General features: G+C 42.0%; 1 protein-coding gene and 1 long non-coding RNA gene across 6 annotated transcripts; one reads left to right on the forward strand and one right to left on the reverse strand.

Moving 5' to 3' along the window:
* The first annotated feature begins 11,933 nt into the window (after positions 1-11,933).
* TRIQK (triple QxxK/R motif containing) lies at positions 11,934-59,888 on the forward strand. 5 transcript variants are annotated; one of them, XM_083517513.1, is made up of 5 exons: positions 12,622-12,748; positions 15,279-15,465; positions 28,328-28,408; positions 46,993-47,078; positions 56,051-59,888. In XM_083517513.1, the coding sequence occupies exons 3-5, from the start codon at positions 28,348-28,350 to the stop codon at positions 56,162-56,164; spliced, it is 261 nt and encodes an 86-aa protein (XP_083373639.1). In that variant the 5' UTR covers positions 12,622-12,748; positions 15,279-15,465; positions 28,328-28,347; the 3' UTR covers positions 56,165-59,888. The 5 variants fall into 5 exon arrangements, with proteins under 5 accessions (XP_083373638.1, XP_083373640.1, XP_083373637.1 ...); XM_083517512.1 differs by lacking the exons at positions 12,622-12,748; positions 15,279-15,465 and adding an exon at positions 11,934-12,281; XM_083517514.1 differs by lacking the exons at positions 12,622-12,748; positions 15,279-15,465 and adding an exon at positions 12,306-12,588.
* Positions 21,824-28,321, reverse strand: LOC310713452. The gene is made up of 3 exons (XR_014529262.1): positions 28,014-28,321; positions 26,265-26,344; positions 21,824-22,352 (listed from the first exon to the last, which is right to left on the reverse strand). It is a non-coding gene; the product is annotated as an uncharacterized lncRNA (long non-coding RNA).
* Positions 59,889-72,089: the final 12,201 nt, after the last annotated feature.

Consider the following 72,089-nt stretch of genomic DNA (forward strand, 5'->3'; position numbering starts at 1 on the left):
ATTTCTCTGTGACTACTATGAGCAAGCATGTGAAATGAAACAGCCACTCTGAGTAAGAGGGGGATGTGATTTCTCTAGTAAAAATGCTATTGTGGTGTTGGAGGAGAGCTGCACTGAGGAGGAATGGTGGGAGCCACCTCTTCCCCTGCTCCTGCTCCTGCATCTTCCCAGAAGCAGGAGGACAGTATAGATTTGGAACAGTGGCTTGCAGAGGGGCATAGTTCAGATGGCAGATGCTGGGAAATACTGGATGGGGAACAGCTGGAGAAGAAACACTGGAAGAGAGAGGGTTAACAGATTCACAGGCATTGGACAGCATTCCTTCGCTCTCCCCAAAGTCAGGAAGAGCTCAGAAAGTCTCAGAATAGAGAGCACAGAGGGTACAAAGTCAGATTACAAGACATAGGAGTGACATAGATTAAGAGGGACGGAGGGGATGTGATCCTTAATTGGGAGCACCGCCGTTTCTATAAGATATGTTCTTTGTTCTCTTGCTGTGATTATTAAAGTTTCTAACTGGTAAGACATTCCTTTCTTTGATCTTCTTATCTACTGCCATGGGAAGCCTATTCCCCGAAGCCTGACAACTGAGCACAGAAGCACTGGCAGAGGAAGAGGCGTGGGGGGGGGAGGGAGAGCGCACTGCTCCTGGCAGCACGATCCTGGCAGGGAGCCATCGCCGCTACCCCCCCATCTGCGCTGGGTGCCACACCCCTACAGGTGGCATGCCACGCCCCCAGGATGTGTGTCATGCCCCCAGGACGTGCGCCAGCTCTGCCCCGCCCTGCTCTCTGCCCCTCAGTGCCAGAGCATGAAGCTCCGCCACTGCACAGAAGAGCAGATAGACAGCAATAGTTTGTAAAACATTATCAGGGACTAATTCAGCACGACAGAGGAAACCACATTTTGGCTCAAGTCTCTGCCTTGTTCAAGAGTGACACAGTAGCTTGCAAAGTTTCCCTAGGTAAGGAATTCCACAATGCAGTGACAGCACCAACAAGCAAAACCTGCTTCTTGTTCCTCCTCTTCTAATTTCAGAAGGCCAAGGAGCTTCTAGTAAGGAGCGAAGTGATCTAAGTGTAGATCAAAATTCACATGAAGACATTCTGTCACATATCTATTCTAGACTATTTGGTGAATAGGTTGATATTGCCAGGATGACATAGGCTGGAGTGTATTGGAAGGTAGAATTGAAGAACAGGTGTAAAACAAAGCCAATGTTATGAGCAAGGCCATTGCATGCACCAAGCTCATGTGCCACAAGCAAAATTTGCCACACTTTGTTGCCACTCAACCTACATGGAAGAGGTTTGCAGCGGAATGCTCAATGTATAGTTCAGGCATAGGCAACCTCGGCCCTCCAGATGTTTTGGGACTACAACTCCCATGATCTCTAGCTAACAGGACCAGCGGTCAGGGGTGATGGGAATTGTAGTCCCAAAACAGGGCTGGGGTTGCCTATGCCTGGTATAGTTTATGCCCATAATGAATGACTCAACCAATCCATTCAGTCAAAGAGGGTGCAGCTGGGCAGAAAGCGAGACACACTCAGAGAGAGAAACAGTCACTGGAAGCAGAGTAGAGATGTGTAACAGTCCTTTCTTGTCTGTTATTGGTGTTAAGAGCTGAATCCATATACAGTGTAAGCAAACTTTTATTGACCTTATAAGCTCCATGGTTACATGATCTTACATGGTTTTATTGACAATTTCTTGGAGAGTGTATATGCCCATGGACCTCTCTTTTATAGACCACTCATGTTATGATTGCTAATATAATACACTAGTCAATTCAACTAGAGTGCCCACAAGAGTCTGTACCTGGTGTACAATTGTGAAGATAAGACCACTGTCTTAGTTTCAAATGACAACATACAGGGTTAGCACACTGTGGCTTGATGGTCTCTCTGGCATTGCAATTAAAATCTTTGATTCATTTGTTTTGCAAGTTATGATCTTGCAGACTCCTTTAGTGGTCCGTGGATGGGAATATCCCAGTGCTGAACTGCTCCAAGGGCAGAGCTATGCATAAATTCAAGGCAAGGTAAATAACAGGACTGTTGACTTTGTTCAAAAGTTAGACTTGGACTTAACAATTCGTATTGTAAAGAGAACAAGGCCAGTTTTTAAACTGTTCCAGTTTATTCATTGGTCGATGCTGTGGATGCTCAACTGAATGGTGATTAAATATTTATTTTTGTCAATAATTATATACCTTTTGTAAATGATACAAAATCATACTAACTTGGAGCATCTTATACTAATGGGATCTAGTTCACATTTCAAGCATCTCTGACAGCAATGAAGGATTCATTTTAAAAATTGATTTTTGATAGCTTTGGGTTTTCTATAATGATATTGCAATCTAAATTATGTAATGCAATATATAAATTATTCACGGTACTGTCAGCATTGCTTAATGCATATTAAGTTTATTTATAAAACCTGTCTGTGGGCTCAATATATTAAATAAGCAACCTGTCTTAGAGGGAATATGCAGTATTGACAAGTCACATGATATATAGGGTTCAATAAAATGAAAGTAAGTTAGGTCATTTTTAGTTTAATAAGAATTATTACCAAAACCTGTGTGCACTTTGATAGTCATTTTGTTTGACTGCAAAACTGAACATTCTAAAATAATGGGTATTTAACCAATTAAAACTGATCTCGATCCTCATGTAGAGATCAGCAAATCAAAAATTGGGCTCAAACTGAAGTTGGGTTAACATGGGTCAGTTACTTCTCAGGGCTGATATTACTCAAGCTTGCAATCCACTGCTCTTTGCATGCAGATTTTAAATGCATTGAGTATGTTCAACATGTCAGCATCTAAAGGGGGGGGGGGAACAAACTCAAAGAGATTATTGTACAGTAATTCAAACAAGATGGTGTAACTGACAGCTCAGGCTCAGTCCTGAATTAACCATGGTGTTGTCATATGTGGGTTGTACGTGAACATTTATATCCATGAAAAAAACCCATATCACAAGGGCAAGATGGTTCCACATCTGGGTGGCCAGAGCAAGAGCAAGATATTATTATTACTATTTATTTATTAGATTTGTTAACCACCCTTCATCACAAGATCTTAGGGCAATTCACAGGATAAAAACACAAGGTAAAAGCACAAGTAAATAGTTAAAACGAAAAGAACAAAACAATTGCTCCCCTCTCACAAACACTTTTAAATGGCTGTAGACTATTACCCAGCCTTATAAAACCAACAAATACAAGTATAAATACAAAATACAAAATACCATATAACAATAACAAGTTGAAACAGCTCACCCTCCAAAAAACAACACCCACCTGCCCTTTTACCACTGAGAAGAGCTCTGCTAGAGGGTGTTTTGCTGGTGCAGTGCTGGCTAAGAAGAAAGAAACTATCCCGCCATTCAAGTAAGCTCTATGCTGTTCTTGAATTCCATAGCCTGTGTTTTGAGTATACAAGTACACTGGTGTTGTTGTACAACTGAAGAGGCAGGGTGGTTAATGAGAAGATATATGTGAAAGTAGAGATGGACTGTGCTCTGGGGAGGAAGAGGAATTTTAATTTAACCTGCAAGGCTTCCTCGACTTTAAAAGAAAATCCTCCTCTGTAGCAATGGCTTGACTGGGTTTCCAACAGAGGACTGACATGATGAACGACTTCAGTGCAATACATGACAGTTTTAGTGTACATTATCTGCAGTCCATCATGGAATAATGTGTCACATTAGCCGCTGGAGCCTTCATGGTTTGATTTAGGTGACTTCATTTGTAGTTAGTTGACTATTTTGAACTACTTTGGTCAAATGGCTCCAGGATTGCTCTGTGACGGGGCTTAGCTTGTTGCAGAGGCAGAACAAAGCCTTTTCTTCACGGGGCACAGCTGCTCCAGAGGTGCAATTTTCCTGCACTTACTGAAAATCGTAATAAAAGCAAAGAAGAGCTAAATTGTAAGAGTAAAGACAGACAAACCTTTGCAATTACACATGTAAAAGAGTGACACTATTCTAACCATAGCTGTCAACTTTTCCCTTTTCTTGCGAGGAATCCTATTCGGAATAAGGGAATTTCCCTTAAAAAGGGGGAAACATTGACAGCTATGATTCTAACATTAGCATTATTAACGAAGATTGGCTTGGGGATGTACAGGAAATGCAAGAGCACGATGGCAAAGTTATATTTATTGTGTATATGTGTGAAATACAGTGGAACTTGGCTTTCGAGCATCTCGGAAGCCAAACATTTCGGAACCTGAACACTGAAAACCCAGAAGTAATTGCTTCTGTTTTCAAACGTGTCCCAGAAGTTGAACGGCTTCCACTGTGTGTTTTTCCATTTTCTCAATGGAAATTGCCAGCAGCCCTTTGCGCCTCAGTTGTCGAACGTTTCGGAAGTCAAACAGTCTTCCGGAATGGATTATGTTTGACAACCGAGGTTCCGCTGTATAGATGTTCTATCCAAATTTTGGATGCTGGAGAATTCTGGGAGAAACAGAAATGGGAGTGAAAATTGCAGACGTTCACTTATTCATTGTATGTCCAGAATGGATATTAATCCAGTGAATATGATCAGTATTCATTGTTTGTTTGTTTATTTATGCCATGTTTTTAAAATGTATACACTGCTTGTTTGTTAAAAAACCTCAAAGCTGCTTCCACAAATGATATGTAATTGATTTCATTCCCGGCACCCTGAAATTCGCATTGCATTTTCTTGGCATTGAAATTAATGGGGTGGAATAACGTAATGACAATGTAACATGTGTAGTGTAGGTTGTTTTGACACCGCAGACAAATACTGTAATGTAGTTTTTGGGCGGAAGAGTAAACTGCAGCGAAATGGAAACATTGCTGCATGCGATGAATACAGGGCAGAATGGAAAATGATACTTACATCCAAGGTCTTAATACTCATTAGCTTTCACACAAAGCATGCACATAAATAATCCCCACAGCATCCACAGAGGAATGGATTCCATAATATCTCCAAAAGAAATGGATTGATATTGTCATAAAGCATTTATGAAGAGGAAAAGCTGGTTTAATAAAGCACATTTACCAGGGGAGTTATACTATGGTTAAGTAGCATATAGATTGCATGAACAGATATAAGAATAAAATAATTTCAGCACTGGATCAAAATGAGATCACAATCCAACGAAAGGTGCACAGTTGTGATCCTATACACCAGGAGTGGAGAACCTCTGATATGTCAGATGTTCTTCAAGTCTAGTTTTCACCATCCCTGACCATCGGCCATGATGGGTGGGGCTGATGATTTCAGTGTCCATTGATTTCAATGTCTTAAGCATGGCAAATCCTTCATTGGCTATGGATCCTAATTAATATATTAAGGTGTTAATAAGACATGCTAAATTATAAAAAAAATGCTAATGTAAACAGATTAATTTTATTGTATTGCACTGTCGGTTATTGATTGATACAAAAATGCAAATCTATTTATTTAAGTACAAACTGCGTCACAAACTTCTTTCATCCTATGATGTCTAGTATGAAGCCAGCCCCATTGAATTCAATAGGAGCTACTCCCGGGTAAGTGTGCATATGTCAAAATGCATTTTTGCTTATGACATACCTTTCAGTGGTGGATAGTATCTTCAAGTCTTAAAAAAAAAGCAATGAACAGTATGTACAAAACTCACATATCATGAGTACAATCAGCTCCACTTCTTGAGGAAATGTTAGAATGTTCAACATCCATGTTCTCAACAAGTAAATAACACATTCTTTGGCTACATTATGACCAGATTATATCTATTAGTTACTGCTGTGCACCATGTAAATCTCCAGATTCCCCTGGGAGATGAGAAAATCATTTCAGACTTCAATAACTAACAATCAGTTATTGCTCTGGGCAATAATAAAGCTGAATGCAATTACCTAAAGTGAAGTTAGCAGGGTAACAAATGAAATACAGATCTCTCTCTCTCTCTCTTAAAATAAATGTAGCATCTCCTCATCACACACTACCGCAGTGTACTGGTGGCTTTTTAAAATGCATTGCCTGAGCACTCTTTGAGGTTTGAAATATATGTGATTAAAACTTACCGAAAGTTACTTTTTATGATATCACTTGCATGATTAACACAGGGGTATGAAAGGCTATGGGCTATAAAACTGCAACAGTAAAAACATTCATTCTAGGAAAATAGACATCTTTAAAGGCTATGCACTTGGCCCATAGCATCGTCTCCTATGTATAAAGGCAATACACGCACACACACACACACGCGCGCGCGCACACACACACACACACACGCGCGCGCACACACACACACACACAAATTGGAAGAGAGTGGAGGGATCTGGTCAGGATCCAAAGGTTCATACAATGATTTCCGCACAAAATGAAGGCATTTTGGGGTACTTTGCTTTTCAAATAGGAGCTCTGCCATGCCCTATGGCAAGCCACTTTTGGAACCAGGAAGAGTTTCTGCCATGCAGCTTGCAATATCACAGGATTCTCCCTTCCCAAGAGTGAATATATAGACCCACCAGGCTTGTGTATAATTGCTGATTTTAAACAACATATTATAAGGCATTTCTTTAAAAAAGAAAAGAAAAAGAAAGCAGTATTTTTGTGCACATGCATTTTTCTCCTCACACTCCTAATTAAGAACTTTCACATTTCAGACTGTGACCAACAGAGCAATACTCTGTCTACACATGATTTTTTTAATATGAGAGTCAGAAAATGTGAGTTGTTGCACCACCTTTTCCCCCTGGCAGGGCTCTTGCACTTTAAACAGCCACATAACAGGCAGACAGGGAAAAGCTTCAACTGTGGAATTTCCAAACGTCAGGAAGCTGTTTAATACAAAACCCACGGCAGGCGGAAGGAGGGGGTGCCAACCCTGTACATGAGTAGTAGATGTTTGGATACTAGAGGTTTTATGGTCCGCATTAATATACTCCGGTATGCCAGGAGAAAAATGCATGTGCACAAAAATACTGCTCTCTTTTTCTTTCTTTCTTTCTTTTTCATACACATGCCTGGTAGGTCCGTTCTTAACCTGAAACTGTTCTTAACCTGAAGCACCACTTTAGCTAATGGGGCCTCCCGCTGCTGCTGCCGCGCTGCCGGAGCACGATTTCTGTTCTCATCCTGAAGCAAAGTTCTTAACCCAAGGTACTATTTCTGGGTTAGCGGAGTCTGTAACCTGAAGCGTATGTAACCTGAGGTACCACTGTGTAGAATTCTATGATTCTGTGCATTCCATGCAAGATTGGCTCCCAAAGTAGCTTACAGTTAAAGTCTGCACAATCATGCAATATATTACAGATATGTGTGTGCGTGTGAAGCCCTTTCTTCTTGTCAGAACAGACAGTCATTCCAGAAGAATGGAGCAGAAGGATTTGCAGATGAGCTCCAGATCTGGCTGACAGTAAAGTTGCCCTTCTGTTGATTTGCAGCATCTTCTGGTGTCTGGCTGTTGGCGATGCAGTCTGGTTTCCAGGCTTTTCCCTTCAGAGATAGGGGGCAGAAGGCACTGCAGGGTCTGGCAGCTGGTAAAGATGCCAACCCACAAACACAGCCTTTCTGTTGAACTGCAATATTGGGAGCTAGATGCAAGAATCACCTGGTTCAAACCCCTCTTCAGTCGAGAGGTACATGGGATAACCTTGGGCAGATAAGTCTCTCTCGGCCTAACCTATACTGTTTGCTGTGAGTCAAAAAAACCACTGCTCTAAACCTCCTTGGAAGACGAGTAAGATGTTAATTTATAGTAATGGAACACATTTCTGCCACAAATGTTTTCCAATCCAGCTAGATGATCAATGGGCACCTCCAGATGGTAGCTTATTATGGTTAACAGGTCATTGAGATATTGCAAATGGGCTATTGGCAACAAAGTTTTTTAACACTGGATTTTCCCAAGAAAGTGTAAATCTGGATTAAACCGGAAGGGGGGAATACGGGCTGGCATATTGATGAAAATTGTGTTGTGTGGACAGGTCAAAAACCTCAATGTGTGGGGAACACTGGTCACTTGATAAATAACCACCTAGAAGAACCCTAACGCTCTTAGCCATGCAGATAGGGAGGCAAAGTCTCTTTTGATAATGTTTAGGGAATGAAGAGAAAAGCCTTTCCTTCCCATGTGCTGCTTTCCCAGTAAGAAACAGACACTCCTGCACTTATAATTATTTAAGGGAAAGCAGATACATAGCTGCATCCTACACAATGAAGCAAATGTCTGGTTTAACCCTAATTGTAGACTTTCATTGGTTGCATCCCGGTCTTCTAGAATTAGCTCTGGCCAAACCTTTGCTTCAGAATCTTTCCACTGATACTGCAAGGCTTTGAATCCAGCTGTAAAACACAATTCTGTCAGTACTGGCATGAAGAAAGAAGAAGAAGAAAATAAATTAAATGCTTCTTCCAGTGACACAAGTCTCATGAAGAATTAACTAGGATAAGCACTTATTCTATCTGGTGCACTGACAATCTGAACAATGCAGACAAAAATAATAATTAAAACATAGCTTCATGCTGAGATGAAACTTTCAAGAGTCTCAACTGTGTTGAGCTTATGATTTTTCTGTTTTTGTATTTGTGAGCATAATTATGTCCCCGAGGCAGCAGGAGCTAGTGCTTGTCATCTCCCATTTCCCCCTCCAAAGGAAGATTAATTTCTTTACATAGGAATCCAAAAGTTGACGCCAGAGCAATAATAATAAATGTAAACAAAACCTTTTATTTTTTTTTATATTCTAAAACGCATAATTTAATGGCACAGTCACATAAATAATGAAAACACTACATATACTTTAGCCAATTAAGGGTAAAGCTGAAAGGTAACATTTAATGAAGTATTGACTCGCTATGTCAACAAAATGATGGCAGACATCTGTATGGATGATAGCATTTAGCAAAATGCTATAAAATCAATAGAGAGAAAGTGGGGAGTGGGCAGGAGCAGACTTGATGGCTCAGAGTCCGGGTAATGGAATATGGAGCCTTTTGTCCTTCCCTCACCAATGGAGAGAGGCCGAGGTGGCTGAACAGGACAAGTTTCCAATGCCTGGTTGGAAGCCTACATGGAATGAGCTTCCTTTCATAATAGGCAGGTGTTTGCATCACAAAGTTAACTCATGCTTCTTCAAATTATCCAGAATCAGTAAAGATAGAAACCTTTTCACACAGTCGTTGAGGTCCAGCAGATACTCACGAAGATGTAAGGAATGGAATCACAGCAGTAGGTGCAATTTCAACGTCAACAGAACCTACACATGTACAGTGGTGCCTCGCAAGACGAAAAGAATTCGTTCCACGAGTCTTTTCGTCTTGCGATGTTTTTTGTCTTGCGAAGCATGGTCCGTCGCAACTGCGCCTCTTCAAGCGGCTTTTAAAAAAAAGCGCAAGACGTTTTCGTCTTGCGAAGCAAGCCCATAGGGAAATTCGTCTAGCGAAGCAACGCAAAAACGGAAAACCCTTTCGTCTAGCGAGTTTTTCGTCTTGCGAGGAATTCGCCTTGTGGGGCACCACTGTACCACTGTACAGCATGCAAGGCTGTCTCCAAGAAAGCAGAAGCCCTAGGTTTCCCCCCACCTTGAAATAAACTTATGTAGGTCAACGTATATCCTCAACATGACTAATCAAAGTCAATGCATTTTTAAAAAAAACCACCCCAAAAAACTTGTGGTGAACTCTACCTTGACACCAAACATGAAAAAATCACACTCTTGCACCTAGAAGAATAAGCATCAGGAGTGGCCAGTATTCACATATAGATTACAATGCTCATTCATTTAAAAGTTTACACTGAAGTTACAAGGAGCTCAGAGCTTTTGCCATCCAGTGGGTGACAGGGTGGTTAAAGGATGTTAAGCAGTAGCTAATTTCTCAGATGATCTTGAGTATTGAAACCAAAGGCTCATCCATACACTTCCACTTTCTTGCTGCTTCCCCCTGGGAAAACCTGCTCTTTACCACTGAATCAGAGCAAACGTCAGTCAGTCGGGTTTTCCATGGACTGATGTTTGCTCTGATTCAGCTGCAGATAGGAGGTTTTCCTGGAGAAGCAAGCAGAAAACTTATCGGACCCATGCTTTCTAGGCATCAGGCAAGAGAAGTGTGAATGAGCCCCCAAAACCTAGGCAGCATCTTAAAAAGCAGAGACATCACCTTGCTGACAAAGGTCTGTATAGCTATGGTTTTCCCAGTAGTGATGTATGGAAGTGAGAGCTGGACCATAAAGAAGGCTGATCGCCGAATAATTGATGCTTTTGAATTATGGTGCTGGAGGAGACTCTTGAGAGTCCCATGGGCTGCAAGAAGAATAACCTATCAATTCTTAAGGAAATCAGCCCTGAGTGCTCACTGGAAGGACAGATCCTGAAGCTGAGGCTCCAAAACTTTGGCCACCTCATGAGAAGAGAAGACTCCCTGGAAAAGACCCTGATGTTGGGAACGATGGAGGGCACAAGGAGAAGGGGACGACAGAGGACGAGATGGTTGGATAGTGTTCTCGAAGTTACCAGCATGAGTTTGACCAAACTGCAGGAGGCAGTGGAAGACAGGAGTGCCTGGCGTGCTCTGGTCCATGGGGTCACGAACAGTTGGACACAACTAAACGACTAAACAACAACAACAGGAATAATCTTGTATGGTGTTAAAAAAAGAAAATTTTTGTTTCATGTATGCGTACTAATCAGCCATTGGAGAGTGCCTGTCTCCTAGTAATCACAAGTGAGCCCTCCAACAGAATGTGCGTTGCATCCTCCCTTCTAAAAGGATCGTTCCTGTTCAGGGTTCCGCCTATTTCCTACAAACACAGTCATTCTCTTCCATTTTCCTTTCCCAATTATTTCTCATTTCTTGTTTTCGTCTTCCCCCTCCATCCTTTTTGCATTGTGTTTATCAAGTCTGCAAACCCATGGGTAGCGACTGTGTTGCTTTTCATCTCTCAACAGTACAAAGAAAATTTTAGGTATACTCTGTATAATAATAATTATGATGATGCAGCCATCATTATATAGACAGCTGTGTGTGGAGATATTGCACAAAAACATACCATTTGTATCTCTACACAAAGATGCACTGTGTACACCCTCATCGACATCTGTATCGGCAAGGACCAGACCATCGAGTGTCAGGGCTGGAGAACCATTTTTGCACGAAGGCATTTCCCCCCATAGGAATGAGAGGTAAATATTCACTGATATATGAGGGGAAATACATGGGGCACTTTGGGAAGGCTTCTGCATGGTGGCTGCGGTCATCTGGTGAGGTTTCCCCGATGGTGCCACATGCTCCTGCAATTCAGCTTGTGGCTGCCCAGAGCAGGGTCTTTAGTGTAGTGGCACCTGGTACCTGGAACGTACTTCCTCTAGAATACCATATCCAATATACAATAATTAAAACTATACATTTAAAAATAATAATAAAAATTATTAAGTGGTTTTATTAATTACATGTTTATGATATTACATTGTTTCTAAATTACTATGTGCTGTGCAATATTTATTTTCATACCATATTGGCATCTTTTATATTAAGTAGTTGATATGTTTTTTTAAATAAACAGAACAAAAGCTCCCCCCACCCCGGGACTGTAGTGATCATAAAAACTCCAAAACACTGCTGGACACCACTTTATATTATAACGCTGATCATTATAACTTCCGAGGGTTAATGAAGGCTTAGCCCTGATTCTGGGCCAGGCTGTTTTCTACGCCCGCCAGCCTGCTCTCCCTCCAAATTACTTTTTGCCGACTTCAATTTTCAAAAACAGATGTCTGGCAGATATAATAGAAATTCTTCAAAACGTAAAACAGAAGTGAAATCTTACTAGATATTTATGGGACATGACCCAAGCTGATCTATGTGAACGCCCCCCCCCCCCCCGCCGAAGCCTGAGCCCTGGGCGACTGCCTAACGATAGCACCGGCCCTGCCCGGGACCCTCTTCTGGCGCCGGCGACGTGCCTCTGAGCATGTGCTGAGGGCCGTTTTTCTTACAACGCTGCCCACATATTTGGGGAAGGTGTCTCCATGTCTTTGGACAAGAAATCAAGTTCTTTTGGGAGGCCGAGGGGGTGCTTAGAAGAAAACGGTTCGCAGTAGAGATGGAGTTGCATGTTTTATTTCTGTCCTCAACCTGCCCCGTTTCGGAGCAAAAGTCTGCCGCCTCCTCCATCGGGCTGGGTTGACACGAACGGGAGAGGCGGACCCGTCCCCGCCCGAACGAGGGGGGGGCGTCTCTCGGAGACGGAGAACCCGCCCGCCATTAGAGGAGGAGGAGGCGGAGCCGACACGTTCAGTGAAGGTATCGAGGCGGTGGCCGGTGTTTGGCGGGATCCGCGCGGGGTGGGGGGTGGGGAGGAGGGGACAGAACGGAGGGAGAATTGACAGCCGCGGCGCAGCCGGCCCCTCCCACACTCGAGCGCACGCGCCTGGCCAGCCCCCAGCTAACGGCCGACCTAGCAGGAATTCGCGCGCCCGCCCGCCCGCCAGGCTGGCGAAGGCCGGGGCTTGCTCAAGGGACGCTTTGCCCAGCTCGATTTCCTTGCTTCCCATTGGCCACAGCGGAACGGCTCGGCTTCGCGATTGGCTAGGCCCTGCTGCCAATCTTGGTTTGTTTCGAAGTCCACGCGTCCTTTTGTCTTCGGAGGGGAGGGCGTTGAAATGCGCCGCGGTGGCCATATTGCTTTAGGGTGGTGAGGTAGCCCGGGGGGTGGGGGGTGTTCGAGTGGAGAGGAAGAAATCTCAGCTGAGGAGGAAGAGCGACTAGCTGTAAGCCAGGGAAACAAAAAGGGGAAAGATGAGGGAATGTGTGTTGTTAACCTTGCCCTTCGGCATCATTTGTAAGGGTGCGCTTGTCCCCCCTCCCCGTTTAAAGTCATTACAGGTCCAGTTAGCTGCTTCTTGGACACCTAGCGCAGGTCTCTTTTGTCAGATCCCGTGGCCCATCATCGACCTGCTGAAGCCATCCCTGCTTAGTTGCAGGCTTGCCTTTGACGCCAAGATTGTGGAGAGGGGAGGAAATGGGGACTGTATTTGGAGTGGAGGCTCTGGATCATAGCTGTCAACGTTTTCCTTTTTTAAAGGGAAATTCCCTTATTCTGAATAGGATTCCTCGCAAGAAAAGGGAAAAGTTGACAGCTATGCTCTGGATGACAGGGACGCGGGTGGCGCTGTGGGTTAAACCACAGAGCCTAGGGCTTGCCGATCAGAAGGTCGGCGGTTTGAATCCCTGCGATGGGGTGAGCTCCCGTTGTTAGGTCCCTGCTCCTGCCAACCTAGCAGTTTGAAAGCACATCAAAGTGCAAGTAGATAAATAGGTACCGCTCCGGCGGGAAGGTAAACGACGTTTCCGTGCGCTGCTCTGGTTTGCCAGATGCGGCTTAGTCATGCTGGCCACATGACCCGGAAGCTGTACGCCGGCTCCCTCGGCCAATAAAGCGAGATGAGCACCGCAACCCCAGAGTCGGCCACGACTGGACCTAATGGTCAGGGGTCCCTTTACCTTTATGCTCTGGATGGTGATGGCTCTCTCCCTCCTGACCTAGAACCAGTGCTCCCCCCCCCCCGAAAAATGTTTAGGGGTACTCTCATTTTCCTACTCATATTGAAATACTGCCCCTCAATGAGGCCAAACTCAGATTCACAAAATGTTTATGTGGATCCCATGAGTCCCCCCCCCCCCGAAAAAAGCACTGCCTAGAACCAGTTGGATCTCCCAGCCATGCTCATGTCACTCTGACGATGCAATTGACCTGTAGACCTGCCAAGTCTTTTGGCATAGTTAGTGCTCGTGTACCTCTCACAATTTGAGGGAATGCTAAAAAAAATTACAGCTGAGCTGGAATGGGCTGATCTCTTCTGATTTGCTTCAGGGATGCACAGAGGTTCCACATACCTGCAGAAGATGCACATTGTCCACCCCACCTGATGGATCCCTGGAACCTAAGGGTGCTTTGCATTTATGTCCTAAAAACTGGTTGGTGGTGTATAAAAAGAAAGGCCAAGTTCCTCCCGGTGAATGACACTGACTAACCTTTTTTGATTGTGTGTGTGTGTTTGGCAGCTTTTTCTCACTGCAAGGAAATTATTAGATTTCCTGAGGCTAAAAGGCTTCTTTCAGCCACAAGATTGTCGTGGACCAAACTGGTCAAATATCAGTGGTGAACCACAAGAAATAAACTATATTCTAGTGACTTGTGTGCAGTATCATATTCCATACAAGGTGCCACATTTATTTATTTTTTCTACCTATCAATACGATGCCTCAGAAAGTGGCACATTCACACTTCTCACCCACAACACTCAGTCATCTGCCATCTCCGTTGTGTAGGTGCACAGGAAGCTGCTTTCCAACCAAGTCAGACCACTGATCCATGTAGCTCAGTATTGCCAACACTGACTGGCAGTGACTGCAGGATTGTTGTTTTTAAGGCAGGAGTCCTTTCCAGCCACATCTGGAGATGACATGAGTTGAATATGGAACTCTTTGCATGCAAAACATGTGTTCCACCACTGAGCCTTGCCCTGTGGCCTTTCTTCCTCATCCACTAGTACTGGCCGGTGCTGCTGCTGTCAGTCTGCATGGTGTTGGCTTGGCAAAACCTCCACACTCCTATTGTTGGGTGGTAGCCCTTGATGTTGCTCCTGGGCCAGGCTGGTGGTTAGGTTGTTGGGCTGGGCAATGCATGGCTAAGGATGGAGCAGTGTGCAAGTTCGCTGCTAGAAGCAAAGTGCTAATGTGTGATAAGTAGTGCCACACCCATTCCTTCCCTAAGATATTTGTCCATGCACTTGGAAATGAATTTTTCATTGGATTAAAGTTAAATTTTAATATTGTGCTGGTAGCTGGTCTGGCCATTAGAAAAACATGCAAACTTTTTTTTTTTTTTTAAAGCCAGCCTGCTAGTAGTCCTAGAACAGGGGTGTCAAACTCAAATTCATCGGGGGCCGCATCAGCAGTTTGGTCACCCTCAAAGGGCCGGTTGTATCTGTAGGACTATGTTGTATCTGTAGGACTATGTTGTATCTGTAGGACTATAAGCAGCCCCCCTCCCCCCCCATACATCATATGTACTTACAGTACAGGAGAGAAGGGTTCAGGCAGCCGTTGGATCTGTCACATTCCCAGCCTTAACTGGAGATGCCGGGGATTGAACATGGGACTTTATGCATGCAAAGTAGGTGCTCTACTGCTGAACTATAGCTTTACCCTGGGTTAAGGGCTGAGCATCATAGTGGCAATGAATTTCTAGGTTAAGGCAGCAATTTCTAAGAGGAGCCTTTCTCCACTTCTTTTCAGGTATGGGCATAAGCATACCACTCTGCGTCCACCCTGATTTGTTTGTTTTAAGAAATACCTGGTTTGACCACACAAAGCATTTAGTTCGGCAGTATTATTATTGGCCAAGTTTATTTGCTCTTGTGCTCATTCTGTATGATCTGCCTACGTGGAACTCTCTGAGATTAACATTGCACAGAAAACTCAGGTCAGTATCTTCAAATATAAAAACAGTTAAAAATGAAGAGTAAGGCAATGGTGCAGATACAGTATACAGTCCATCTCTTGTTCAGTGGCAAAATATAATCTTTTTATTTTGAGATTTTTTTACTTTGACATTAATGAGAACGTGCAGTACTAAAAGCACTTTGAGTGAATTTTTAGGGGTGGATATTTTTCAGAATCTGTGAATGAATGCCCATTCAAATTGAACATACTATAAGAGTATCAAGCTGTACTGTTTTGAAATGCTTTTGTAGCTGTGGAGGTAAAATATGTTGTGTTAGCTGGATTCCATGTAGTGCTGTAGAGAATGTCATTGGAACTGATAACCATAGATTATGATAAATTTGTGTCTATTCATTTCTGGGTTGTATGATGGAAATGCCCCAGGAGTCCGATCGTGGATTCAGTTACCAAACATTTAGTGTAGTGTTTTGGCTGTTCCTTGTTTCTCTTTACAAAGCCGATGATCTTGGCAAATTGTAAATAGAAACCTGAGCTGAAGCAATTTTTCAGCACATTAGCAGCAAATTTAGTGCTTATGAAGATGTGATAGCGAAAGCATTAGCTTTGACAAGGAAGGGGGATGGTATGAAGTTTAGAAGTTTTGCAAGAACCTTTGCTATTTCATTTTAGCGACAAGCAGTAACATTTGCCATTTTGCTCCTGGGTGTCCCAAGGAAAATATGCCAAGCTGTATGTGAGGTGGACCGGGAGGAGGCAATCATTAACTTTTACTGTTCTAGCTGCGTCAGGATTTGAATACCTGCTTGTGCAATTTGTAGTACAGTAAACAGTTTCAACAGGGATCTTGGGTGTGGTGATTGGTATAGGTATTTGTTTGAGTTTAGATTTTATAAACAATGAATGAGACATTAACATTCATTGAACCAACTAGCCCTTAAAGTAATGTTAGTGAGCTCTTTGGTGTTCAGAAGTAAAAGAAGCCACATCTCTATTCCTCACCTTTCTGTCTAGAATTATCTAGAGGAATAGGAAGAAGAAACATTGATACAAATCAGACCTTGCTTGAAGGAAAGCATTCTGTGAGGTCCCAGAAAAAAAGAGTGCAAACATCTAATAAATGCAAAGCATTTCTTCAGTATCATCTTGCCTCACTGGGGTCTTGCAGGATAAACAGAGAAGACAAAACAAAACAAATCAGCAAATTGTCGCTGATCTAAATGTTGTCATTCAGGACCAAACAATGCACTACATAGAAACACATGTAATGGTATGGGGTTTTTTTGGCCTAGAAGTTGCTTTGAGGTGTGTGTCTTATTGAATCAGCCAAAGGCCTATCTAGCCTAGCTTCATATTTCCTACAGTAGAAAACCAGATACCTATGGAAAACCCACAGGCAGGAGATGAGCACAGTAGTGATTATAAGCAGGGAAGTGAGGGCCTGTACTTAATTATTTCCGCTCCCAATAGTGCCTTACTAAACAGCTCCCCCCTACCAAACTGGTATTCCCAGCAGGTGTTTGAAAACTTCAAGAATGGAGGGCTTTTGGGGTGGGGAAAGGGTTAATCACGCCCTGTTTTTCAGTCTTCAGTGCTTCCCTCGTGAAATGGCTTTTACAGCAAAATAAGAGCAATAGCTATTAGGCGATCATCACACACGTTTTCAGGCAGCATGTAGTTTGGCTGTCATACATAAAATTAAAATGCTGTGTTTCTGCATCACTCTGGAGTGCAAACCAGTTTGTCTATAGTTAGGTTTGGCAGATCACAGTTTTAGTAACAAAACACTCTTGAGCTGTTGTGCCTGGAGTAAAGGATGTGTGTTGTTTTCTATAGGATTGTGTTGTTTTGGAATAAGAGATAATCCTTCAGAATAAGGCACATCTGGCAGCCCAGTCTGTCGTCTGCGGCAAATCTATCAGCCTTGACTTGGAGAGCTGCCATGAGACTGTTGTGAACTGAAAAAGCATTCTGTGTACAGCTGTACTGGCACACCTGAGCTTCATCACCACCCCCCTTCACATCAGAATGATTTCCCCCAAACACAGCAGTGCGCAGGCTTCCACTAATTGACTCACAAGTGGCAAGTGCCTTTTCTTGTGACTCCCCCAGCACCCACACCTGGTGCAAAGGTGCCCTCTACTAAGTTCTCCATGATGCGTTCTGAAGTTGATGGAAGGAGTTCTTTCTGGCATCTGCAAGAGCCCAACGATATAAGTACCCCCGCTCTAATTCCCTCTGAATTCTAATCAGTTTATAGAACAGTCAGGAATGGGTTGATGTCAGTTTCAGACACCTGTATTGATTAGGAAGGAAAAAGTATTATAAATTTCACAGGTTCCAAATAGCTAAGTGGATTACTGTTTGGGATTTCCCCCTCTATGTCTTTTTTAAATACACATGTATCTTGGTTTACGATTAAGTTGTCCTGGTCAAAGAGTGCATTTTTTGTTTTTAAACAGAGATTGTATGGCCATCTGTCATGTATGATCTAGTTGAGATTCCTGCATTGCTGGTAGTTTGACTAGATGACCCTTGTGGTCCCTTCCAACTCTACAATTCTAAGATTTTTTGTTTCACTTTACTGTACCAGAAAAGGCATGAGAGCATGGGAACACTAGGAACAGGTTTACTTACATGCAATAAAATCACACAGCATTCCTTGAAGGGTATACGATCAAGTGTTGGCAGCATAAGATCAGTGCGTCCAACAATGTCCCCACCTGAGCATCCATGATGGGGCTCCACATCTGTAGAATACTACTCATCTGTCATGGATGCTTTAGCTGTGATTCCTGCATTGCACGAGGTTGGGCAAGCCGACTCTCAGGGTCCCTTCCAACCCTACGATTCTTTGATTCTACGCATGGTCCCATTAATTCATGCCTTCAAATGGGCTTGGGGACTTGGGCAGATAATGGTGCTATGACTTTTTAAAGTGTTTTATAGTTTAAACTGTTTTCATGTTATGCTGGTCTGCTATTGGTGTTGATAATTTTATTGTGGGATTTCAGTGTTGTACAGTGTTTTGATTCTGATATAGGAAGCTGCCTTAAGGGAACAAGCTCATCTTGCAGGGTGGCCATTTGGGTACACAAGTGTGAAAACTGTTCTGGTGCAAAAGCCTCAAGGGGTCAGATGAGGCCTTCTTCTGATTTAAATGGCAATCCATTACAGTGCTCTGCTGTGCTCATGGCAACGCCTACTAAACCACTCTTCGGCAGTTTAGTGAACAGGTTGTCATATGAAACCTTGGGGAAAGTTTTATTAAAGTTAACTTCTTAATCCATAAGGAAATCCCTTATCTGTCAAACACAAGTGGAAATGGATAACCACTTACCATGTGATTGGTGCTTAAAACATTCCACATGCTGTTTTTAGAAAGCTGCATGGGGGAAGGACTAACATGGGGGGCAGTCAGGAAGTCGGGCTTGTATATCTCATGACGCTGTCGCCAGAACTCAAGCATCGTCTTGCCTATAGTCTAAAGTGGCCAAGTCTCCTGTCCTCGATGTCTTCCACCTCCTTCTGCATTTGTAGACCATGCGCAGGCAGTGGCGTAGCGTGGGGGGTGCAGGGGGGGCCGACCGCACCGGGTGCAACATCTGGGGGTTAGGGTTAGGGGGCGCAAATCCATGGGTTTGGGGGCGCAAATTACTTGCCTTGCCCCGGGTGCTGACAACCCACGCTACGCCACTGTGCGCAGGGCAGGTGCAAAGTCACCATGAGTGACAAGGAAAGGACTGTAGCTCATTGGCAGAGCATTTGCTTTGCATACAGAAGGTTCTGGGTTCAATGCTCATTTCCAGGTAGGGCTGGGAATGCCTCTTGTCTGAAATGCTAGTCTACTGAGCCAAAGCTCAATAATTCAGTAGGAAACAGCTTCCTATTTCTTTCCATGTAGTTAGAACTGTCACGGGAGGCTTTTAAAAATAACTACCTGGTAGTATGATGCCTTTGACTACCAATGGTGGTCAAAGAATGAACTGGATTGTTTCGGCCAGCTTTTTTAAAACAACAACAACAACAACAACAACAACAACAACAACAACAACAACAAAGCAGAGTTTTGTTAACATTCCACAGCATTGGTTAACAAACCATAAATTTCAACACAATCCACCTACCTTCCTCTTTTGACTCATCCCCTGATGTTAAGCAAAACAATAAGTGAAAAAGAAATGAAAACAAAAGAAGGAACACTGAATATTGTGTGTGTGATGATATAATTTTAAAGCTGTGTTTGTTTAATTCATACAGTGGTGCCTCCAAGACGAAATTAATCCGTTCCACGAGTCTCTTCGTCTAGCGGTTTTTTCGTCTTGCGAAGCAACCCTATTAGCGGCTTAGCGGATTAGCGCTATTAGCGGTTTAGTGGCTATTAAAGGCTTAGCAGCTATTAAAGGATTAGCGGATTAGCGGCTAAAAGGCTATTAGCGGCTTAGAAAAAGGGGGGGGAAGCGAAAAAAAATCGGAACACTTGCAAGACGTTTTCGTCTTGCAAAGCAAGCCCATAGGGAAAATCGTCTTGCGAAGCAGCTCAAAAACGGAAAACCCTTTCGTCTAGCGGGTTTTCTGTCTTGCGAGGCATTTGTCTTGCGGGGCACCACTGTATGTAATTTTCCAATGTGGAATGAATGCCATGTGAAGAAAAAGACAAAGGGATTGTGTGTTTGTGTGTGAAGAAAAGTTATGCTATTCCCAGTGTGTAGTATACAATGAATCACAACTCAAAAGAGCTACAAAAATTTATCTTCTCTCCATTAAATAACTTGAATGATTACACACTTTCTTTTTGATGTTTTAAACATGGTGCGATGTGTGCACCTTGGCAGCCTTGATGACCCATAGACTGGAACCCTGCAAAAATCATTATGATAACGGAACTGCTTTAGAAGCCTCAGATGATTTTGAAAACATGTGATCGATGACCTTTATTGCTATGGCTTTTATTTCAGTTATTTCCCCTCCTGCATCAAAGGAAATAAAATTCAAAAGGGGTTTGTGGGTGTTAAGGATAAAAGAGGGAATTAAACCGTTTCCATATCATGTTTGCTGCTGATCTCCTTAATCACTAGGGCAGAAGAAATAATTACCTCTAGTAGCTTTTATTTTTTTATGTATATTCATGGAAGTGTGCTGTATTTTTATATTGCCTAACAGTGGCAGATTCCTGAACTCTGCCAGTTTAACTTTTAATAATACTCAACATGGCACAGTTTCTGTATTTGTGCTCAGGCTGTTTACATAATATGATCATCCTGCTGGATCTTCTGTCGCCTGGTATTTTTTTCACCAAAGCTGGCTACATGTACTCCATCCCGTAAAACCCTGAGGGGAGCAGAACATGCAGAAGAGCTGATATCCCTCCTACCCCCACAATAGAAATTTAAGTTGCAGTAAGAGAACATGCAGTCCTTGGGTTGTCCCAAGGTTAAGAGTTCCCACAGCATAGCGATCTTCAAAACTATTTTGCTTAACATGCAGCCTTGCCTGGCAGAAGGGGGAAAACGGCATTGCTAACAAGTCGTGAATAATCATTGCCTTTGTGACTGCTTGTAAGTTTCCCATTTGGTTGGCCAAGGTGGGAAGCAGGATGCCCGACAAGGTGGACCTTTACTTTGATCTAGCAAGACCCTTCCTACATTGTTATGAAAGCCAAAGGAACTGCAGGGTGTCCATGGAGCCCGTCACTCTGATCCTAAACAATTGCAGTGACATGTCTGGCAGCAATGCTGCGAGGCATGTTGTTCACAGATTTATACTGATGAAGCCTAAAGGTACATTCGCGTACACCTCCTGTAAGTCAATGCAAAACAGCAAAAAGAAAAAAGGAAAAAAGATCAATATGCTTATATTAGCAAATATGCTTGTCACCCATCCTAGTAACCCTTGCAGTTCTTTGCTCCAACACAGGGATTTGGGAGTGGGTTGTTTAATGCCAAACAGTTGGGTAGACTGCTGTTTGCACATTTTTCTTACTTTTTTTGTACAGACAACAATTGGAAAACTAACTTTTTTTGTGAGGAGGGGGATTAAAATGGAATCGTCATAGAAGGAGCTTTTAATATTGCTGAAGCCCCTCACAGCTGTCATTGCAATCCAGAATGTAAGTGTGGTAGATGAAATAATCTACAGTGAGCACATATGCATGCATAGCATGTCTTTGGATCAAGCCCTTCCTATTTCAATGTAGCAGATGTTGAAAACTCTAATATTGCTTTGCAAAGAGGAAACGACAGCTAAATAACATTTATGAATGCATCAACCATGCTTTTCCTGTTAATGGAAAAAGCATAATGTTTGTGTTGTTGTCGTGCAAGCTGTGTGTGTATATGTGATTGATATATAATTACACACAAAACACGCACACGCACATTCTCCCTATTTATAACATTGTGGATGTTACCAAGAAAAAAAAAGTTGCTAAAATATTGTTTCTTCGTTTTAGGCACTTTGTATCCTATTTTTTATCGATGCACTAGAACCTTATTAATTAAACTGTCTGGAAAAGGTTAGCTTTATTTACAGTCAGGATTATTTGGGAATGTACAGCATCCTGCATATGCTGTGCCTACTTCTCATAGCTAGTTGTTTGTATATGACTGTTTCTCCTCCTCCACAAAAATGCAATGCTCAGGATGGTAGTCTACTGTGAGGCTTATCGCTGATTTCCACATCATTGAATAATGGGGATTATCTCTGATTCCCACAGCCTAAATGGCATTCACACAGCATTCACATAATGCTCCACGGCTACTGTCTATCTTTTATATGGAGTCGAGGAAGATGTCTTACACCAGGTCAGACTCTTTGTCCATCGTGACCTATATATAGCTTACTTGGATTGGCAGTGGCTCTCCAGGCTCTTGGAAAAACAAAGTCTTTCTCATCATCGGCCCTTTGTTCCTTAAAAAAAAGAAAACCGGAGACATTAAGAATTGAACTTGGTATCTTCTGTGCCCACGCTCTGTATCTAAGACGTGGTAGTTTCCCAGCAATAGGTTCAAATTGCAACATGATATGCCTCACATTTGCCATTGTTGAGCTCCCACAGGCAGTCTTTTACCTATCTTACTGGTGTATTTAAATACACAGAGTTGGATACTCTACATGGACCACCAAACCCAACACTTTCCCTTGACAATGAAGTAAGAGCATAATAGTTGTGTCATGTGGTGTCAGGCTAAGACCCATCTAGTCCAGCACTTGTTTGTTTTGAAATGTGTCTTTCCAGATGTTTCTGGGGGTTCCACAACCAGGACATGATAATGTTTTCCAACCCCTGCTACCGCTGCTATTGTTATTCATTATATTTGTATACCGCTCTTCATCCGAAGATCACAGGAGGGTTCACAGCATAAAAATACAAAATGAGAACACAAAATACATGATAAACCGAAACCCATCCAAATAACCCCCATCCCACAAACACATTTAGAAGGCCATAGAATGTTAATCAGCCAAAGATCTGGTTATAGAGAATCATGTTTGCTTGGTGCCTAAAGATATGTAATGAAGGCGCCAGGCGTGCCTACCTGGAGAGAGCATTCCACAAACTGGGTGCCAGCACAGAAAAGGCACATTCTTGTGTTGCCACCCTCTGGACCTCTCGTGGAGGTGGCACACAAAGAAAGGCCTCCAATGACTACTGCTGTTCATTTCTAGCACCTGATAATCAACAGGTCACTGCTTCTAAAAACGGATGGTACACTTAGTTAAAATGACCAGTAATCATGGTTAGATTCCCATAAATAGGTCTAATTCTTTTTAAAGTATGCTAAGCTGTTGGCTACCATAATAGCTTGGAATAAGAATGATCTGAGTATGAATTTCATAAATTATTTTTTCTATGCTGTTCTAGAGGTTAATTACACATAGATGATAGCCCAACTTTCTTTTGAAATGATCGGAAGAAAGAAGCTCCATAGCTCACCAGGCAATTTATTCCCTTACTGACCTGCCATTGTGGTTAACTAAAATTGATCTTTCTGCAGAAGAGGGAACAATGGCTTGTTCTATTGCATGGGATAAGCTATTGTTCTCCCCTTATTTCTGCATTAGCTGCTGGGCCATAGCCTAAAAACTTAGCTCATTTGGTTAGCGCAAATTCTTAATTCATTTTCTATATAATGAAGGACTGCCTTCAAGATTTCATTATCTTTATGATCAAAAAAATATTTGGTATTAATATTTAAGTATCTTCCACTATTGAGGAACCCAAATCTATTATAAAAGATCTAGTCTAATTTTCATGAAATTTTGTGTGCCAGTAGATATTGCTATGTACACTGGAAGTCCCGTTGGACCTTATTATTCTTATTAATCATTTATATGGGACCATAAATGTGTAAAGCACAGTGCCATGTAGTTTATAGCTTTTATATTCATTTTTATTATATTACTCATTCACTGTATATATCTATATATATGAATGGGAATGTGTGATCCCTGAGATAGTGAGGAACAAGGTGATAAATTTCCTCAAAATGTAAAAATAATGGGTACTTCATGAGTGGCAAGCTCAAATATATTCTCCTAGAGGCTGTGCATAAATTATATAACTTTTTTCTAAAGTGAACCAAACTCTATTCTTCCATTTCCAATGCTGGGGAAAAAACAATCTGCTGTGCAAAATTAAAGGGTCTCATCATTTCTGGACGGACTTGCATCACTCACACCTGATTGGACATTAAGATTTCACCAAGATTGTCCCAGGCTATTGAAATGAGAATCCCAATAAGGTCAGAGATATATACTTGAAAAAGTACATAGGTCATGATTCAATGTATCCATGTCTAAGCTGGTTATAGAATTCACCATCTGACATATAGGTCCTTTAAAATAACCAAAGGGATTCAACAGTGAATTATGCGCTGCCACATGTTGAGGAAAGCACTTGGCTTTAAAGGAGTGTGGGATGTTTCAGAGCATGATTCATGGGGAGCAAGTAAGAGACAGTGCAGTTTTCCTTTTGTACCTGCTGCAGATTCTGTTGCTACCACCATAGGCAAAATGGCAGGCAGGGGTGGGAGATAAATTACTTGGAAGGTTAAGCCTGGGCTGCGGGTCAGCTGTTACCACTGCTGCTATAGTGTTTAAATGACTATGGTCCAGGTACAGTGGTACCTTGGGTCTCAAACGCCTTGATACTTAAATGCCTTGGTTCCCAAACGCCGAAAACCCAGAAATAAGTGCTCTGGTTTTCAAACGTTTTTTGGAAGCCAAATGTCCGATGTGGTTGTTGGCTATTGTATCTGGGCCGCCTGCACCAATCAGAAGCTGCTGCTTGGTTTCTGAACATTTTGGAAGTCAAGCAGACTAACGGAATGGATTAATTTGGCACTTTTGTTTTTTGCTATTTATTTTACGTTTTTGTTTTTGAGGCTTTTTCGGTTCATTTGTTTTTGTGACTGTGTGGAATTCAGTTCAGCTACTGATTGATTGATTGTGTGACTGCAAAAATGGATAAAAGCCCCCCATCCAAACAATGACTATCAGTGCAGCTAAGAAAAAAAAAAATTATTTTTTATCATCTACAATACAGTCTTACTTATTTTATAGTACAGTACATTGAATGTTGCTTTCGTTTTATGGCTCAGTGGTCTCGTTAGATAGTAAAATTCATGTTAAATTGCTGTTTTAGGGGTTGTTTTTAAAAGTCTGGAACGGATTAATCCATTTTACATTACTTTCTATGGGAAAGCATGCCTTGATTTTGGAGCGGACTTCCAGAATGGATTAAGTTTGAGAACCAAGGTACGACTGTACTGGATTATAAAGGGGAACAGGCTTTCACAGCCATGTGACTTATCTCCAGTTAGGTCACCCCAGGTGGCGAAGAAGAAGAGTTTGGATTTGATACCCCGCCTTTCACTCCCTTTAAGGAGTCTCAAAGGGGCTAACAATCTCCTTTCCCTTCCTCCCCCACAACAAACACTCTGTGAAGTGAGTGAGGCCAAGAGACTTCAGAGAAGTGTGACTAGCCCAAGGTCACCTAGCAGCTGTGTGTTGAGGAGTGGAGACATGAACCCGGTTCACCAGATTACGAGACTACCACTCTTAACCACTACACCACACCCAGGAGAAGCTTTTATGTGGGTAAAGCATTGGCAGGCGAGATTTAGTTATTTGTCATATTTGTAGCCTTCCTTTCTTCCAGTGAGCTCATGCAGTGGTACTACGGGTTACAGACGCTTCAGGTTACAGACTCCGCTAACCCAGAAATAGTACCTCGGGTTAAGAACTTAGCTTCAGGATGAGAACAGAAATTGCGCAACGGCGGTGCAGTGGCAGCGGGAGGCCCCCATTAGCTAAAGTGGTACTTCAGGTTAAGAACAGTTTCAGGTTAAGAACGGACTTCCAGAATGAATTAAGTTCTTAACCCAAGGTACTACTGTACACGGTTCCTTCTCTCCATTTTATCCTTGAAAAATAGTGACTTTCTCAAGGTCACCCAACAAGCTTCTTGGCTGAGTAGGGATTTGATGCTGGGTCTCCCCAATTATAGTCTGACATTAGTCCCCCCTGTGCTGATAATAGGACACTCAGGTTCAAGAACAGCACGTGAAGTTTTTCCTACATGACCCCCATCAATGTAAGAAAATCACATGTCTTCATGGGAAGAGTGATCTCTGCCAGTCATGGATCATGTAAGTGAGAGTGATAACAGAACACTATACAACTGGTCAGATATAGCCATGTGACAACATCACCAAGCCTATTCAGAGGATAGTTATGTTTCCTGAACTGACATTGCCATCACTCTGAATGGGCAAGCCTTTTCATTCCCTATACAGACCTCCAGGAAGCTTTTCATACCTGCATAAAGCTTTCACAAATAATGTTCCTATTATATTTTGACTCAGGCCTTCCTAAAGCTGCTTCTCAACTCTCCTTTGCTAGAAAAGGAAAAGAAAGATAATTATTGTTTCGGTTTCAATCATCATCTTTTTATTACTCTTTGGTAATAGTACAAGCGGGGAAAGGATTGAACTCATTTCTTGTTTACTTAAAAAAACAACCCTCAGTGGTTTGCATCGTTTTACGGAAACCATTTTAGTTTAATGAAAGGCTGACAGTTTTCTTTTCAAAGTATTTCATGAGGTGTAAAAAACTGATACAATGAAAACCATTCCTGAGCAGGATTCATAAATAATGAATATATTTTCTTATTAATCCATATTTTAGTTTAACTTGGGCTCATAGCAAGTTAGTTCCTCAGGGAATGCAGGTTTTAGTTTTTGGTGTGGTTTTTTTCTACAAGGGAAGGTGATGAGCTATGGTCCCCTGGGAATTAAATTGTGAAAACAATCTCGGTTTCGTACATGCTAATATAGATCTGTTATTCCCTTTCCACATCTATTGCAAGACATTTTAAATTGTGGCTGATCTTTTATGCAAATAGCTGTCTTATTAGACATTGTGGCTGTATGTGCTAATGTCTCTCTGGGTTTCTTGGGAGTTTGCTATCTAACCATCAAAGCAGTCGAAATGAATGATGATTACTGCACAGCTTTGAAGAACAAAGAAAAGTCACAGCAATTTTAGAGGTCTTGGTTACTGCAAAATCAGTGACAGCTTGAACCACACAGACATCCAGGAGGGTCTCTGTGGCTCATATTAACTAGGCCAAACTTTTTTGTTTTGTTTTGTTTTTTTAAGGAACAAAATAGATATTATTTTTTCGCTTCATAGTTTACTGGCAGCTGCAAAAAGTGCAGTCTTTTTTCACTGCTGACATTTTGTTGCAAACGTTCCAAGGGTATTGAATTAGCAAAAGGCAAATAAAAAACCCTATTTCTTCAAGCAAATAAAGTAAGCTGCGAAGTGGATGTTGCACATAAAAGTTTGTGTATCGTCAGCTTTACTAGCCTTTGTTCCTGTTTTGTGTCATCTGGAATATGGCAGCATTGCAGATTCGACGGGGGGGGGGGGAGACAAACACATAGGTCTCTGTGTGAGGTGAGGTGTAGGATGGGTGGGTGAGGAGGTTATCCTTATTGCCTTCATTTTATTACACGGGTCACATCTACATGATGAACCTGCATCAGTTTCATACCACTTTAACTATGATAACTTCCCATAAAGAATCCAGGGAATTGTAATTTGGCGGGGATTCTAGCAGTTCTGTAGCCCCCCTCCCCTGACCGAACCACATTCTTAGGTTTTCCTGAGAAAAGGGGGAGGGAGAGACTGTTAAACCCGTTTTCATAGAACCGTAGGGTTGGATAATCTCGCCCAACTCCCTGCTATGCCAGACTCTTTCGCCCAACGTGGGACTCTAACCCACAGCCCTGAGATTAAGAGTCTCTACAATTCTACCAACTGAACTATCTTCCAGTATCCTTTTAAGCCTGTAGTGTGCATTTATAGAGATCTGATGATGAATAGCCACGTAGTCTATAAAGTTATTGCGAAGGACTGTCACATTTGTTGATGGGAAACGCGTTGGGTTAGATCAAGAATGGGGAATTTCAGGCACCGTGAGGGGAAATGTCACCCTCTAAGCCTCTCTGACTGATCCTCTGGACTCTCCCCAGGCCAGATCCTCTCCTCAGCCACACCTACCTGCTGTCTCTCTCACACATCCTTTAGTGTTTTCCTCTAGGTGTGTCCCTGGACTCTGATAATGTCCCTTGCTTCCCCGATGGAGGACTGTGAGGGGTGTGTAGGAGCTAACGTACTGTACAAAGGTGAAATTTACATTAATTGCTCCACCCACCTGGAATCATAGAATCGTGTGTGCACCTGTGTAGTTATTTCTTGAGTCAGTTATTAGATGTATTGGTATGCTGACCTTCTGCTGCAAGGACAGCATTCAGGATGACTCACACCACTTACAACCATAGATATTGATAAACTCTTTGCCTCTTTCCTTACAGAGTTCTGGGACACATAAAAAATGGGTAGAAAAGATTCTTCTTCTGCAAGAGCTCCTGTTGAGCAGCACAGAAAACAAATAGGTAAAACATTTCCCTTTTAACTTAATATATTTGCTTCTCTTTTTAGTTTTTGTGAGTGCTACATTCATGTAGGAAAGATAGTGAGTTCTAAAGCCGATTACTTTAACTGCCTTCTAACAACAAGTTTTGAATGGATTCAACTTTCTAATGCATGTTGCTGGACTATCACTCTAGACTATTCGCCATTAGTCTCAAGCCGATTAGATTTGGAGACCACCAACATCTGGAGAGCCACAGGTTAACCACTCTTCTGTAATGGTTTCACTGGATATGATGTACTCTCAGATTAACTCAAAGTATTGGAGGCAAAGTGAAACTCAGTGTAATAACGTGCCTCTTTCGGTTAAAAGAAGAGTAGTTGGATATAGCACATACCAAATTGATTAATGGTGAGGGTGGTTTGAACGGTGGGTTGTTTGAATATAGAGAATCTGTTGCATTGAGGCTGCATTCACATTAAGTCTGGACCTGTGGTGAAGTGAACATGTGATTGCTTCACTGTGCATCCAATTCTCCAGTTTCCCGTGTGGGCATTATCCTGCATTGCTACAGCACATTAGCCAGAGAATCATATGCTGCTGCTCTCGGTGAGCTGTACCACATTAGACTGAAAGCTGTAAATTGGATTATCATATAAAAAATGTACCTGCACATTTAAAAATAGTTGCCGGGAAAAAGACGGGGGATTGTTTTGCATTTGTAGAGAAGCCGTTGTATATGATTGAGCATTCACAGTGTGATTCCCCACTTGCAGTCGGAAATGGTGCGACCCAGCATGAGCCGAATCAGCACAGTGAGTTGTGCAGCAAAGGTGTGCTGGGATGTGGACTGGAACTGAAAAACAGAGGTTTGGGTGCAATTAATCACACATGTACTTCACTGCAGGCCCAAACTCTGACACTGTTTTTTCCATCTGCATCTGAATGAGAGTTGGCCTTCAGTCTGAAACCAAATAGCTTCTATTTGCCTTAGTTTGTTGCAGTGACGAACATCAATTACTAGATATTCTTCTTCTGCCTAACTTGCCCTCACTTAAGGCAAGTCAAACTGAAAAAAGAAAAAAGAATGAATGTTCTGATTCAGATAGGGGGAAGACTTCTAGATCAGGGTAGATTTCATGTGGACCATTGCTTTTCCTTCTCCTGTATGGACTGTAGAGCTCTGCTTCAATTTTCTATCAGGAGAATTAAAATCTTTTTTTAAAAAAATGGACACAAAACTTTACTTTGTTCTCACATTACAGTGGTACCTCGGGTTAAGTACTTAATTCATTCCAGAGGTCCGTTCTTAACCTGAAACTGTTCTTAACCTGAAGCATCACTTTAGCTAATGGAGCCTCCTGCTGCCGCCACTCTGCCAGAGCACGATTTCTGTGCTCACCCTGAAGCAAAGTTCTTAACCTGAGGCACTATTTCTGGGTTAGCGGAGTCTGTAACCTGATGCGTATGTAACCTGAAGCATATGTAACCCGAGGTACCACTGTATCTGTTTAGGTACCTCAGTTACCATAGGTTTCATCTGATAGAGTTTATATGGCATGCACACACCGCCACCTTGGCATTTTTTGTGTGTGGATAGCAGAGAGAAAGGGTTTCTGCACAACTACTCCAAATATCCAAACAGCATTTAGTCTCTGTGCATTAACTCCTGCAGCTACCTCTTCAGTTACAATAGTGGAATTTAGGGATATGGTAGAGACTGCAGAGTTTTCATTCCCATTGCATCATCTCCAATATGGAAGCTTTGTAGGGTGTTTCAGATTTCCGTGGAATTTACCAATGACTTCAAGTATTTTTCCTCCTCCCCACCCTCCCACTTGGTTGTGCAATGGTTTGCACAACCAGCAGTCAGTTCTGGAAAATTCAACCCTGATTGCTCCTTATCAGGTTTGCATACAATACTTGCTCTGCAATGAATGCAAGGGGTTGCCAAATTGGCTCAAGCTAGTTAATTTCACCTCTACTGTGAAATGACTTCTCTGAACTCAAGCATGTCAGTTTCAAACTGTCTCTTTGCAGCCCTTGTAGAACTTTTCTGGGTTGTTACATAGCCAGCTGCATCTATTTTTTCCTCTGTCTGAGCTGCATGCTCCAGAGCTTGCACATCCAGCCACTGATTATTTTTATTTCCTTGTGGGAATTATATTGAATAGAATTAGACACCACAAAGCATTAGGATACTTTCCCGTGCTAACAGAACAGCAGTACTTGCAATGGAGATTGAATCAGGAGAATTCATGTGTCATCCCTAAGTAGAATATCATGTTTGCACACAGTAGATTGGGGACAACCTGAAGCACAAAATTCCCATGAGCATCAAGCCCTAGTTTTCTGGGCATCTGATGGCCGAGCTAAGGACTCAGATACCTTGGGGGGGGGGGCATTTCTTAAGCTGAAATGCTGCTGTTGCAGTATTCATTACAATCTGAAATGGAGAAGAAATTTTTGGGGAAATAGGTGCTTGAATTGTCATTCTACCAAACATTACGAACAGTCCAGGTTCATATTCTGAGACAGGTAATTATAATGATAATTTATTTAATCATGAACTTCACTGACGTAACTAACAGCAACACAAAAAAGGCTAACACAATAGTAAGGTATTGCTGTGGAGCACAGTAAGGCAGACTTGCTGGTTCTTAGTGAAGATGGCTGAATAAGTACTTTTGCACTGGAGTTGTATAGCAGAGGGATTTGCAGCCATTAATAATTTGAATTCAGAAAACATAAAAGAGGCTTACCAAATTAGTTTAGACTTTGGAGAGTGCGAAGTTGTGAATCATCGCAAAACACCACAAAAATAGTCTGTTAATTGCACAACACTTAAATGCACCACAAGGCATTCAGAATGGAACCAGTTGCCTGCTCTTACATTTTTGCACATATTAGATAATATCAAGGCATATTGTATGCTTGGGGAAAACCTTTGGATCAAAAGGAGGGATATATAGTATTAGTTTCTCAATTTATCATTAATTGATGGGTTTTAGCAGTCACACCAAAGCAGAAAAACTACGTAAAGAGAACCAAAGCCTGTGCTGTCAGGTATTTATGTTAGGTAGCGCAAATTCATATTCATTAACTACTGAGAATCAATTTACAGACAGCCGAGGCTTGTCTTTAATCCATTGTTTCAAATCAGGGAAGTTCTTTCCATGAACTCTTCTTCATTACAGCTGTTCTAGTTAAGCAAGTGTGTTATTTACTGGGATGCTGATTACGTTCTATGGTATATTATTATTAATCTGAAAACCACCACCGCCATCACCAGTGTAATGGGGATTCAAAATGTGGACTCCAACTGCTCTGAATACATAAATAGCTTTCTTTCTTTAAAAAAGAACTTCTCCTGTTTAAATTAGAACACATATCCTCCTGAACAATCACTGTCATGTGGACTTTCTGCTTCTACCTTAGAAGAAGGAGAGAGGGATTGTGTTGACAGTGTTTTCTCCTCCCATTGGAGGTGGGCTGTCACATATTCCAACCAGCAGTAACTCCATGCTCCACTGGTAACATTCAGCTTCTCCAGAAAGATTAGATAAGAGCAGTGTGTACTTGGTCCCAACACCAATTAAGAGCATGACCCATGTAGGAAGCTGCCTTATACCAAATCAGATCATTAGTCCTACTAGCGCAGTACTGTTGACACTGATTGTCAGCGGTTCTCCAGAGTTTCAGAGAGGAGTCATTCTCAGCCCTTCCAGGAGAGGCAAGGGGTTGAACTTGATGCATTCTGCATGCAAGGCAACTGGTTTACCATTAATCTACAGCCATTCCTTGTAGACATACATTACCAACATGTGGAAGAATGAGCCATGGAGCTCCTGCTCCCTCCCTCCCTTTGTGTACAGTTGTGCATGAAAGCAGCACATTGGGGCATTGTGAGGATTGGGGTGACATGAAAAAGAGGGTGCTTACTGCCCCTTCCTGATTCCTTCTGCTACCTCTGTGTTCAGTTTTGAAAAGTCGTAAAAGAGAAGAAGGGGCATGTCTTCCACAAACCTGGACTATATTCCTTGCATTGCAAATGAACACATCCGAAGTTCCGAGGTATTTCTGCCATGTGTGTTATTCCAGTTTATTTTAAAGAGAATGGATGCTATTTCCATCACAGCCAACTGTACAATTCAAAAGAATGGAAGAATACGATCATGAATTAAACAGGTTGTTTCCTTTTGTTGAAGTGAATAGGAAATTCATGCTGAGTGACTGTAGTAACTATTAACCTTTGTCATGCATCCCTTGAGCTCCCAGCACAAAACAGTAAAACCATCAAAGTGACACAGGTTAAAGAAGCAGAAATGTGCTTGTTTCCAGCACGGCACTTTTTAACAGTACAGTATTTTTAACCTGTCAAATAAATACCTGATTGTCACTGATGTATCTTACAGTCATATAAAACTTATGAACCACAATATATATACTTTGAGTTTTTTTGTTTTTTGTTCGTTTTTTTAAGTGCCTGATGCCTCTTGCCAGTTTCCCACTCTCACATTGGCTGAAGCTGCTGTGATGTCACAAATGATCCTGACTGCTGTGGGGCTAGTTTATAGAATGCTGGAAATCAGTAAAATTTGGAGAGAAAATGGAGCATTAGTTTGGCTTGGCATGTGTGCATCCTTCACACGTGTAATACACACTTTTTACTGCATGGGGGTTAGAGAGATGGATTAGTGGGTTGCATGCAGGGGCTTGAAGGATAATGTGGGACATTAAGAAGGCAGGGATATATAATCCGCACAAAAAGGTTATAGACAAACGGGGTGTGTTGTTACTGGGAAGAAGTACTGAGTATGCACCACCTGCACCTTGTGACTAGTGGTCGTATGACAAAACAATAAGAAAGTCAACATGTGACATTCATAGAGCACAGTTTCAGTCTCAACACTGTAATAATAGATTCTTTATTGTGCCTTGGGATGAACAGCTAGGTGGAGGGTCTGTTTTCTCTATCTTGACTGTCATGATCACAAGCCTATTCTCCATGAATTCATCTGACTGGCTTTGAAGATTTTGAAAGCTGACCATTTTTTATTTTTTATTAATAAGGCTTTTGTGCATGTGCCCTGCCATGGCCTGTGTTTAATTCCAGAAAGTGAAATCGTTATGCATTTCTCTATAAATATTTAATACTAATTTTTTATAAATGAGAAATTGATTTTGAAGTCCGGTAATAGCAAGAGTCAATTTGAAAGAGGTTCTTTTGCAATTGTTTTCCATACTAGTAGTAAATATAATTTATGAGCCTTTTTATAACATGCCATCAGGGAGATGGCTCTTGCAATACATTATGATATTGAACCAATAATTACACTTAATACTTTTTCATATGTGTAGCACCTTGTATCCAACAAAGTCCAAATGCTTTACAAGGACTACTTGACTGTTTGATTACCTGGTTACGTTTCAGAAAGTAGACAGTTGATGCAACTTGGATTAATTTTAATTGGGCGAGTCAGCTGGACTACCTTTGTCCTGGTTTTTTGTTTTTTTTTAAAGACGGTGAGCCTGGTCCACCTAAATTGGGAGTTGCGAAGAGTAGGTATATACTCAGAAGTGTTCTCCCCAACTCTGAATTGGTTAGTTGTCACATGATGGTTTGAAGAAAGGTTTCTGGAATCACTGGTCTGAAAAGGCAAAGGAAGAACAGGCAGCCTTAAAGGAGTCTCCTCTCTTTCAGTTTCTGGCTTGTGCACTGCATGCAGTGGCATTCAGGAACTGGTTCCTTGGGGGATCTGGCTCAGGGGGTGCTGTCTCCAGGGGTTCTTAATTTAGGCTTCTCTGGCCCAAGGGATCCTGACTGACAGGCTCTGGATTGCCCCCACAGTTTGCACTGCCTCCTCAATTCAGCTGATTCCTTATTTGTCAAGAGTCTGGGCCGCTGATCAGGGTTGGAGGCCATGGCAGCCTCTTTTCTGTGTTTTACGACCGAGAAGAATTCTAGTGGATCTTTTACTCCTGCATTTATTATTTATTTCTAGAGCAACACAGTAGCTATCTGTGCTGCACGTGGATCCAAAGAAAAGCTACAGATCCCAGCCTCAAGCTTATGCTCTAGAAATGATAATAATCAACAAACACAGCAAATCAACAGAAATGTAGAGGGGGGAGATGAGTTTGAGAATGCCAGAGTTGAAAAAGGTGAGTTTTTAATTGGTGTTTCTACACACATGTTGAAGGAGCCAGATGGCAGGAAGAAGTTCCAAATGTCAGGAAGTAGCAGGGAAAAAAAAGTACTTTGGGGGTTCATGGAAGAGAAAGGAAAGAGAGAAGGGATATGGAGAGAGGGAGGAGTTGGCAGAAGAGGAAGAAAGAGACTGAAGACCTCTGGAAGGCAATAGAAGTCTTAAAAGAATGTGAGAGGAGGGAAGAAGGGAGCCCAGTGTAGTGGAGTAATGTAACAACGAGCAGAATAGATAGAGAACTCAAGACTGAAGATTTGAAGGAAGAGGCAAAAGAAGTTTGTAGCAGCCAATGCAAAAAAATCACGGAGAGTGAACATGAGCATTAGTTCATCATTCTGTTTTAAAACTCCAGTGTGGTACATGTAGAAACTGCAAAGAAGAGAGCCACAAGGCCCAGCAGTTGAGGGAAGGCATGGAGAGCGGAGATGGAGAGGAAACAGAGACCAGACCAACAGCCTCTGAGTAAGATTGTCCTGAAACCAGCCTGCTTCAGAGTTGTCTCCCCAGCTCATTGACGCTGTGTCCTCTACACTCATATGGTGACATAGGTGCCCTAAGAGAGCACCCAAGGCTTAAAAACCTCTATCCCAGTGTGTGGTTGGGAAGGATCTCCCGATTACTTCTCAAAGTCACCAAGCACTTGATTGAAAAAGCCACAAATTCCACAAACTGCATGTTGATTTCTGCTTTTGTGCCCCACTGCAAGAGAACAGGAAGTTTTGAAACCATTGCAAGCAAATCCAGAGAGCCCGTCCTATATGGGTGAAGCAATGTTTTGTGCAGTTTAGAAGTACTTTGGAAGGTTAAGGACCAATAATAATTTTATAAGGGGTGTCGTAAAATCTCTTTGAAACAATCATTAAGCCTTCAAACATGATTGCTTTTTAAAAGCTTAGTAAATAAAGCCAATGAAATTCGCCCCCATGTAAAATGGGAAACGTGTTAATGGGGAAGTTAATAAATACGAACTGAATTAAAATAGCAAGTGGGCAAGCTAAAAATGTCCTCATTATAAGCAAAAGGCTTAGGCAAGGTGTGGGTCCTCCTGTTACAATAGACAGAGATTGTTTCTCTCCTTCGATCCATTACTCCTTCACTATAGCATCTGTGCAGCTACTTCAAACAGAAATGGTGTGCAGGGAGACAGTTCCCAGTGGCTCCCTTGCAAGACCCTTTTTCTGTTCTGACTGTGCAAATGGCCCAAAGAAATACCCACCTCAACAATATTGGAAAATGAACGCAAATAAAGTCAATGCACAGCTGAATTGCAAGTCCTGCCTTATAGCTAGTTAAAGTCTCAAGCTTCAAGATGAAATTGCAACCCACAAATGTTATGCATGCACTTGCAAAATGTATGGACCACTTTTTGCATATTTGCAAGGAATGCAAGTCTGCTGAGACATTTCCCACTCTGCTTTGATCTTCCTGCAGAGAAAGGAGTTGCAGTCCTGGGCTTTGCACCACATCAAAGCCCTTTCCCCTCCCTGCTGAACAGCTGATGGTGAGGAGGGGACCCAGAAGACTTGATGAAATTTGGCTACCATATCTGGCCTGTGGGTTGGGGTTCCCTACCTCTGCTCTAAAGTGTTCTATTTAAATCAGTTCGTCTGCTGTTGAGTTCAGTGGCTTGGGAATTCCAGTCCCCCTTCTTGACATCAACACAGATACTTTTGAATCTAGCTGGTTGCTAATATTTCCTGGTATAAATGTTGTTCATTATTTCATTTCACCTGAGGTCCAATGCTCCAGTTGCTCATAAATATGTACAGCCTCTACTCTTTAGTGTAAGCTGTTATTGATGTCATTCATCTTTTCGTTAAGACCTGTCAGGTGGCATTTATGTTGAAGCGAAGTAGTGTGGAATTACAAGTGCCCTGAAGACTTTGGAGTGCTAAAATTATGAGTGATTTGGGAAGATTATTCCTCACAAGTAAATTTAGTGGGAGATAATACCGCTACATACAAGAAGAGATCTCTTTCCTGTCAATTCTGTTAAATGTTTCAGTTTTTGAATAAATCTTTAAAGAACATGATGGGCTTTTTCGTCATTTCCCACACTATTTTCCACATCTAATATCTTCCTATCACGGTCAGTGCATTAACACATGCAATGCTGTGCTGCTCTTAGAATATACTTAATTAGCATGGCATGTGCAAACAATGATGATATAGTTGGAGAAGCATGTTCCTTCTAACGTATCAATGCATCAGGCTGGCATATTTTATTTAAAAAATAAAAAGAAAGACTACTGCTATAAGGTGGTCAACTTTAGTTGGGAAGTCAAATTTTCCCCCCAGTTGTTTCCTGAATAGCTCTGAGATGCAACCGTTCTGGGCTGAATATCTCAGAAGACCAAGCCCTTCCAGTTTATAGGAGCTGAGTTCCTCTCAGTTTTAACTTGTTCTGTTTTGTGTTTCAATCTTTATACTTGCATCCTTGTCATTTGAAACATGGAGAAAGCTCCATGTTACATTCCTGTACCAACTGTGCACTCCACTCACATTTCTTCAGCTTAGTACTACAGAAACATTATCTGAAATGTATTACAGCTTCTCTGCAGTCCAGCTGAATGTGGATGACTGGACTGTTGGTCCCAGGGCACCGTGGCAAATCATTCCTTGCATGAAGTGATTTCCAGGGACCTCCCTTTGGAGAGCTGAAATGATGGAACGGGCCCTTAGGACCTGCCCATGAACTAGTGAATGTAGGTTTGAAAGCAACACAAAAGTAAAAGCTTGATCTTTAAAAGCTACGTGGATATGGAACATTAAATTACTTAGTGCCCCAATGCCAGTAGCAGCTATGGTGAAGATCATTGAGATTTCTGATGAAAAACCATTCCCTTAGTCTGATCAAGCTGGCTTGGACATGCTTTCAATGCTGCAGAAAGCATGCATATCTACTGCCTTGCTTGGTTTGCAGAGTCTCCCACCACCTTAGTTTTACAAACGCTCTGGTCCACTATGCATATTAGTGGTTTGGGCGGCCTCCCTACAGAGGCTGCAGCATATGAAGTTGCTCTTCATTTCCCACCTCCTTGTATCACTTCTGCCTCCCGTGTTCATTCAGCCTGCGTGAGATGGCTGCTTTATGGGTTTAAAATTGTAGCTTAACTTATACAAGCAGAATTCTGAGTCGAAACTGCAGGGAGAGTGGAAATAATTGAAGGTATAGATACTGGTATACTCAAGAAAGTCTTTTATTCAGGCTAAAGAAACCCTTGCTGATAGCATAAAATAAACTTATTCACTTTAATGCATCCTTCTTGTTGGCTTAAAGCTGAAATACAGTTGCTTGAAAATTAATTTACCTCTCATGAATGGCTGGCTGGATTATCTTTGTAGCATAAAATGTAATGATATGTCAACCCTGAGCTCAGAACACGTTGTGTCTATTGTAAAAAAAAGTTGTTCCTGAGCACTTAATGTTGTGTTAAATGATGATGTGTCCTTTGCAAATGTATTATTAGTGTCAAGCTGTTCCATCTCTCAAGATTGAAAAATGGCCAGTGATTTGAGCTACCATTAAACCTGAATAAAAAAAGAGAGAGAAGAGCTGTGGGGGGTTCCCATGCTCTCTCTTTTGAGTACTAACACTTTGACTATATTCAATATATATCAAAATGTTTCCGTTAGCTGAAGACTCCTAAAACATCTTTAATCGCAGCAATTGAAATGGTATTAAAGCAAACCTCTCTTCCTCTTCCCGCCCCCCCCCCCGTGTGTGCCAGGGGTGGGGGTGGGGAGAGCTCTCTATACCAGGGATGTTCATTGTAAGATGTTGCAGAAGACCGCTATGAATGCTGCTTATGTTGCAGTCAATTGGCTTGCTATTAACTTGAGCGATGATGAAATGGGAGCCCTTTTATTTGAAGCAGCACTTTTTTTACAATTGAAATTTTCAATTAATATTCTAAATATCCCAGCTCCCCGTGTGATAGAACCTTTCGTATCACTTTGTATTAGTTGGAGGGAAATGAGCGCCCTTATTTCCTATTATGCAAAGGAGGGATTTATGGCGCGATAGCGAGCAAACCACTTAACGGCGTCTGGTTGCATGCATGGCCAAACGATTTCTGAAATGCTTTCACTACAAAATGTACATTTTCTACATTCCTACTACTTCCCGGACAACTCCCTCGTTTTAATGCAAAGGTATCAGCGTTATTTATCGTACCAGCTTGGGAATTAGATTGTGGCTCTTTTGCTGGCTGATTGAATGTAAAATAGCTTTCGCGCTTTCTTGCTTGAGGGACGGCTGGAATTGGCAGGGCCGCGGCAGCACAGTTTAGCTTAGCCCAGGCATTGTGGCTAGAGAAAGCAACAGACAGGGTTGCTGGAACAACACCTGTGAAGGCCCTGCAGCTTTTGAATTCCCCTTCCGTGTAGCTTAAATTTATCTCTTTCATACCACATGTTTAAATGGCTGTAATGGAGGATTAGAAAAGAGGGAGAAGTACGTGTGAGCTTGGCAGTGGGTGATATTGAATCCACTCAACACTTCCGTAATGCTGTCAATGTTTCCTTCCCCCTCTATCATTTTAAAATGTATGTCAAGGTTTAAGGATAGCTGATTCAAAATAAAGGACACTGTGGACATCTAATCTTTCTCTTCTAAGGTTTCAAGGTATTCTGCATGTGGGGGTATTTTTTTAAAGGTCAGTTTCTGCTCTTGATGCAGAGATATGCCATCCAGCTTCTGTCTGTGTCTATAAGGCTATAGGATGGGGGACCTGTCATCTCTTATCATTAGCCATGCTGGCTGGGCATTGGGCATCTGGAGAGTCGTAGATTGTCCATCCCTACTATACAGGAGTCTTTGAAAGTCCTGATAAGTGGGAAGGTGGCCAGCCACACCTGGATTGGGAAGTGGGTTGCTGTAGATTCTAGTAACAAGGATATTTGAGTTCAGTGTTTTTGATGCTGCATTTCCTGGCATTTCAGTACCATTTATTATTGTGATGGTACTGAACTATGGGAAAGATATAATGTTTTTGTTTTAGTTATTATTGTGGTACCAGCACAAAAATATTCAGGGCAGCAGTTTCTTGGCAGTTATAAATTGGAGAGAAAGCGCTGAAAGGGATTTTAAATCTGTAATGTTGATTTCTTTTACTATCTGTCAGTTTTTGGCATGCAGTAAATAACTCATTTTCAAATAATTTGCCTGTGTAATTAAATTTAGATTGCACACTTCTCCTTTCAAATATTTTGACTCTTCCTTGTCTGCCATTCAATTGTGGCATAATTGGTGCGGTCTATATAAATGGGCAATAAATTTATGGACTTTTGTTTGAAGATCAGGCAGTGAATAGAACTTGGTAATCATCCCAGGAGGAATTATGATTGAACATGTTTGCGAGAGTTAAAGAACGGAATTTACTTTTGTTTTTGAATTAAAGACAATTAAAGATTTGCAGGCACCCATGAAAGACAATGAATCGAGGAACAAGTTAGAAGCAAGTCCATTTGCAGGTGAAAAGAAACGCCTTTGAATCAGAACCAGCTGTATTTTCTATGAAAGAATGTGCTTGCTTGATAGCATAATGTGCTCCTAAGCAGCTTACGCTTCACAGTATTCAGAAAATCGGAGTGCATTAATTTTTAAAGTTGCAAATGCAGGCGAAGAGCAACACTGCCTCATGATGATAATGAGGGTGGATATTGGAAAGTCTGTGGGTGGGTGGGGGTGGGACATAGAAGGAGCTTCTGAAATGTGAACATTCATAAAACAATAGCCAGGCATACAAATGATAATGAGCTTGGACAGCAAAACAAACAAAGGGCAAAGATGAAGACCCCATTATTAACTAAAAAGAAGCCCTATACTCTTAGTTGGTTAAGCCCAGTAGTAAACTTGCTGAAACGCTTGCATAGTTCAAGGTTCAAATATTGATATCCCCGCAGCGTTGTTAGCTAGAGTTTGGCAAAAATGAATTCACCTGCTACCGAGAACCGGCACTAATGGGAGTTGTAGCTGTACTAATGGGAGTAAGTGTAATACCCTTAGGCAGTAAAGTATTGGGAGTGGACTCCAGGTAGACACAGAATTATAGAATGGTAGAGCTGGAGGAGACCACAAGGGTCATCTAGCCCAACCCCTTGCAATGCAGGAATATTTTGCCCAACGTGGGGCTCGAACGCACAACCCTGAGATTCAAGAGTCTCACGTTCTACTGATGGTCATTCTGAGATATTCTCGAGCAGCCTTCCATAACCTGGAGCCCTCTGGTTGTTTCAGGCTCCAGCTCCCATCATCTGTGACACTTAACCATGCCAGATGATACTGATGAGAGTTAAAGTCCCACGCAGGACATAAAAGTGCACGCAGAAGTTTCCAGGTTAAATCCCTGGCATTGGTCCATCTTTGGATGCGAAGAAGAGAGGAACGCAGTCTTCGCAGCCCCGCGAGATGTGGGAAATCTGTTAGGGAGGAAAGTGTTCATAGTAAACTTAGAGATTCTGTAAATCCGGGGTGTCCCACTCAAAGCGGGGTGGTTGCGCCATATGCACCAACAGGTTTCACTGCAAAACAGGGATAAGTATACATATGTACCACGAACAGCAGCCAGCACCCCTTTCACGCCACCTTAAGCTCTGAAAATATCCTCCACTATAATTGATGCTAGTTTAAATTAACATGAATTTACATTCCAGCTAGCAACAGTCAAAGGTGTTTGCATTGCTTATATAAACTAGATATTTCAGGTGGCAACTTCTGGGGCTCATATGCCATTTTTGCAGTACAGGTGGTTATCTTGGGATTTTTTTTGGGGGGGGGGGAGTTCAGCTGTTTAAAGAGGTGTTTTTAAAAAGTCCAATACTAAAATGTGGTTTTCATTACCAAGGACTTAACAGATGTCCTTTGTAAATTTTTACACACAGTTGATTCAGACTTGTATTCTCTGGTATGTACTTTCTCTTCTGGCTATAGCATTTAGCAAGGAGAGTGGTAAATTAATCACAGATGCTTTGTTTTGGAGACTTACCAGCTGTAGAGTCATTATTAAAATAGATTGTTTGCAATAAAGAGAGTTTCAGTTGTTAATATCGACTTCAATTTCAGCCTGCAAATATTGTCACTGTTAACTTGCACCGAGGTAAGTTTTAGGGAAACAGTCATATAGATCATCGAATTCAATTCATTTGAAATCTTAAAGCCACTTTCTCAGACGCAGTCCTATTTCTGCTCATGGTTCCCCTCTGGAATGGGTAGTTGCTAGAATATAATCTTGAAGAGGATCGATAAACTTTCTTTGTTGAGAAATAACTAGTTATTCTTAGGGCATAATGATGCAAAAATATTAATAATCCATTATTGCCTCTACCTTTGATGCACTCTGATGTGCACTTAATCTTTGTCATCTTTACTATGACACAGGTCACATGCCACTCCACTTTAACTGCACTTACAGTCATGGGTTTGGTGGAGTTTACATGGTTGCAGAAATGGTAAGGTAAAGGTAAAGGGACCCCTGACCATTAGGTCCAGTCGTGGCCGACTCTGGGGTTGCGCCGCTTATCTCGCTTTATTGGCCGAGGCAGCTGGTGTACATCTACCGGGTCATGTGGCCAGCATGACTAAGCCGCTTCTGGCAAACCAGAGCAGTGCACGGAAACGCCGTTTACCTTTCCGCCGGAGCGGTACCTATTTATCTACTTGCACTTTGACATGCTTTTGAACTGCTAGGTTGGCAGGAGCAGGGACCGAGCAACAGGAGCTCAAACTGGCGACCTTCTGATTGGCAAGTCCTAGGCTCTGTGGTTTAACCCACAGCGCTACCCGCGTCCCTCCTGGAAATGGTACCTGCATACAATTGTTCTGCACCACACATTTGCCTCAAAGACGAGTGGCTCATTGAGACGGCAAGGATGCCTGGCTCTCCATATTTATGCTTAGTGGGCAAGGGGGATGCTCGGTCCATTCCCAAAACTGGTCAAAGCCAAAATTGGCTCTGCCCATCCACTGCACTTTGTAGTTGGCTGCATGGCAAAGCCAGATGAAGTGAATGGTAAAAGTTATTCAGGCAACCTAGGCATAAAATTAGATATGGCTTCCAAGACAGGACAATCAGGTGGTCACTTCACCATCTAGCTAGTTGTAGCGCACATTGGTCTAAAGCCAGAGTGAATTGTTGGTTATGTATATTAGTTCATTGTCTATAAAACCCACAAGATAAATTAGATCCTAAACCCAGGGGAAAGGGAAGATGAACAAATCCCCTTCTAACATTTTATCAACATCTATATCATCTATATACTTGAGCTCTTCTGCTTTTCACCCATTGCATCTTGCACCGCTGTACTTCCACTCAATATGCCAGCAAGTTTGGAAAACTCAGCAGTGGCCAGAGGATTGGAGAAGATCAGTCTACATTCCAATCCCAAAGAAAGGCAGTGCCAAAGAATGCTCCAACTACCGCACAATTTCACTCATTTCACATGCTAGCAAGGTTATGCTTAAAATTCTACAAGGAAGGCTCAAGCAGTATGTGGACCGAGAACTCCCAGAAGTGCAAGCTGGATTTAGAAGAGGCAGAGGAACCAGAGACCAAATTGCAAACATGCGCTGGATTATGGAGAAAGCTAGAGAGTTCCAGAAAGACATCTACTTCTGCTTCATTGACTATGCAAAAGCCTTTGACTGTGTCAACCACAGCAAACTATGGCAAGTTCTTAAAGAAATGGGAGTGCCTGATCACCTCATCTGTCTCCTGCGAAATCTCTATGTGGGACAAGAAGCTACAGTTAGAACTGGATATGGAACAACTGATTGGTTCCAAATTGGGAAAGGAGTACGGCAAGGCTGTATATTGTCTCCCTGCTTATTTAACTTATATGCAGAATTCATCATGCGAAAGGCTGGGCTGGATGAATCCCAAGCCGGAATTAAGATTGCCGGAAGAAATATCAACAACCTCAGATATGCAGATGACACAACCTTGATGGCAGAAAGTGAAGAGGAATTAAAGAACCTTTTAATGAGGGTGAAAGAGGAGAGCGCAAAATATGGTCTGAAGCTCAACATCAAAAAAACGAAGATCATGGCCACTGGGCCCATCACCTCCTGGCAAATAGATGGGGAAGAAATGGAGGCAGTGAGAGATTTTACTTTCTTGGGCTCCATGATCAGTGCAGATGGTGACAGCAGTCACGAAATTAAAAGACGCCTGCTCCTTGGGAGAAAGGCGATGGCAAACCTAGACAACATCTTAAAAAGCAGAGACATCGCCTTGCCAACAAAGGTCCGTATAGTAAAAGCCATGGTTTTCCCAGTAGTGATGTATGGAAGTGAGAGCTGGACCATAAAGAAGGCTGATCGCCGAAGAATTGATGCTTTTGAATTATGGTGCTGGAGGAGACTCTTGAGAGTCCCATGGACTGCAAGAAGATCAAACCTCTCCATTCTGAAGGAAATCAGCCCTGAGTGCTCACTGGAAGGACAGATCGTGAAGCTGAGGCTCCAATACTTTGGCCACCTCATGAGAAGAGAAGACTCCCTGGAAAAGACCCTGATGTTGGGAAAGATGGAGGGCACAAGGAGAAGGGGACGACAGAGAATGAGATGGTTGGATGGTGTTCTTGAAGCTACTAGCATGAGCTTGATCAAACTGCGGGAGGCAGTGGAGGACAGAAGTGCCTGGCGTGCTCTGGTCCATGGGGTCACGAAGAGTCGGACACGACTAAACGACTAAACAACAACAACACTTCCAAAATATCTACAGTAAGGTTGTACTCAAATTTACTCTGAGGAAATGCCAAGCACATAGGATAGCTCATCTACACCATTCCCTCTGCTTTCCCAAAGCTGCACCTATTTAATTTTGGCTGATCTCTAGAAACAGCAGGTCTCTGCGATGTAAATGTCTTAGTTGTCCCACCTTTCATTTTCAGTGTAGACATGAGGGTATATTTCAGACTTTCTGAGATCTTGAAGTGAAACAATTATTTCCCCCTTGTTTTCTTCTTAAAGTCTTATAAATCTGTGTTCAAAGCCCCATGTGAATAAATGTCTGCAGTTCGTTCGCAAGTAAAAGTTTTTAGCAGCTGCATGTCTTAGTTGAAATTGGCTCCAAACAGTATTACAGGTTCAGATATATTTTTAAGCCAAGTTTCACCCTGGAGTGAATTTTTACGAGCATATAAACTCAGTCAATTCATAATGGAAATTCTGACAGGCCCTTTACTGTTGCATAACACATGGTAATATCATAATGACTGGCGGGGAGCTCTAGTCATGTAAACTCTTTCCCCCTTATTCCACGATGACCATACTTTCCTCAGAGAAAAGAACAATTTTTCCCATGCATTAGACTTTAAAATCTCCACCACTCCTCTGGTATAGTACAGATCACCAGAGAAATCCATCGTAGTCTTCTCAGTAAGGAAAATGTTTCCCCTAATCGTAGATTATTTTTTTTTTAAGGACTGGGAGTCGCTTAAAGACAACAACAATAACAACTTGCACCTCCAATGACCAGAGAGAAAACATAAGCCCTGTTTATGTGTTACTCACATGTAGGGCATGTGTTTGTGCAGCGAGGGGTGAGGCCATGGTTTTATTCCTGCTCCCAGTGTCATAAGGACATAAGAGGAGTCTGCTGGATTCACTCAATGGCCCGTCTAGTCCAGCATCCTGTTCTCACAGTGGCCAACCAGATGCCTGTGGTGAACCCTCAAGCGAGATCCAAGTGCAAAGCACTCTCCCCCCCTGTGGTTTCCAGCAGCCGGTATTGAAGTTGTCCAGCCCTCTTTTATGGCCATCCAAGTTGGTGACCTCCTGCGGGAGTTCCATAGTTCACCTATGCATTGTCCCATCTCCTCCCCATCCCCTGCCGAAGCAACCATATGTTGGGCACAGTTGTAGGACAAGAAAGCTCTTGCGCAGGAAGAGTAGGAGCACAGTGCAACTGGGAGACCAAAGCATCATCCAGGCATTTCCCTGAACGCACACTGGGATTGGGGTGTGGCGTACATCTTTTGTAGATTCATCCGCATTCTGCCCCAAGTCATCTGTAAGCATGTACAACTGGAGGGGCAAGGCAAGGAGCGTCAACTCAGTTGTCTCGGTTGGGCAAAGAGGATAAGATCCTTCTTTGCCCTCTCACCGAAAATGGTGGTGGGGCTTCATTTGCCCTCAGTGACATCATCCTATAGCCATGTCTAATTAGCGATATGGCTATATGGCTACATGGCTTTATAATGTTCACCACATGCTCCCTGATGGTCACACCACACATAGCTGCTCTCCCCTCCAGCAAAGAAAGCTGGGAAGTGTAGTTTCCCCTTCATAGAGCTATAATTATCAGCACCCTTACAGTTCCCAGGATTCTAGATTCAGGTAGGTAGCCGTGTTGGTCTAACGCAGTAGAAATATATAAATAAAATTTAAAGAATTGTCCAATAGCACCTTAGAGACCAAGTAAGTTTGTTCTTGGTATGAACTTTTGTGTGCATGCACACTTCTTCAGATACACTGTTTCAGTGTATTTCCCAGGATTCTTTGGGGTAGTCATGTGCTTTAAATCTAAGGTGTGGATCTGCCCACAAGAGTGAAAAAGCCCTTTCGAGGTTGGTTGGTCTGTTTTGGCACTCAGGCCACAGCAGAGTAGGAAAACTAAAAAGGCAGTAAACATGTGCGTAAGTATGGAAGGTAAGTTTCCCCCCACCCTTCCTGAAACAGTAACTTTAGCAGCAGAAACCAAACCTCTCAAGCATTGGCCTAGTCCTGAATGCATTTGCTTAAGATCAGAGCCCTTAATGACTACAAGGCTGCAAAGTATAGCTTTCAGCTAATCTAACACTGATCGGCCAGCCAGCCGCCATAATGCAGTCTTGTGACATGAGGCATGAAAAGGGATACTGTGAAAACAATTTCAACATGGTCAAAACCTGTTATTACTAGGCAGGAAGTGCTTTTTATTTTTTCTAGAACTGAATTTGGGTGTAGGCCTAATAACCTTCCAATTTACAAGTGGAGTGGTTACGAACTCTTGAAAATTGTCTCGGAAAAAGTAAGAGTTTTATCTTATGCCTAATTAACCCTACAACCCATGCAAATACTATGCACAATTGTTCTCAATTGCGTCAAACTTTTCTCATCATGGGCTTTCCCTTTTTAATTTTCTACATTGGATGTGGCATGATGTGGCGTAGCATCAGTCTTTTAGGCTGCCCATTTGTAAATAATAAATTGCTCAAATTATACTGTCATATGTATTCCCTATTAGAGCAAACATTTCAAAGTTTGTCACTCTACAAGCAGCTCTAACATACAGTGGTCTTTTTGTGCTTTGTAAAGGAAAATTTGGATATGCTGCAGACATTGAAATAATTGTCCCTCATTTAGCATGGAGTGTTTTCAGTAACTGTTTTTTCTCTCTCCCCCTGTCAATAGGAAAACAAGATTACAAGAAAAACAGGCCAATGTTAAAAGCAACAAGATTAAAAGCAGAGGCCAAGAAAACTGCGCCAGGCATGAAGGTATATCTAACTGATAGCTTACACCAACATCCTAGAGATGTTGAGTTTCTTTTCCCCATAGATGTCCTGTGTGAATATTGATCTTTGAAAGATATTGTTTATGACACTTCAAAACCCTAAGTGGAATGCCAGGATCTAAAATATTCATGACTGATTTCTTTTGCGTTAACCTACAGCCAAGCAGGAACAACTGAAACTCGGAGGCTGCAATCTGACACGGCTCTGCTTAGGAATCAGTCCCATTTTGTTATTTATGAATTAAGCTTCATTTTACCTATTTTACAGATCTCTTGCCCCTACGCCACCATAAAGTCCCAGGGCGAGTTGCAACGATGAAATATGCAATTGTAAAACCATTCCAATTATAAAACATGGAAAGCCATTCCAAAGGCAACAGATGGGTATAAATTCAACAAAAGAGGTGGGTCCCACCAAACAAAATACCTTCACTGTCAAAGGCCAGGGCAAAGAGGTCTCTCTTCAGCATACAGTGAAATCTGTGCAGTGAAGATGCTACTTAGGGTCTGCTACGAAAATCCCCTTCTTCGGTGATGCCATCCTCTCCTTGTCTATGCAGGGTGCATAGAATAAAGCTGCAAAGTAATTTTGATAGGCAGCATTTTATTTTTTTTAAAGCTTCTTGTCAACTACTGTGTGTCATGGAATAATTTTTTAAAACAACTCCCATAGGCAGACAGTGCATGTTTTACAGCATAGAATAATAGCCTTGGAGAACTGGAAGGGACCATGAGGTTCATCTCGTCCAACCCCCTGCAATGCAGGGATCTTCTGCCCAACGTGGGGCTCAAACCCACGACTCTGAGGTGAAGACTCTCATGTTCTACCAAATGAGCTATCCCAGTTTGGCTCATATCTATTCAACAGTAAGTCCCAGCAGGCCATAATCCCAAAGAACCGTGCGTAGGATTGTAGCCCTCATTATTATTGCACATCAGTGCTTTCTTTGGTTAAAAACCCCACAATGTACTGGTACCCATGCTTTGATAAAAGTGGGGGTCAGCACAAAATGGCTTCTGCAAGGCAGCAAAATATGTGGTGCCAGAACTCCCTAACTAGTGAGTACCAGAAGCTCCATCTTCTGAACCACATTGAGGGACCCTGATGCAGCGTTCTGACCTCGCGTGTGTGATGTTGCACAATGTACTGACGCCACATGCAGCGTTCTGACCTTGCGTGTGTGATGTTGCACAATGTACTGACGCCACATGAGCTACATTGCGTGATGTCCTAATGTCCCTCTGTGTCCAGTTTTTACAATGGGAGGGACTATCTCCCTCAAAAAAACCATAGAGGGGGTCAATAGTGCCTTAGCCCCCTGGAACCAGCATGTATGGCAAGTACTGTTACCTACACACACACACACACACACACAGAGAGAGAGAGAGAGAGAGAGAGAGAGAGAGAACCCTGACTGTTGACCATGATGGAATTTTTTGTCTAGATGTTACTGTAAACGGTTACAGTTTTGTCATAAATACATACAGTGGTACCTCGGGTTAAGTACTTAATTCATTCTGGAGGTCCGTTCTTAACCTGAAACTGCTCTTAACCTGAAGCACCACTTTAGCTAATGGGGCCTCCTGCTGCTGCTGCACTGCCAGAGCACAATTTCTGTTCTCATCCTGAAGCAAAGTTCTTAACCCGAGGCAATATTTCTGGGTTAGCGGAGTCTGTAACCTGAAATGTGTGTAACCTGAAGTGTATGCAACCCGAGGTACCACTGTATAACTGATATCCAGCCTACAGTTTTCATCTTTCTGTCCAGCATGGAAAACGATTGCCTTCTCTTATGACCCAGCAAGGAAGCTGGTGGACTCAATTATTTTGGAACTTCTGTTTTTAAAGCTTAAAGAAAGGAAGGAGAACAAGTGAAGGTAATAAATAATAATATGAAGGATATTTATAATATTTTCACACCCACACATGACCCTGTCGTAGAGTTTGGCTAAACATATGTAGTTTGTTTAAATTGCTTCCAATACTTTCCTCTCGATTTATTTTTGGTTCAAAATAAATTAACACAAAATCAGCTTAGCAACCCATGCTGAGGGAAGGATGCAGATCAGGAAAAATAGATGCAAAAATGAGCTATTCCTAATGAGAAGAATGTCAGTAATGTTCAAAGAAGTACATTTCCTTGTTTCTGGCAGATGAGAAATCAATTCCCCCCTCCCCAAGTTATAGCTTACAGCAAATGGCAAGGTATTACTACCATGCTGTAACAGCTGTTGAGCCGCCAGATGATGTATTTGGTTGTCTTCCAAAATTTGCTATTATAATCACGAAACAGTGGTTTCTTTTCGCTCTCTGATAGCTGATCTCGATCAAGCATTGCCACGCAATGTGGTCTGCTTTCACAACATCGTCTCCTCAGTTAGTGCAGTGTGTCAGGTTTTAATGGGGGAAAAATAGATTGCCGTTTTTGTTGTTTGTTTAAAAGGCAGATTATTAACCTATCAAGTTATGCAATTTTCTCTGTCCCTTTCTGATTTAATTTTACCTTTCTGATTTAATTTTACATCGTAGAAGGGGCCACAAGGGTAATCTAGTTCAACCCCCTGCAATGCAGAAATCTTTTGTCGAATATGGGGCTTGAACCCACAACCCTGAGATTAAGAGTCTCATGATCCACCAACTGAGCTATCCGGACAAGTGGCCTCACAGCATAGGGTTGAGGATAGCCTCAAACAATGCATATATTGGAGGCTTGAATTCATTTGTTCATTCTTTAGATTTGTATAGCGCTTTTCCACACAAAAAAATCATGCTCAAAGTGGTTTACAAAACAACAACAACACAGGAACACATTTCAAATGCTACAAAAACAATTTCATAATAACACAGCCAAGTAACATAGTAACAGTTTCATACTAACATAGCCAAACAATAGCATAGTAACAATTTCATAATTACAAAGCAGAACAATAGCAAATATAACGTAAAAAACATATAAAGAATTCCCAGCAGAGCTGCTGGGAAAGAACAATTTTTCAGCTTCAGTTGCCATCTGTAAAATAGGTGTGCCTTACCCTGGCTGGATGATGGCAGTTAAAGAAGATAAAGATTGTGCAGTATGTGGCATGTGAAAAGTACTATGTAAATTGATAATGAGAGTAAAAGGAAATCTTGCAGAAGCAGAATTATACCTCAGTGTTGTGTTTTCAGTGTTGAAGCATAGAGTTGAGTCACTTATGCACACTCCTCACACGATTTCTGGACACTTGATTGTATAACTTGGTTGGCAACTGAATGAGAAGCAAGCTTCTTGAAGTATTGATGTAAAGTCAAACCATTGTTTAGTGCTGCATGAGCAAGCCATTTCCTTATGTCTCTCTGCCCTCATGTCCTCAGGTTCAGTTAGTTGTGTCCAGATGAGAGCAAAATATAAGTTACCTTCTGCCAACCTAGCAGTTCGAAAGCATACCAGTACAGGTAGAGAAATAGGTACCACTGTGGTGGTAAGATAAACGGCGTTTCTGTGAACTCTGGCTTAAGTCACGGTGTCTCGTTGCACCAGAAGTGGTTCAGTCATGCTGGCCACAAGACCTGGAAAACTATCTGCAGATGAATGCCGGCTCCCTGGGCCTGAAAAACGAGCTGAGTGCTGCACCCCATAGTCACCTTTGAGTAGACTTAACTGCCCACGGGTGCTTTACCTTTACCTTTACCTTTACCTTTACTTTTACCTTTACCTATAAGTTACCTTGATATCAAAACCTGGAAAATAATGGTTTATACTTGCCCTCTAAACCAGACTTGCAAAGCATGGCTTGGTTATGTTTTAGCTCTTTGGAGTATAAGCAAGGAAAAACAGCTTATTAGTTTGGATATTGTAGCAAAGTATGGTTTGTGTTAAAGAGGAAATTATTGGATATGAGTAACTGAAAAGAGGAGGAAGTAGAAGGAGGGCGGATGTAAGCCTGTAGCATGTTCTTGGTTATTGAAACTTCGCTTTGGGAGACTGGGAATGTTGCATTTGAACCAACTTGCTGTGATATGAAAGTCTAGCCAATGGGTTAATCCAAACAGTCTCTAAATTCAGCAGTCCCTTGTACCTTAATTTCAACTCCCACGATGCACATTAGCTCATACAACTTGTGCAAGGACCTGGGTATCCTTGCACCTAAATACAGTGGTATCTCGGGTTAAGAACGTAATTTGTTCTGGAGGTCCGTTCTTAACCTGAAACTGTTCTTAACCTGAAGCACCACTTTAGCTAATGGGGCCTCCTGCTGCCGCTGCACTGCCAGATCCTGATTTCTGTTCTTATCCTGAAGCAAAGTTCTTAACCCGAGGTACTATTTCTGGGTTAGGGGAGTCTGTAACCTGAAGCGTATGTAACCTGAAGCGTATGCAATCCGAGGTATCACTGTAATAATAATAATAATAATAATAATAATAATAATAATAATAATAATAATAATTTATAGCCAGCCCATCTGGCTGGGTTTCCCCAGCCACTCTGGGCGGCTTACAGCACATAAAAAATTGTAAAACATCAGACATAAAAAAATTTCCTGATATAGGGCTGCCTTCAGATGTCTTCTAAAAGTCAGATAGTTGTTTATTTCCTTGATATCTGATGGGAGGGTGTTCCATAGGGCAGGCACCACTACCGAGAAGGCCCTCTGCCTGGTTGCCTTTAACCTCACTTCTCGCAGGGAGGGAACTGCCAGAAGGCCCTCGGAGCTGGACCTCAGTGTCCAGGCTGAACAACGGTGTGAAATCGAATGCCAGTTTCAGGGTTTTGCATTCTCTGCCAGCATGCCGGTATAATATTTCCATGGGCTATATTTATAAGCAAGCTGTGGTAACATATACACAATTTGCATTCATTTTCCTATCTATACTGAAGGAAATAGCCATACTGAAGATTCATCACATTTGAGGCAGCAGTAAGTTGGAGCAGTAGGAACTGGACATATTAAAAATAAGGTAGATTATTTAGGAGCTTAATACGAAGGTTTTTTTGATTTGGGGGCTACAAAAGATCAATTCAGCTTAGAACGACATTTTGATTTCATGGAGTTTCAGAAACACTAATTTAATTAAACATTATTCTAAAATAATAATCTTGATTATTGCTTATTTTTCTATGATTTACCCAGGTAGACAGGTTGAGCTTTCACCAGGGATGCATTTTGCACAAACTTTGCTCTTTTAAAAAAATGTATGGTTCCCCCCTTACTTCAAAACGGGCCCTAAACTTTCTAAACCAAACCCAGTAGGGTACTTTTAATTTCAAAAACTGGCATGCTAATTAGTCTATCCTGTCACATTTTGATTGCCTATCATTTTTATGCTGGATTGAAAGTAACAAACTTTCATTTAGTCATTGCCATTTAATACTTTTTTAATTTCCCCAATGAGTGATTTTTATCTTTTGTTGATAATGTCAACACAGTAACTTGTGGGCAATAAATATCCAGTGTTTTTGACTCTGTGTTGTTGAAGCAGGATGACTGTGGTAGACGGCAAAATTTATGTGCTTTCCTATATCTATTAAAACCTCTCCATGCGTAAATAGTTTTCCTGTTAAAAGAAAGGCATTAGGCCAATGGCCTGTCAAGTCCAGATGTCTGTGGGAAGCCCACAAACAGAAACTGAGTGCAGCAGCACCCTCCTCGCTTCTGATTCCAAGCAAACTGGTATTCAGAGGCTTACTGCCTCCAGCAGCGAAGGTAGAACACAACCATCTCTTCTAACTCCCATTTCCCTCAGTTCCTGGGTCTTCCTTCCGATAAAAGTTGGAGCAAAGGGATCTGCCCTATCTGCAAAGACAGGTGCAAAGGATTCATCCAGCTACTCTGCAAACTCCTTGTCTTATGCTGAAAATCAGAAACGATTTTCTGCTACTCAACAAAAAATTAAGAGTCACTATCCTTACTGTGAATTTCTTCAGTTCTATCGTAAAGGTAAAGGGACCCATGACCATTAGGTCTGTTCGTGGCTGACTCTGGGGTTGCGGCGCTCATCTTGCTTTATTGGCCAAGGGAGCTGGCATACAGCTTCTGGGTCATGTGGCCAGCATGACTAAGCCGCTTCTGGTGAACCAGAGCAGCGCCCGGAAACGCCGTTTACCTTCCCGCTGAAGCGGTACCTGTTTATCTACTTGCACTTTGACGTGCTTTCGAACTGCTAGGTTGGCAGAAGCAGGGACCGAGCAATGGGAGCTCACCCCGTCGCGGGGATTCGAACCGCCGACCTTCTGATTGGCAAGCCCTAGGCTCTGTGGTTTAACCCACAGCGCCACCCACGTCCCTTACAGTTCTATCATACAGTTCTATCATGCTTTCCCCTTAAAAACAAGCAGTGCTGGTTACATACACCATCCAATGGTGATTGTCAGCTGCCAGAAGGGAATTTGTCAGCAGAAAAATGAGGGAAGCCATCTATGGCAAGAACTTCCTTCCTCCTGCAATGACCTGCATGCCCTGCCTCACTAAGTGTGTTCTGGATTATCCTCTAACCTTCTGGGGTGTAGCAAATCCCCCCCTTTTTTTGACAAGGTAAAGAGAAGAGGACTCCTTCCTTCCTTCTCTATTGCCCCTAATTATCAGATTGCAGGAAAGAAGAAGCTGAGGAGGAGAGCAAGCAATGATAGAAGAAATCAGAAGACTACAAACGACCCAGAGAGTGGAGAACCACCTGAGCTCATCCTGCCCAGGACCCCCTTAAGCAGTATTGCTGGGCCCAGATAGGTCTAGGAGCACAACTGTAGTAGATACAAGAAAATGAATGAATTCTGCCTTATATGGCCATTGCATTTTGACATAGAGAAGATGTGTGCCTGAAGTCCCCCATCTCTTGCTTTCTTTTTTATTCCCATCGCTTTCTGAAAACAAATTTTACATAGCTCTTTTCTTTGAAATCCCGTTAGATAAAACCAAAAGAAGATCCCAAAGTTTAGACTAACCTGACGATCCTTATAATTATGGGTTGGGAACAAAAGCACACCAACAGTTTTTAAATGGCGTTGTTGTTGTTTCAAACCTGTGAGTCGCATTATTTGTGTGGAAAAGGAAATTTGTGCTACCTGCAGAATGACAATCCACTGAGAAATCTTCGCCCCAAGAAGCGATAATATTTGAAAAGTGTATGCGGTGGCATATACTGAATTATGGATATGAAATACTGATAAAATATAAAGCGGATTCATGTAAATGCAAATGAAGTGTGTTCCAGAGGAGTTTGCGATGGAGGAGAGAATTGACAGAGGAACGTTAACTCTTTCTCGGGATGACACTGTTTTGCTTTCTCTCTGACGTGAGTACTTTCAGAAGTGCTTGCAGAGAGAGAACTTGCATGCTACGTGAAAATCATTAAATCCAGCTCAAAGATATAAAGTCGGCTCGAGTTTTACACAATGTGCAAACACATGTGTGTGAGAAAGGCCTCAATTATGTATGCCGTTCAAATGAGGAAGACGGCCTCCCAAAGGCCTCATTTATGCATGTCAGCCCTAGAGCCAGTCCTCGTTGTGTCAGGTCACAGCCTTCCAGCATTAGATGAAACTGCCTGGTGAAATGGCTCTTAGCTTTAAATAGTCTTTTCAGAAGGTGGAAGAGCCCTGGTCTTTGTCCACCTGCCCCACGTTCTTCCTGCAGTAAGTTTGAGACACGAGCTATAATTTAGAGAGCTGTAAAGCTCATTTTACAGAATAAGTTCCAAGTGCCTGGGGGGTTTCCTTAACATTTATTTTTTTTAATCGGTATGGTAGGTTGCTTCCCAGCTCCCAGAAAAGATAGGGAACTTTCAAAGTTCACATATATTGCCTAGGAAGAGGGTGCTGTTAAAAATGTGTGATGCTGCTGGTGGGCACTTGGATACCTTTAAAGTACTCTGTGAATTCTGTCCCTCTTCAGAGTCCTGGGCAAAACGCTTGCTAAGCCTGTTATACAGTAATCTTTCTTCTTTAGCCACATGGTCACCAGATTCAGTTCTGATAACCAGACTAGAAGTGACATTAAATGCACTTTTAAAAAACGTGCAGTTAAAAAAAAAGGGGGGGGGAGAGATTTGAAGAAGATTAGGACCACAGTGGGTGAAGAGAGAGAAATGAAGCCTTTGCTTCTGCTGTGATTCCAGTGAAAAGCCCCAGCCCCACCCCAGTGATTGGTCCTGTTGGCCTTAATAGAAGTTGTTGGCCAAAGCAGTAGCTTGAGGGGTGGAGATTGTCATCAGATTTGTGCCAGGGGGAAAGGAATTGAATTCCTCACCTACAAAAATCCCATGCTGTTCTTCATCCCCACAGCTATTTACACTAATAAAGATGTGTGTGTTAAATGTAAGAAATGCATTAATATCACATCTGCTTTAGCCTTTACTGTTAATGCATGTTAACCACCAAATCATAGAATTGTAGAGTTGGAAGGGACCCCATGCATGACAGATGGCCATCCAACTTCTGCTGAAAAACCTCCAAGGAAGGCGAGTGCAGGGAGACTTGTTCCACTCTTGCTGTCAGAAAGTTATTCCTGACGTTTAGTCGGAATCTCCTTTCTTGTAGCTTGATGCCTCCAGAGCGGGAGAAAACAAGTTGGCTCCATCTTCCACGTGAAAGCCCTTTAGAAATTTGAAGATCATGAGGAAGGTTAGGTTTGCTCATGTGGTAAAACAAACCAACAAACCAAAAGTGGCCTTCAGTTTAGATTATATCATTATTTGGTCAGGGTGTTTGTTCACGGTTATTGTTTTTTAAAGTGTATTTTGACATTGGTTAAGTAAACTGTGTAGCTCATTGCTGTGGGGCCTTGCATGAGGAGGGTCATCAGACTGCTTGAGTAAATTACAGGGTAAGTTTCTTACCATGATAATTTACAATGTGTTGAGTAAATTGCATACAGTGTTAATGTATTTATGAATGACAAATGTCATTTGTTCTTAATTAAACTGAAATGATGACTTGTCTAACTTTTTTTCTTTCAACCCCGATCTTATCGTTGCTACAGGAAGTCAGCCTCATCCTTGGAGCTATATTGGTATTTCTGGTAGCATGTTATGCTTTCTTTTATCTTAACCTGTCCGAAGAGGTTGACCTTGAACTGGATCAAGATGAAAACTAGCAGATGTCTTTTTTGCAAGCTTTTTTTTCTAGAAAAGATGATGATGAAGAACAAGCCGTCTCTTCACAGAGGTGGCCATAACTTGAACAAGTTCCTGCACTTTGGAAACTTTTGAGATATTGTAGCAAGGCTTACGGGTTTTAATGATGAAGCCCACTGACCAAACCTCTGTTATTCAACCTGGCTTATTCAATGATATAGAGCCTTTTCATAGTTTGTTTCATAATTTGAGCTGGAAAATATTTGATTCCGGAATACAATTTCCTACATTTATGAGCATTACCATGTTGGAGGGCAGACTCTGATTTCCCTGGACTCATCTTGGAATTAATTTGTTATTTTCAAAGGATGACAAACCGAAACCAAACAGGATGGAACTGGATGAAGTTACATTGTCTGTGCTGTCTGTGGGCATGCTTCCATTATTAAGAATGTTAAGTTGCATTAAAGGCAGTAGGAAAGGTTCAAGCATATGTTTAATTCTTAGACTAATACCAGTGAGAATTTAAATGTGCTTAACTATAGCTGGATCATACCCAGTAATTAGTGAGAGCAAGTATTAGTATGCCAAGGTTTACTTTGACTTTGCAAGCAAAAAGTGTAGACAAGCTGGAGAAGAGGGATTCGACCACACCAGCACAGTCTTCTCCGTATCAATGCATCAAGTGTACCCTCTTGCACCATTCGCCACGATGCTGCAAAAACACACATAGGTTGCATTGATTTCAGTGAGAGAGTAAAACGTGCTTAAATCCCATTCAGGATAAGGAGATTGTAAAATGCTGAATGTTGGCTGGAAGATGGTCATTGTTATTAACTGTAAAACAGCCCAATGCCAAGATCCAGAGCTCAAAAGAGTCCAGAGGATGCTAACCAGGACAGCACAATTTATGGACAATTCACGAATAGGTAAGGCCTATTGAGTTCAATTGGACTTGTTCCCAGATAGGTGTGTATAGGATTGCAGCCTAGGTTGGTTGCAACCTCTGCAAGTGTCGATATCAAACAAGCAATCTTAATTCATGGGGATTTTTAAAAACTAATTTGCAAAGATCACCTTGAGTTAACCACCTCGCGTTTCCATTTGCAATGAAATCAGATTTTAACCGAGAAAATAATTAAAGGTAATTTATGGTATTGGCCTACAAGTTGATATACTTGGATTTATTTCCTAACAGCAAATTAAACTGTGCTCAAGTATAGCCATCAGTGAGAGAACCAAGAACCAGACGAGAGAAGTGTAATCAAATATTTTAAGATTGGAGCTAATGGAAACAGATGGGTCACTACACTGCTCTTCCCTCTCCCAATGGGACCTACGTCTACCATCAAAGCATTTTCTGCTGTGGCTTTCAATGGATGTTTGTATAGAATATGGAGAGCCTCGACTCAGTAAAAGCTACTTGGAGTCAACTCTGATCAAACTCTACGATCCAAAGCTTCCAAATTATCAAGAGTTGCCACAAGAAACACTTCCCAAATAAGCATGCTTTAATAATTTGTAATTGTAGCACATCTATACATAGAATCACACGGCAAACCTCTCTGTTTAGAAGAACGCTTCTATTCCTTTTTTTTAAAAAAAAAATTTTTGGTGCAAGTTTATTTTCCGTGTCACCCTGGCTCCTTTGTGCATATACATCAGCAGTCATCTTTTTCATTCATTGCCAACTGTTCAAGGCACATGTGTTCTGTCAGAAATGGCACCTGGATGACAGAAGCTCAAGCATTCACATATGCCTCTGAAGCAGAGTTCCTTGCCTCTTGGGCTATCTTAACGAATGTAAATAGAAAGTTCAGTCGATGTTGATTTTAATTAGCGCATTGCTTCATTAATATAAAGTTGAAATTCTGTTTTAATTATACCATTGCTGCTCCTGCAATATCAACATGGAAGATACATGGTTGCTGGTTGTTTTTTAAAAAATCTCTTTGGCAATTAGGCAGTCATTTTTCATAAGTTCAAATAACGGTTAACAAACCTTTTCCATACAAATTCCCAGCAAATTTGAAACATCCTGGCTCCTTAATACGTCCTTGTATGATACAATTCTAAATATAATGTATAAGGGTTTTTTCCCCTAACCTCAGTTCCAAGGAAAAATAGATAATACAAAAAATGCATCTGAGTATATGATAAGGTCTGCAATTGTTTTTTTTTTACTTGTGATGAATTTGTGCAGATTTGATGGTTGGGAAATTTATGATGCTGTTCACATGGTTCGTTCATTTTAATGGGGCATCAGAGAAGCCCTAGTGCTGATTAGGATATGGAAGCTTAATAGAGAATTATTTGGTATGTTTATTGAAGCCTTGAAATTCATTTTAACATCCTGACCATAAAGCTACTCTGCTCAGTCTGTGGACCAAATCATAGGTGTTTCTTTCGCTGTTATTTGTCATAAAGATTTTGAAAGTCAGCTATCATCATGCATCCAAGTTGAAAGACACAACATGAAAACATTCCAAAAACAGGAAACATAATGCAGATCAATCCAAACTGAAAAATTGGTCACTTCACATGTAAAGTTTTACTTCTTTTGGCAGGATAATTCAGGTTTTTTATGACTCAAGAAATGATAATATGGTACTTGACCGAAATTGCAAAAAAAGAGAGAGAGAGGTAGTGTTGGAATTGCTTCCTGGCATTTTTTTGTAGTGAATTCTGCTTGTAATTGTGAGAATGAAATTGGCAAATGAATAAACTGGCTATGATTATTTGTGTACTTTCCCCTCTCAACGGAACAATAAACAAACCGGGGTCTGGTTCATGCAACTTAGAGAACTGGCACCATCACTGCACTTTGGCACCCAGCATGCATGATTTCTCCCGTCTGTGGAGGAAGAATTATGAGATCAAGTGTTTGCACAGTGCACTAGTGATGCTCTCTGTATGGTGGAGGCAGTGTTGTCTCTTGAGTTGGCACCTCTTTCTCTATGGTCCTTCCTTTTCCTCTCCAATGCACCACTGCCCACACACTTTTCGGCACACCAGCCTGACAGTGAGCCCAAGGGAAATGGATGTTGCTTCTCCATCTCCTCCCTTTTGTCATTGCTTGCATGCCAGAGAGGGCAGGTGAACAGGCAGGACTAGCAAGGAGGAAGAGAGCAGAACCAAGCAGTTTCAGAGCATAATAGTTCTCCAAGGGGTGTGGGCCATGACAAATGCCTAGCAATTCCCACCCCTGGCACCAGCTTTCTTTGGAATGGGAGTGGAGGGGTGTTTGCTTGTTCCTTTACCCAGTGCTTTTTTCCTTAAAAAATGTTTAGGAGTACCCTCATTTTGACTCAAGAAAATCACCATTTTATAGTTCAAATCAGGAAAAATAAATAGAGCAAATGGACAAAAGTACAAAGATTCACAAAATGTTTAGGGGTCTGCGTCCCCCAGAAAAAAGCATGGCCTGTTAGGTTATGTGAACTGTACTTAAATCAGAAAAAAAGAATATAGTGAATGCATATCCTTTTATGTGACCGTTTAACTTAACCTCAGTGTGCCATGTTTTATATAATAACATATAGATTTAAAATGTTTCCAAGAAGGGGAAAAGGAACTTTATATGGCATGTCAATGCCCTTAACCAGTACCATTCTCTGCTAATGTTTACTGAATCCCAAATTTGTGAAGAGACAGCCAAAACGTTAGGTTCCAGTGTCTCTCAAACAGATGCCTCAGCATTATTTTGTAGCTTGTTTGGATGAATAAACATGCACAACTGTGAAATGTTACATTGTAGGAGCCTTTTTATTTTTTAAAAATGGGCCAATCTGTTTACTGTCCCCAGTTGAGACAACAGTATCGGTTATTGCCAGTTTGGGCGGCACTGCAATTACCAGTACCAGACAAGTACCAGGGAGCTGCAATAGCCTGTAAATAAGGTTACGAGTTGTTGTTTTTTAATGAACCCGGGACACTTTTCAACTTCAGTCAGAATGGATGGATTTTGTCAGGGGACTGATTTGTAAATCCAGGGACTGTCCCCGGGAAATGGGGACATCTGGTAACCTTACCGTAAAACTTGTAACTTTCGGGACTATTGTATAATTGTATTCAGTTTGTTTTGCATGTTAAATCAAAGACAAACATATAATTATTAAAATACTGTCCTATTTTCCCCTCTCTGTGTTTACCTCACACACCCTAAATAATTTTTAACTTGGTGAAATTGTGGAGGTGAATTCATGTATCAACATTCCACTTTACTCCCCCCCCCCCCCCAAATAGGGATTGCTAGGACTTCAGTCCGAATGACACATATCAGGAAGAAAGTTGAACTGAACTTGGTGGAACATACCTCTAGTAAACATGCTTGGAGGGTCAAAGTGTTTAGACTATATACCAGCCAGCAGCCAGTTATGGTTGGATCTACAGATATCTGGAAAAGAACTTAGGAAGGGAAACTTGCATTTTGGTTTTAGACAGAAGCCTTGTAAATAAGTCCAGAAGTTTCTTGACCAAAAAATAATAGATAAACCATTTCACCTATTTGAACTTGACTCTATTAAGTCATTTGTAATATACAGTACCTGTAGTGTTAAAAGGGAGGGGACATAGGACACTGCCTTACACTGAGTCAGATCATTGGTCCATATTGTCAGTATTGCCTGTGTTGATTGGCAGAGGTTCTCCAGAGTTTCAGGCAGAAGTCTCTCAACCCTACTCTCAACTGAATCTGGGTCATTCTGCATGCAGTACAGATGTTCTACCACAGATCTCTGGCCCTTCCCCCTGAAAAGAGACACCTCTGCTAATTTTCAAATGGTCCCTAGCATCTCACCTGAGGGTAACGAATGATCCACTGAGTGATTGTTTACACATCTCTGAATATTAGCATTTGGGATGTTTATTTCCTAGACAATTTGAAGTGGTGCCTCTCTCACTGAATGGAGGATAAACCTTTTAATGTAATTGTAAGTGTTATTCCTAAGACCTTAATGGGTCAAGAGCGTGTGACTTCATCTCAGCATTCCTGGGGGGCAGCGGCGGTCAGCACCCATACTTTGAGAAATCACATGTGTTAACAAATACTGGGAAGGCCTGCCAAACTCTGCCCCCAACTGGTACAACAATACTCCCCAAAGAGAGTGCATTCTCCTAGTACTTCGAGAAACCCTTTTCTGGGACCACTGCTGCAACCAAGTATTTATTTGGAAACATTTAATGAGCTCTTAACAGACATTCTGGAGCCCAGTAAGGAAATGGATTTATTCATTTATGGATTCAAGCAATGAAACAGTGGTTAATAGACATGTTAGAGCTGAAGTTCTCGAGCCATTTATCCTGGAGTACTCTTTATCCCAGAGTACATTTATCCTGGAGTACCCTGTACTCTACAGTGTGACAGCTGCACATTGAGTTTCCATGTTTACAAAATTGATTTCTTCATGAATTCTGAAGCCAAACACTCAGTTTACCACGGCATCTCTTTGCAGCGCAATAGGGGACCTGCTGGAAGTTGCACTTAAATTAGTGTGCCTTGCTTTCCTGGAGTAAGCTCTCGATGACAAATAGATTGTCAGATTGAGATACACCTCTATAGATCAGCTTTCTGAAGGCATTAGCTCCTGAAATGACACCGGGCAGAGGCAAAAAAACCAACATCCAATTATAAGGAAATCTCCTCTCAGGATAGGTTGCCAACATTTTGGGTTCATTATTAGATTTAAAAATGCTACGAAAGAGCCCTGGAACTCTCGACTTTTATTTATCGCAACTCGGTGGCATTTGAGGAAGAGGCGATGCGGCACAAAGGTAAAGAATTGCCAGAGAAGAGCAGCTTGAGAATGGCTAAGATTAATGAACAGATAAAGACACATATGATTGCCTGCCTTTCCAGAACAAGCAGCTACCAGCTCATTAAGCCGGTGAGAACTCTTGAGACAGTTGTTACAAACAGCCTTGCTTTGAGCAGGAAATAGTGGCATCTCAGTTCACATTTATAAAGGCTTCTGGCATGACAGCAAGGGAAAAGCCTTAAAGGATGGCACATTTCTGCCAGAATGCGTGTGCTTGAAGGTGAGCCTAAGGAATGGTTGTTTCAAATGCCTTTTCTAGCAAACTTGTTCCAATAATCACCATAACAACATAATTTTGTATATATAGTAACCAATTACAAACAGATTCCACAGTAAATTAACCGTATCAGATAAACGCACAATCCCTCCCAACAATTTATTACAGTACTTTTTAAAAAAAAAAAGTATGTATTTTGTTATTACCTTCCTATACTGTAGTTAAAATCACTTAACCCCCTTGATTAAGGTTTAACTCATTTACACTCTTTAGCATGAACAAGGAGTAGTGCAGCTGATGTGTTTTCTTGAGGCAATGTTGGTGTCAGCTTTTAGACTACAGAACTTTTCACAAGCAGAGCAGAAATGTGCATAACTCTTAGGCATGTGAGTAGTGAGGTGGGTGACCTGAAGGGTTTGGAGGAAGAGTGTGATACAGATGTGAGAGATTCAAAAATAGATGCATGTACATAAATTTGTCACAGTGAGGTCATAGCTAAGATAGGATGAGAACTCTGGATTCCTTAGGTCTGGTCATCTTTCCACTGTACTAATGTGGGTCTTTTTCAGTAAAAGGCGAAAGATTTATACGATCTGAAGAGAGACCAGAGTGGGTCTTTTTCTATGGGAATGATATGCATCGCATGCATGTATCTACTTGGAACACTCAGGGCCAAACAAGATGACATGTGCTAGTAACATGGAAAACATGATCAGGTTTTACTGCCTTGCAACTCCTCTGCAGCAAAGTGAAAATTGACCTTGCAATTGGCTTACGCTGAAGCTGGCAGGGTGAATGGAACTGGTTGCAGCTGCTGACAAAGAGAACCAGTCAAATGAAACAGGAGCAGGAGACACAGAGACTGAGTATAATAGCCCACAAACACCTGCATCTCTGTGGGAATATCCAGGTTGCCTGCATCTAAGGAATTTGGATTCTGCTCTGTTACTGCATCAAGGAGCGTGAACACTCTAGGGTTTGTTGAAGCTGTGTATATTCCATGGATAGGTAGAAGCACAGGATTTGTTACACAGCACAGTATCCACCAACTGGAGAAACTCGGTGACTTAAAACTGGGCTGTACCTGGAGAAACTCAGAAGTCACTAGGGCACCTGAGCAGGTAGGTTGAAGTGGCATGTGGAGCTACTTTCCTCCCATGTCTAGCCGAAGAACAAATTATGCAAACAATAAAAATATGCAAGTTTGCATTCATGTTGGTTGCAAAATTACATTTCCCTTGGCAAATAACACGGAATTTATTCTTTAGTAGGTAGCTCTGAAGGTCAAACTCTACAAACAGAACTTTGGGGTTATATCAAGTTAAGTCATTCTCTGAGTGGATCTATTAAAATCAAAGGACTTCCCCATCTGTACTACACATTTAAAGCAGTATCACACCACTTTAAACAGTCAGTGCTTCCCCCAAAGAATCATAGAATCATAGAGTTGGAATAGACCACAAGGGCCATCGAGTCCAACCCCCTGCCAAGCAGGAAACACCATCAGAGCACTCCTGACATATGGTTGTCAAGCCTCTGCTTAAAGACCTCCAAAGAAGGAGACTCCATCACACTCCTTGGCAGCAAATTCCACTGTCAAACAGCTCTTACTGTCAGGAAGTTCTTCCTAATGTTTAGGTGGAATCTTCTTTCTTGTAGTTTGGATCCATTGCTCCGTGTCCGCTTCTCTGGAGCAGCAGAAAACAACCTTTCTCCCTCCTCTATATGACATCCTTTTATATATTTGAACATGGCTATCATATCACCCCTTAACCTCTTCTCCAGGCTAAACATGCCCAGCTCCCTTAGCCGTTCCTCATAAGGCATTGTTTCCAGGCCTTTGACCATTTTGGTTGCCCTCCTCTGGACACGTTCCAGTTTGTCAGTGTCCTTCTTGAACTGTGGTGCCCAGAACTGAACACAGTACTCCAGGTGAGGTCTGACCAGAGCAGAATACAGTGGCACTATTACTTCCCTTGATCTAGATGCTATACTCCTATTGATGCAGCCCAGAATTGCATTGGCTTTTTTAGCTGCCGTGTCACACTGTTGGCTCATGTCAAGTTTGTGGTCAACCAAGACTCCTAGATCCTTTTCACATGTACTGCTCTCAAGCCAGGTATCATGGGAGCTGCAATTTGTTATGGGTGCTGAGAGTTCTTAGTAGACCTCTTTTCCCGCCACAGTCCTACAATTTGTAAAGCTTTTTGAGAAGGAGAATTTATTTTTTAAAATTGGTGTTTTTTTTTTAAAAAATACATTTTTATTGGGAATGGTAGCTCTGTGATGATTAAGTTAAGCCCACTGGGTCTACTCAGAGCAGGACATAGAGGCAAATCTATATTATCTAGAATGGCCTGTGCTTTTGTTGCTTGGTATAAATAACCCATTTTCCAGACTCATTCGAGTTGCTGAGAAACGAGAAACTTAATGTTACTGCCACACACACACATTTCCTTGCATGGATGGCTGGTGGGCACCTAGAGGAAAACTCCAAAGGTGAGGATTACACACGTTTTCACTTAAATTGTTCTGTAACGTAAATGTAAACTCTACATTGGCAAACACGTTCATCTGATTTCTCTCCTTCCTGTTCCTCCTTGTTAGCACTCACACATGTTACAAATAGTGAGAGAGCTGCTGAATGCTGAAAGGCACTCAAGATGTAAATTGGAAACCACTGGAATTAGACAACAAATTTGTTCCTGGGGTGGGCAACCAATTCTGAGCTCACCCATGCCCACGTCATATATATATATATATATATATATAGAGAGAGAGAGAGAGAGAGAGAGAGAGAGATATCACTTATTTGCTTACTCCATTTTGAGACCCAAGTTCTCTGGCCGATTTACAAAAATCAATGAAATACAGAAAGACAACAAAACATTCTCAATACAAATGACCAAAAAACACCCCTCAGAACCAAGCATTAAACACTACCAAAAACAAAATAGATGAGAGTAAAATGAAAATATATAGGGTTGTATTCAACTAACTTGCAAACCCATAGAAATTAATGACCATGACTAACTTTCCAAGGTATCTACTCTGAGTAAAAGTTACTTGAGTCCAACTCATTGTGTGTGTGTGTGTGTGCGCGCGCACACGTGTATAGTAAGGCAGGATAAATGCAAATAAAGAAGAGAGGGAGACTGCTGCTAGAGAGGGTTAGGATCCAGTGGCCAACCCCATCTGCTGGAGGTAGAAGGAATTCCATCATCATGGAGGCATTCACTAAAGCCAGGCAATTGAGAAGCTAACACTGGCAATGTCCCTATTGTCAAAAGCCAGTGTAGGTTCCCAAAGGTGGCAATTGCAGGATGGAGGCAGACCACAGTCAGTTATGGATCTGAATCCTAAGATGTTCCATTCCCTGGACTGGAGTTCAGTTTGGGTCCCTCAGCTGTATCAGTCCAGAGTTACATCAACAGCAATGTCCCTGCTGCTGACATGACCAGTAGGTCCTGGGATGCTGTGGGTCTGAGCCACAGTTCCCTAGCTGTGATTTGGATTTCGCTGTCCATAAATCAACCAGAGCACCCGGATTATCTGGCACCTGGAGATCTGATTCTTTTTTCTGGACTCTGTACTAGGTCTACATTAGAAGAAGAAGAAGAAGAGGAGGAGGAGGAGGAGGAGGAGGAGGAGGAGGAGGAGGAGAGTTTGGATTTGATACCCCGCCTTTCACTCCCTTTAAGGAGTCTCAAAGCGGCTAACATTCTCCTTTCCCTTCCTCCCCCACAACAAACACTCTGTGAGGTGAGTGGGGCTGAGAGACTTCAAAGAAGTGTGACTAGCCCAAGGTCACCCAGCAGCTGCATGTGGAGGAGCGGAGACGCGAACCCGGTTCCCCAGATTACGAGACTACCGCTCTTAACCACTACACCACACTAGCTTCTGGGCCTTAGCCTTGACAGTGAATAATGCTCTCCCAGATGTTTCTCCTCCACTTTGAATTACTTACTGTAAGTGGAGGGTTGGTGGTGGTGGGGTCCACTGTGAAGTCCATCTGTGCAGGATATGATTGTTCCAAGGCAGGGCTTGGAGGCGTCACCGTTGCCTAATATGGGCCAAGGTGAGAGCTGATTTTCTTTCTAAAAAAAATAATAATAATTAGTGATTTATCATAAACATGCACAAACTAACATACAATAACAGAACTATATGCAAATCATATTCAGTATATATATAAAAAACAAATTACAGAGATGCAGTCACATATAGCCAACGTTTTAAGATGAGTGTATGCAGACCAATTGCAATGAGGGCTTTTGGAGGAGTACTTGCATGACTCTTCCTGTTTATATAATCAAAAAATGGAGACCAGCCTGGGTCAAAACTGCATTTTGGCTTCACCCCAGATTCCACGTCTGTGTCTGACCAGACCAGACCTGATTTTCAATAAATCTAGGGAGAGGTGGATATCTAAAATACAGAGTCTGATTGCGCATGTTTCAGTTTGATGCCATCTGCACAAAAGACAATTTCAGAAGAAGATGCAAACCCTGCCAAAATCAGTACCTTAAAAAGAATTAATAAAACCGCCAGTGAGAAACAAAATGTAATAATCATTGCTCAACACTGCTACATCTCACTCTACGTTGGAAAATCTTCTCTCTCCCCCCATCCCAACCACCTTCTGTTATTTTAAAATACAAGGGCATCTGTAACTAGGTAGTGACAGAAGCAGCTTAATCCCAGAATAACAAAGTTCCTATGTCTCATTTCTCAGATGCTTCAAAAGAAAATGTGCTACAGGCAACTCCCAGTTTATGTGGGGGTTGGGTTCCAAGGCACAGCATGTTTAAGTGAAATCGTGTATATTTGAAGCACTGTTGAAAAAGCCTGCAAACACCTCATTTCGTCTCTGCGCCAGCCCATTCAACCCCTTTTTTGTGACATTTTTAGGTCACTTCTGGGCTCGGTGCAATACCTGCGTGTGCAGTTGCCCCCGTATCAGGCATGCTTAAAATGGTTGCTGCCTGTACATAAATGCAAATTATATTGGCAGCTAGGAACTGGGGCAAATAAGACAGACCTGCAATGGAATAAATTAATAAAGGTGTATCAGATGCTTGCTCTTGTTCTCTGTTGCAGTTTGTAAGAAGAGGCATTCAAAAATATTTATGTGAATTGAACAAGCAAGTAGGATATATATATATATATATATACACCAACAGTTTCAAGCATGATTTTCACATTACAGCTTTATTATCCTGGCAGGTTTTTGAATTCATTTATGGAACATTATTACATCTGCTGTGTAGAGCACTCCAAGGAATTGTTACAGGTGTGCCCTACCTGTTGCTTACGATGTCTGGACTGGTATTGCTAAGATAATAGATAGAAAAACATTCTTGGTTTGAAAGCATTTACCACCAGTTTAACTAAATGTGCCAGCCGAAACCAGGCGAATAATGTTCTTTAAAAATTCCCTGGGGCAAATATTGTTATATCATTAGCACATAGCATCATCTCGCAATTGATTGAAATGGATGCAGAATTTGATTTATTTTCTTCCACTCTGTGTAAAGTTGGGGGGGGGGGACCAAAACGAAATTTTGCATCAATTTCCTAGGGTGCTATATCCCAACCAAGTGCCCCGGACAAAATCCCTATTTAGGTTTCTCCCTGTGTATCAAGAAACAGATGAAGAAAAGCCTCACCTCCTCCAGCTCCTCATTCCTACACATTTTAGAGCCCTCCATGAATCTGAGGGTTCTTCACATTTAGAACCCTTCACATTTACAACCCTTCACAATTAGGGTTTTGTATTGTGGAGGGAGCCTCTATAAGTAGTAACGGCTCCCTACTTCAGACCTTCACCCTCAAAATTTTGGAGGGCTCTAAACAGTGTGACAATGATGTGTCACAGGGGACAGGAATTGGCAATATGCCATACTTTTCCGTCTATAAGACACCCCCATGTATAAGATGCCTCCTATTTTTGGAGACTCAAATTTAAGAAAATGGGGGGAGATGGCACAGAGTTGTTGAACTTTTTTTGGGGGGGGGGATTACCCAGGGTTGTTGAGGGATTGCCAAAAATCGCTCACCTGCACGCATCACAAAATCCGCCTCCCGCCTGTCCCATCTCTGGCAGAAGCTGCTAATTGCCCGCCCAACTGCCAAAACATTGGCCAATCAACACCACCCATTGACACAGCAACCAATAACATGCACAGTAGCCACTGACAGCTGCAACAGCAACTAATCAAATGCCCACCACTTTTTATAATGATTTTTAAAGAAAAAACATAATCTTGTACATGGAAAAGTAAGGTACCTTTACTTCTCCTTGTGTCTTTATAAACAATGCAATTGTACCCTTGAATAGGGCTAATGAGGGCTTGCCTGCGTATATTATCCAATTTACATAACTCTGTTTGCCTTTGTTGGTTATGCTGACTATGTGTGGGTGGTAGCTGGTTGATGGAGGACCCTGGGTGGGAGGCAGGGAAAAGTTGGTCTCCCAGAGTGAGAGGCTGGGAGGAGAAATGGAAGATCCCAAGTGAGAGCTGGGAAGGCCTACTACCATCTGTGGGCAATAAGATTTCAGAAAGGACTCCATATTCAACTTATCCTTTTTGCATTTCTTTGTAGCTTTTAAAATTTAGTTTAGTTTTCTATATTGTATTGCATTTTGAAAAACTTTAGTAAAAATCTTATATAACAGATTGAGAAATACATTCACAGGTTAATGAAGAAACAAGCAGGGACAGATGAATGAGTGAACACATGCAAAAGTGACATGGACAAGAACTAGTGTGAGACAGTGTGCAGTCAGTGGACTAGGCTAGTCCCCTAAATGTTCCCCTGTAAAATAAATAAAATAAAATAAAATAAAAAATTATCATTTATACCCCACCCATCTGGCTGGGTTTCCCCAGCTCCTCTGGGCAGCTTCCAACAGAATATTAAAAATACGATAAAACATCAAACATTAAAAACTTTCCTAAACAGAACTGACTTCAGATGTCTTCTAAAAGTCAGATAGTTGTTTATTTCCTTGACATCTGATAGGAGGGCATTCCGTAGGGTGGGTGCCACTACTAAGAAGGCCCTCTGTCTTAGAGTATTACAGTATTAAAGCCTGGCACCTCCTTCCCAAAGCCTAACTGTTCCCCTATGAAAAAAAAATCACTGCATGCCACTGGTGTGATTCGTGCACCCCAGCACTGAGCGGGTGGAGAGATAAGATGCAATCTCTCTCCCACTCTCTAATGGACATACTGTTGTTTTCCATGTATAACACGCCCCCTATTTGGGGGGACTCCAAATTAGAAAAATGGGGAGAGATTGCCCAGAGTTGTGGAGCTTTGGGGGGGGGGAGGATTGCCCAGAGTTCTTGAGCTTTTGAAAGGGGAGGGGGTTGCTGAAAATCTCTCACCTGCCGGTCACTTACGTGCAATTTTCTAAGAAAAAAACACATTGTCTTATACATGGAATAGTACAGTACATACTGGTAGGTGATTGTAGAAAAGTTGTAGTCTCTGATCTGGCCCTCTTCTCCGTAGCACAATGGACCTGCAAGTTAACTTTTGTTCTTGCCTATTTAATCTTAACAAATGTTTGCAACGCATTATTATTATTGCATTCTGCTATCTTAACTTTGGTTTCATTGGTCACTTGTTATTCTGCTGTTTAGAAGGTGGGCTGGTCTTCGTGCCTTTGACAGCCCAGATTGATAAGTTTATGTCTGCCTTGTCCCTGCCCCTGGATTGTGAGGGAAATGAGGGAGAGGTCCTTCCTCGGTTATTTTCCCCACATGCACACATTTCAGGGAAATAGCTTGCCCTTAATTAACATTCCACTCATGTACCCAGTTCTTAAGTTGCGGAAATGGCTTTAGCAAGAGGAAGCCTATACTTAGGAGAGTTTTCCCTGGATGGCTCTTTCTAAAGCAGCACTACAGGAATGCAAACACACAAGAGGTTTTGAGAACAACAAGGTCATAGAAACAATAACTATCACAAATGACTGCTAATAATGTATATTTTTCCTCTTTAACTACCATCCACACTGCTGTCCCACTTCTGAATAATACAGCTGTGAAGGTAATTAATTAATGTAGGAATGGGGTTTAATAATAGCACAAGATCTCTCATTGGTTGCTGGCACCAGCTACCATGCTGATAACAGGTCCCTGCCATTGTTGTCACCTCACTAGAAAATTAGCATTTAATTAACTTAGGGAGCTGTGGAATCATTTTGATGCAAGACTTATTTGTATCTTTCAAAATTCAGCGGTCCTTTTTAAAGCAGGATAATCCAGATGTGCAGGCTAGTGGGCTGCAAAAAACAAAAAAAAACAAAAAACCCACAGAGCAACAACTCTGGGAGCTGGCTGGGCAGCTGCAATGGTTACCCCGGGTTTAGAAGAAATCAGAATGATTAAAAACCCTGCTCACAGATTGCTTCTGATATGTGCACAATGGAATAAACAGATCTTCCGCTGGTATTTTATTCTCAGTTTTAAAAGTTTATTTCTGATCTACGTTACACCCTACCTCAAGAGCACCAGATGGGTAATGGTTTAATGCAGACATAAAAATGAGATGGTTTTCTGCCCTAAAGACTCACAATTGAGAAATACCTGAAGTCACTGGAGCACATCTTTGAATTTGAATGTCTATTGCCTGACTCTTTTGTAGAGTTAACTCTTCTACATGAAACCTCTTTCTTGGTTGTGGTGCTCTTTCTGGATATATATATTTAAGGCAGGTGAATATCCTTAGGACATGCTATACAGGGCCTGGTGGATCAGCCCATAAGTTTATCACATTCAGCATTCTCTTTCTGACTGTAGCCAGCTTAACGCCTTGGGGAAGCCCACAAGCAAGCAAAAGCTATTCCTCATTGTTTACACCAGTGTGGTGTAGTGGTTAAGAGCGGTAGATTTGTAATCTGGTGAACCGGGTTCGATTCCCCGCTCCTCCACATGCAGCTGCTGGGTGACTTTGGGCTAGTCACACTTCTCTGAAGTCTCTCAGCCTCACTCACCTCACAGAGTATTTGTTGAAGGGGAGGAAGGGAAAGGAGAATGTTAGCCGCTTTGAGACTCCTTCGGGTAGTGATAAAGCGGGATATCAAATCCAAACTCTTCTTCTTCTTCTCTCCAACTGGTGCATTGCCTTTGATGCCTAGTCTCAGGGTACAGGAACCTAAGAAAGTCCTATTGAAACCTAAGAAAGTCTGGGTCTTGTCAATGCCTGGGAACCACATGCTGATACACTTCCAGATTCATTTCAAGGTTCTGATGTTTCTGTTACTATTGGCTTCCTTCTGTTTTGGGCGACAATGGAGGAGTGAGGTCAAACTCTTAGAAGGTCTCAGCACCTGCTGTGGCTGTAGACCCTGACACAGGAGAGGCATGTTTTGTTGCAGCTGCTGCAGATGTACCAAGGCGTTTCTTCTTTTTGCACTCCTCCTCTGGTCACTACTGTGGATGCATGTCCTGACTTCCTGTCTCCAGGCACTGTGGTCTGCAAGGGATTCCCAAATGGTAGGGTTGATGTTGCCAGCCTTCTGCATCTTTGTAGCGCAGAGTTGGCTATTGTAGGAGGTCCTAAATGGCTTGGGTCCAAATAGCTTGAAGGAGCACCTCTTCCTGTTATCTGCCAGCTCAAGCTTTGAGGTCTTCTGAGGAAGTCCTGCTTGTGGTTCTGCCTATGAATATTGGTGGCCTGGGACAGGACCTTCTCTCTTATGGAATCCCTTGCCTCTTGAGACGCAGAGGGCATCTTCAGTGCTGAACTTCCATTCATGTATCCACTCACCAATACCTTTGGAATATCCTGAGATGGTGGACTGTGGCTTGGAATGTTTTTTATTCCCTGCTGTATTGCGGTTTTTTGAGCTGAATTATGCTTTGGCTTTAAAATGATTGTTTCCTGATGCATTGGGTTT

Source organism: Podarcis liolepis (assembly GCF_965112155.1).
Source record: "Podarcis liolepis genome assembly, chromosome: 8".
NCBI classification, from domain to species: Eukaryota; Metazoa; Chordata; class Lepidosauria; order Squamata; family Lacertidae; genus Podarcis; species Podarcis liolepis.

Coding starts and splice junctions, on each gene's coding strand:
- TRIQK (XM_083517512.1), top strand. CDS start 28,348: ATGGGTAGAAAAGATTCTTCTTCTGCAAGAGCTCCTGTTGAGCAGCAC. Junction 28,409..46,992: donor GCAGCACAGAAAACAAATAG/GTAAAACATTTC, acceptor CCCTGTCAATAG/GAAAACAAGATTACAAGAAA. Junction 47,079..56,050: donor AAACTGCGCCAGGCATGAAG/GTATATCTAACT, acceptor TCGTTGCTACAG/GAAGTCAGCCTCATCCTTGG.